The sequence below is a fragment of the Salvelinus alpinus genome, chromosome 32, assembly GCF_045679555.1.
Source record: "Salvelinus alpinus chromosome 32, SLU_Salpinus.1, whole genome shotgun sequence".
Classification (NCBI taxonomy): Eukaryota; Metazoa; Chordata; class Actinopteri; order Salmoniformes; family Salmonidae; genus Salvelinus; species Salvelinus alpinus.
Genome location: NC_092117.1, coordinates 3,733,133 through 3,794,080, shown reverse-complemented (window position 1 = coordinate 3,794,080; position 60,948 = coordinate 3,733,133). Strand labels below are relative to the sequence as shown.

The following is a 60,948-nucleotide window of genomic DNA, read 5'->3' as shown; positions in this document are numbered from 1 at the left end:
TCTTTGGACACTGTGTTAAAACCTCCAAACGAGCTTGAATGCCATACAACACTCCTTCCGTGGCCTACAACTGCTTTTAAATGCTAGTAAAACTAAATGCATGCTCTTCAACCGTTTGCTGCCCGCACCCGCCTGTTTCGCAACAAAGCCTCGTTCACTCATGCTGCCAAACTTACCCTCGTAAAACTGACTATCCTACCGATCCTTGACTTCGGCGATGTCATTTACAAAATAGCCTCCAACACTACTCAGAAAACTGGATGTAGTCTATCATAGTGCCATCTGTTTTGTCACCAAAGCCCCATATACTACCCACCACTGCGACCTGTATGCTCTCGTTGGCTGGCACTCACTACATATTCGTTGCCAAACCCACTAGCTCCAGGTCATCTATAAGTCTTTGCTAGGTAAAGCCCCGCCTTATCTCAGCTCACTTATCACCATAGCAACAACCACCCATAGCACCCGCTCCAGCAGGTATATTTTACTGGTCATCCCCAAAGCCAACACTTCCTTTGGCCATCTTTCCTTCTAGTTCTCTGCTGCCAATGACTGGAACAAATTGCAAAAATCACTGAAGCTGGAGTCATATCTACCTCTCTAACTTTAAGCATCAGCTGTCAGAGCAGCTTACCGATCACTGTACCTGTACACAGCAATCTGTAAATAGCACACCCTGCTACCTCATCCCCATATTGTTATTTATCCTCTTTCTCTTTTGCACCCCAGTATCTCTACTTGCACATCATCATCTGCACATCTATCACTCCAGTGTTAATGCTAAATTTGAATTATTTCGCCTGTATGGCCTATTTATTGCCTTACCTCCCTACTCTTCTACATTTGCACACACTGTACATAGATGATTCTATTGTGTTATTGACTGTAAGTTTGTTTATGTGTAACTCTGTGTTGTTGTTTTTGTCGCACTACTTTGCTTTATCTTGGCCAGGTCGCAGTTGTAAATGAGAACTTGTTCTCAACTGGCCTACCTTGTTAAATAAATCTGGGAAAAAATAAAAAATAATAATTCTCCAGCAGGTGCCATTTTTTCTGCTCACCAAGCGAAAAGTTTTTGTATGGAGGTCAATGAGAGAGTGTCGAATTTGGTTATCAAAAAATATAATAGCTTATTTGCTACGTGTAGCTTATTTGATCGAATATACGTTTCGTAATGATTAGGCTGTTACATGTGTACTGATATTAGTAGGACACGTGACATGCAGGCAACGTTTATTAAAAACACTATAGCGGAGTTGTGCCTGGTCGTCTATAGTTACCACAGCCACAAAGTTATAAACCCCGCCCATTTCTACTATTTCTCTTCTTAATATGTTATTTTAAATCTAACCTTAACCACACTGCTAACTTTGTGCCTACCCCTAACCTTAAATTAAGTCCAAAAAGCTCATTTTAATTTTCATGCATTTTTATAGGCAATTTAGAATTTGTGGCTGCGGTAACTAGTGAAAACCGTTGTGCCTGTTTACACACGTATCTGCCCGCATTGGCTAGAATGGTCCAACCTGATGCTGCCTCCTCCAGACTGCCTTCCATTTTTTAAGACATTTATTTTCATTTTTAGAGCCGCTATTAATGGCTCATCTGTGTTGACACTCCTTGACCACTTATCCGTTTCCGGGTCACGCGTGAGGTGGCTTGCAGTGAGAGCTCGTGTTGTGACTTTCAGCGCCAGCAACTTCGTGTTTGAAATGGCCCTGTTCTGCAGAACCGCAGCACTGCTATTGAAGCCAGGAGCTCTCTCCTCCACTCTCTCTTTCGCTCGTCAGTACAGTGCAGGTAAGAGGTTACTGTTAATTTCATTTTCGAAAAGCAGTGCTTTTTTTTTGTCATGGATGTCATGGACAATGTCATGGAGCTAGTTAACGTTACGTCATTACATGTGCGACGCTTGATGTTTTGCAGATGGATCCTAGAGACGTCCCTGGTTGAGGTTAAAGGGATATTTCAGGATATACTTCCCCGAGTCATATGAACTCGTGGATACATGGTTTGTGCCTCTGCGTGCAATTTGAAGGATGTTGCTATTTAGTGCAAGCACTAATGCTAAATAGCGTTAGCGCAATGACTACGCAAATGGTAGTTAGCATTGGCTTGCAAAACGACCTCTAACTTCCTTCATACTGGACACAGAGACATACAAATGGCATCCACGGGTTCTTCTGCCTTTGGGGAAGTAGATAAAGGGCATCCTTGCCAAAATCCAGATGTATACCTTTTTAAGGTTACGGTTTAGGGTAGGGACATCCCTTTGCATATTGACAGAAAGGAAGAGGCGAAACCAGAGGATTTACCTAGCCCTAAAATCTGTCAGCGTGAGATAAATCCTTTTATGTATAACGTAAACAAGTACATCGCCTTGGTCCGTACAATTGCCCATATTTTACTGCCCCAAAAACTTTAAACTTCCAGATCAATTGTAATGCCAATACCATTGTAAAGCACAATTTCTCCCCTTTCCAACATAATCAATTACATGACCTAAACGCTGCCCGTTTCTGCATAATTCAAGAAGGCAATGAGCCCCGTCTGGTCTTTTTAAAAATGGCTGGTGGGGAAGCGAAACTAATGCGTGATAGTGAGAAGGAGTGATGTGTGGGAAAATTGCTTTTTTTCACTCGATATGTCCAACTTGTCACCTTATCGCCTATAAAATGTAAATAAAACACTATAAAGAGTTTATATAATGTGTCATTACATACCTATTTGAATGTTTGTGTCGAATTTGAATCGGGTTTTTAGGGCGGTGCTAAAGTGATCTTAGACGTAAACAGCGGCTTTGAGAATGATGATCGCATGCAATGATGACGAAAGAAATGGCTAGGTATCCCCCCCTTACCCCTGTCCATTTCTTGTTTTTAAACGATGAGAGAAGTGCTACACCTGGTGGAGAGAGATTGTAAGACAGAAATAGTTGCTTTATGCGTGCTGTACGTTACGACATGACACGTCACGATGTAACGGAGGGTCTGTTTTTTTTTACTTTTCTCCAATACTATAGAGCCATTACCATGTCAATCAACGCTTGAATAGAAACCTAGTTCACAACCCCGATTTTGAAGTCAACACAGTCGCTACAGTCCCATTAGTTTTCTAATGAGCCCACTCCCTTGGCTGAGAAGCAACCCCACACATGAATGGTCTCAGGATGCTTTACTGTTGGCATGACACAGGACTGATGTTAGCGCTCACCTTGTCTTCTCCCGACAAGCTTTTTTCCGAATGCCCCAAACAATCGTAAAGGGGATTCATCAGAGAAAATGACTTTACCCCAGTCCTCAGCAGTCCAATCCCTGTATCTAGAATATCAGTCTCCCTGATGTTTTTCCAGGAGAGAAGAGGATTCTTTGCTGCCCTTCTTGACACCAAGCCATCCTCAAAGTCTTCACCTCACTGTGTGTGCAGATGCACTCACACCTGCCTGCTGCCATTCCTGAGCAAGCTCTGTACTGGTGGTGCCCCGATCCCGCAGCTGAATCAACTTTAGGAGACGGTCCTGGTGCTTGCTGGACTTTCTTGGGCGCCCTGAAGCCTTCTTCACAACAACTGAACCGCTCTCCTTGAAGTTCTTGATGATCTGATAAATGGTTGATTTAGGTGCAATCTTACTGGCAGCAATATCCTTGCCTGTGAAGCCCTTTTTGTGCAAAGCAATGATAACGGCACGTGTTTCCTTGCAGATAACCATGGTTGACAGAGGAAGAACAATGATTCCAAGCACCACCCTCCTTTTGAAGCTTCCAGTCTGTTATTCGAACTCAATCCGCATGACAGAGTGATCTCCAGCCTTGTCCTCGTCAACACTCACACCTGTGTTAACGAGAGAATCACTGACATGTCAGCTGGTCCTTTTGTAGCAGCGCTGAAATGCAGTGGAAATGTTTTTGGGGGTTTCAGTTCATTTGCATGGCAAAGAGGGACTTTGCAATTAATTGCAATTCATCTGATCACTCTTCATAACATTCTGGAGTATATTCAAATTGCCATCATACAAACTGAGGGAGCAGACTTTGAAAATTAATATTTTTGTCATTCTCAAAACTTTTGGCCACGACTGTAGGCATACCTTCGGCCTGTCTGCTCAAGCGCCTGAGTGACTGCACCTCTACTTATACTAATTTGGGGTAATGAGGGACAGGTGGGACCAATTCCAGGTGCCAATTAGTTGCAGCACCTGGACTGGGTAGTATTAGTGTTGGATCACCAGCCCCAGTTGGTGCCTGTAGAAGCTGTCCATGGTGCTGACTCACCTTGGCGCCTCTAGCCCTCTGGTGCTGACCATGGTCCTGCTCCTTTCTTTGTAGCTCCCTGCTGTCCCCCGGGTTGCCACAGTTTATATGCAATATTTTTTTAATCTGAATTTATTCCCACAATTGACGAGTAATATGCGTAATAATATAAGCACTTCTACGCAGGATTGTTACCCATAACAGCCGGTAGTAGGAATGTTACGCTTTTGTCAACCGAGGGGTGATGCATACACTCACTCAACCCACCACTCCCAAACAAACACCTCTGCAACTCTCTCGCCTTCTTCCCATAGATTGACACACACACAAGCTCAAATGTTCAACAGTTGTTCCATCCCCGAGCTCAACTCTAGAGAAGACTTGATGTGTGAATGCGTATTGTTTGGCTGTTTAAGGAGGCATGCCAGATTGCCATATTGAGCAGAAATGGGAACATTTTCACCACATAAGATTTTGTGGAATTAAACATCATTTTTGTTTCAGATTGGTGATGATAAAAAATATATAAGTTTAGTCTTCACAAATAAATCAATGCTTTAAACAGGTTAATATATTTGGTTGGGTCCCGTTGATGTTTTTTTACGTGCCTGTCCGTTGCAGGACCTAGAACGCCATTATACTTTTTAAGCTCAAATGGCACAGAATTTGTGGCACTTTCTGTATAAAAGTCGAAGGCCAAAAACAAATACACGGATTTGACAGTCAAGCTATCACTAAAATAAAAGTCAACCCCTTTCACTATGTAGAACTACCTGAGAGGTGATGATTCGTTGAAGTTAAATAACAAAGCAACTGATTTGTTTCTGCCCTGTTTCGGCATTCTCCCCGATTCCCTGTCTGACATTCTCGAATTTAGATGACTGTCTTCAACAAATTCTCTTCTATAACCAGTGATGTAAAAAGGATCAGATTATGTGTAGACTTTGAATGGGGTTAGTTTAAACAGCGTATACATCCCAAACATTTGCCTCCCGTTCTATTGATTTCAACGTGATATCGAAGGAAATTATTTTTAAAAACGCTTACCGTGTTGGCGACCTATTTGAATCAAAATGCAACACTTCAAAATGTAGCTCGGTGTCGTCTGCAAGTTGTCCTCTAACCAGTGGTGTACAGATTATTCTCAGATTCCTGTGGTTTTTGAGCTGTGTTAGTTTTAACAGGAAGCTTTTATCCTAATCTCCCCCATCTCGCGCTATTGATTTCAACATGATAATCGATAGGAGTGATTGACAAGTGTTGTTTCTCTCTCTGTTTTGGTGACCTCCGTATCAAAATGCAACATTCCAAAATGCAGCGGACTGTTTTTCTGCAGGTTGTCCTCTAACCAGTGACGTTAAAATCTGTAGTTTGAATGTGGTTTTTGAGTTGTGGAAGTTTCAACAGCGCATACAACCTGATTTCAGCCTAATCGATATGAGTGATTTATTGGCACTTGTCTAAACAACAGGGTTTTTGGTGCGTGTGCAGTTTATAAGGAGCTTGTTTAAAAAAATAAAAAAGTAATAACGATACTATTGTTGCACATGTATATGGTAAATGTCAAGTTTAGGTTTTCAATATATAAATTACTTTCTGCATGTTGGTTATTGATTTGGGCTATTTATCAAAATGTCTATTAATAGAAACCTGTGTTGGTCAGTCCACTCACTCTCAAGAATATCAGTCCACATCCTTGTTATTAGGTTTGTACTAACCTGGCTTGCTGAGCCATCCCACTTGCATTAGTTGGAGCGAAAACTTTTGCTGCGTTACAGGCCGACTACATTGCAGTAGCCTGCCTGTTCTCACAATGGCTGCATAGTTGTTTAACATATCAGCTAATCACATTTTATGATAGGAATCATAACCTATTCAATCTGGTGCCTGGCTGCACCATCGATGACACGCCATGCAACAATTGCTCGTTGCTGCACACAGCAAGGCTGCAATGTAGTCAGCCTGGAACGCCACCTTGGTCACGTTGAACGAATAATCCTCTAATTTATTGTGCGTGTGTGTTTAGGTGGTCAGTATGAGTACATCCTGGTGGAGAAGCGTGGAGAGAATCAGGATGTGGGCTACATCCAGCTGAACCGCCCCAAGGCTCTGAACGCTCTGTGTGACGGGCTGATGCTGGAGTTGGGAAAAGCGCTGGATGCTTTCGAGGCCGACGGAACAGTGGGCGCCATCGTCCTTACTGGCAGCGACAGGGCCTTCGCAGGTGAGGGATGTGTGTGTGTGAACGAGAGAGAGAGATGAGTGTGTGCACACGCATCTTGTGTCTTACGCCTGAAAACTGTATGTGTCTCAGCTGGGGCTGACATTAAGGAGATGCAGAATCGTACCTTCCAGGAGTGTTATGCCGGGAACTTCCTAGCTCACTGGAACAGAGTCTCTACCATTAGGAAACCAGTCATCGCTGCTGTCAACGGGTTCGCTGTGAGTACACACACCTCAGTCAACAGTTAGTCTGTTATAACAGTATACACTAGAGGTCTTCACGGGTCCAGAAATTTGGAATTTGGAATGCCACCCGGACCCGATATGCATAAATACATTATTTTGAAGTGGAGTCCCGTTCAGAATGGACTAGAGGGCATTCATACCTATTGCAAAAAGTCTGTGGAACAACGGACCCAAACAGGCTTGTGGCCGTTCGGATCCAAGAGACCCGTTCAGATCCGAGAGATGAACGTGAGAAAGAAACCTCTGAACCTCTGACCTTCAATAAACGAGCGATATTGACCAAATTAGCCACAGTAAGGCCTACGCTTCCTTAAAAACAGCATATAACAAATAAAAAAACATTCCTTGTTTCGATGTGTGGCATATTTAAAATGTTATAGCCTATTGTTTTGTTGGTTTTTACATTCGTAAACAGTGATTGTCCACTTCCAGGTTCAGCTGTCAGAGATTTGAGAGCTGAATGAATCAGGGCATTACATGCATAGGCCTATATGCGTCCACTGTATGATATTAATAGGCCTATTTAAAAAAATGAATATAAAGGAAGAGAAGCGAGAGAGGGATTCCGGCGGCATGTTCCCCAATACCGTCATGCATTTCTTTATCCTTGCCAGATAGGCTACGACTGCTGTATAGATATACTGTAGGCTTACAGGAGGCTAATTCGTACATTTTCGATCAGGATATTTTTTTAGAAAGATAAACAGATTGATAGATTAAAGAAGTACTGGTAGGCCTAAAACATTCTTCCTCACCTCAAGTTCAACTGTCGGGAGTCCGAAGGAGACGCACTGCCTTCTCCACACCACACCAAACCTTCATAAAAGTTTCTAAACTAACCTAGCGGTTAGATCATTGGGCTAGTAACCGAATGGTCACTAATTCGAATACCTGAGCCGAAAGGCGAAAAATCTGTCTGTGCTCTATGGCTGACCCTGAAAAAACGAAACATTTCACTGCACCAATTCGGTGTATGTGACAAAACATATTCTTCTAATATCAAAAGTAAGTCAAGCCATTGTTTAAGGAAAATATTAAAAGCCTATTTATTATATTGTGGCGAACACATTACAGTTGGAACTTAAAGGGGAATTTCACCCTGAGGGAATCTGGCCTTGTTTTCATCATGTCCAAGGCATTTCTAAGAGTGTGAGATGTTACACACATAATTGCCCAGGAGGAAGGCAGGTCTGGGCTTCGTGCGCTGAATGATACACCCTATGACTTGACTGCTTCCAGTGTATTGATGGGGGTGAGATCTAAATATACATGTAGTCCTGCTTTGTGGCATTTCTCGAAGGCTCCATGTTATACTGATTGCGCTATACGTTTTTGTGCATGTAGATCTGGTTCTCCTTGTTTGATAGAGCCATTGGACGTCTTTCAGCAATGTTCCTATTGGTGGATTCATTGTTAAATAAATAAAACATTCCAGCGCAATGCCAAGCATCGGCTGGAGTGGTGTAAAGCTCGCCGCCATTGGACTGGAGCTGTGGAAACGTTTTCTCTGGAGTGATGAATCACGTTTCACCAACTGGCAGTCCGACGGACGAAGCTGAGTTTGGCGGATGCCGGGAGAATGCTCCCTGCCCCAATGCATAGGGCCAACTGTAAAGTTTGGTGGAGGAGGAATAATGGTCTGGGGCTGTTTTTCATAGTTCAAGCTAGGCCCCTTAGATCCAGCGAAGGGAAATCTTAACGCTACGGCATACAATGACATTATAGATGATTCTGTGCTTCCAACTTTGTGGCAACTGTTTGGGGAAGGCCCTTTCCTGTTTCAGCATGACAATGCCCCTGTGCACAAAGCAAAATCCATACAGAAATAGTTTGTCGAGATCAGTGTGGAAGAACTTGACTGGCCTGCACAGAGCCCTGACCTTAACCCCATCGAACACCTTTGTGATGAATTGGAAAGCCTACTGCGAACCTGGCCTAATCGCTCAGTTCCTGTCCTCACTAATGCTATTGTGGCTGAATGGAAGCAAGTCTCTGCAGCAATGTTCCAACTTTCTAGTTGAAAGCCATCCCAAAATAGTGGAGGCTGTTATACCAGCAAAGGGGGGACCAACTCCATATTAATGCCCATGATTTTGGAATTAGATATTCGACGAGCATACTTTTGTCATGTAGTGTAATTGATGAGGGTTGACATTGGTTATGATTAGCAATGACCGTGGATGCATTTCAATCTCACAAAATTATAGGCATGACGCAAGATTGGAATCCAGCAGATGTTAACAAGCATTTTATATCCAGCAAGCTATCTAAGATGACAAGCAAACAGTAAGGAGAAACAATAATACATCAATTTACTGTTCTAAATCTCTAAAACCGAAGCTGGTTTTACTAATTTTTAAAAAAGATTTCCCAAAGCATGCCTGACAGACATGGCTGTAGGTAGATACATTTCTACTGTCTGGTCACTGTGCAAAGGTTGAGTTATGACATATTTATTTCTATTATGGTAGAAATTGTTGTAAATGTAATCTATGTGCTTGTGCACATGTATGCATGTTCAACTAGTCTACCCTAATGTTGATGTTATGCTGGCACAGTTCAACTGTCGTTCAAACTGTACAATAGAGTATTATGTATTTATTTTAGTCTAACAGACAATACCATGTGGTGCCTGGCCTTCTTCCTAAAGTGGATTCTAGATACTGAAACAAAATCCCTTTACCTGCATGTGTCATTATAGCAGAATAAAGCCTGATTTGATCCAGTGTGTTTGTGTGAGAAACCGCAGCAGCAGAGATCATAACCACGCGAGCGTTCTAAAGAAATTATGGGGCTTTTATCAGAGTTTCTTAACTCAGAGGCGCATCCTCGCTAGCGAAACAGACACAACAGACCACGCTGGGGTTTGAGAAGTCAATGCAAGAAGGGAAAAACACTTCCTTAATTGTAAATTTTCTCTAAATCTAAAGGCACAACCTTACACTACATGGCCAAAGGTATGTGGACACCTGCTCGTCAAACATTTCATCAAGTCATCGGCATTAATATGGAGTTGGTCCCCCTTTGCTGTTTTAACAGCCTCCACTCTTCTGGGAAGGATTTTCACGAGATGTCGGAACATTGTTACGGGGACTTAGCCACGAGCATTAGTGAGGTCGGGCACTGATGTTGGGCGATTAGGCTTGGCTCGCAGTCGGCGTTCCAATTCATCCCAAAAGTGTTTGATGGGGTGGAGGTCAGGGCTCTGTGCCGGCCAGTCAAGTTCTTCCACAGATCTCAACAAACTATTTCTGTATAGACTTTGCGTTGTGCACGGGGGCATTGTCATGCTGAAACAGGAAAGGGCCTTCCCCAAACTGTTGCCACAAAGTTGGAAGCACAAAATCATCTAAAATGTCATTGTATGCTGTAGCGTTAAGATTTTCCTTCACTGGAACTAACTGGCCTAGCCTGAACCATGGAACAACAGCCCCAGACCATTATTCCTCCTCCACCAAACTTTACAGTTGGCACTATGCATTGGGGCAGGTAGCGTTTTACTAACATCTGCCAAATCCAGATTTGTCCGTCGAACTGCCAGATGGTGAAGCATAATTCATCACTCCAGAGAACGCATTCCACTGCTCAAGAGTCGAATGGCGAGCTATAAACCACTCCAGCCGACGCTTGGCATTGCGCATGGTGATCTTAGGCTTGTGTGCGGCTGCTCGGCCATGAAAACCCATTTCATGAAGCTCCCGACTAACAGTTATTGTGCTGATGTTGCTTCCAGAGGCAGTTTGGAACTCGGTAGTGAGTGTTGCAAACGAGGACATACATTTTTATGCGCTTCAGCACTCGACGGTTCCGTTCTGTGTGCTAGTGTGGCCTACCACTTTGCGGCTGAGACGTTGTTGAAATTTGACAAACTGATGTGTTGGAAAGGTGGCATCCTATGACAGTGCCATGTTGAAAGTCATTGAGCTCTTCAGTAAGGCCATTCTACTGCCAATGTTTGTCTATGGATATTGCCTGGCTGTGTGCTGGATTTGATACACCTGTCAACAAAGGTGTGAGACAAGCATGAGCTTTGCTAGCTAATGTTGCGATGACATTACCTACAAGTGTAATCAGGGATTTCTATTGGAGAAGCAGTTTTAGCCTGTTTTATTTTATTCTATATTTTTAGGGAGCATAAAAGCTTTAATATTGCAGATACTTCTACATTGCTTCTATCAATGTAATTGTCTGCAAACTAATGGACAACAAACAATACTTCCATTTCCAATTTTCACATACTACATACATTTCACGGACAGTATATTTTACATGAATTATCTTTTGTTGGTTTTTAGTCCTCGACTTCAGCTACCCTGTCTTTGCTTTTCCTGTCAGTAGCACAACAGTCTCAGAAATCCCAGACCTAGGCAACACCACTGCCGGAATTTCTTGGCCACTTCCAATGGGGATATTTTTTGGGGGGGATAGTTGCTCTTCAGACAGAGAACTCCGAAACAATCACGATTTTGGGTAGGGGGGTTAAAAATAATTCCCTCGGAAACATGACGGAGGTAGACACGAGCGTAAGCTTGAAACGCAAACGTCAATGGTGCAAACAAACTACTTTCTTTGCGAAATACACTAATTGAAAATATCCCCTGCGAGCTCCATCTAGCTACAGTAGCTACCGGAAATATTTACGGCAGGACGTCAATGGACAGAGCTCTGGATGGGTTTCCGGCGCACGTCCGAACTCCGCCCTTTCCTCTTTGCTCAACATACTTTGTACAGACAGACGTGTATGCTGAAACATTGGCACATTGTGGGAGGTAGTCTGTATAGCGAGACTAGTACCACAAGAACAGCTTGGTTTTGTGTGTGTGTGTTAACGGTGTGTGGGTTAACGGTGTGAGGGTTAACATTAATTCTGTGTGTGCCTCTCTCTCGCTCTATGTATTTTTCTCTAGTTGGGGGGAGGCTGTGAGCTTGCTATGATGTGTGACATCATCTTTGCTGGAGAGAAGGCTCAGTTTGGACAGCCTGAGATCCTTTTGGGAACAATCCCAGGTACCACTAATCCCTGATCTATGTGGATCGAAAATAGTTCTGTCTGTCTGTTGGTCTGTAGGTTAACTGTACTCTGTGCGTAGGTGCTGGTGGTACTCAGAGACTGACAAGGGCAGTGGGGAAGTCTCTCGCCATGGAGATGGTACTGACTGGAGACAGGATCACAGCACAGGAGGCTAAGCAGTCAGGTATCACACACACAAACCTCACATTATACATGCAAAGGAGGGTAAACAGTCAGGTAACTTGCACGTAAGCACACACACACAGACACGCACACACACAGGAGGCTAAACAGTCAGATAACACGCACAAACCTCACATTATACACACACTTACCATGCTCTCTCTCTCTCTTAGGTCTGGTGAGTAAGATCTGTCCAGTAGACCAATTGGTGTCAGAAGCTATTAAATGTGGGGAGAAGATCGCTGCCAACTCCAAGATCGTGTCTGCCATGGCTAAAGAGGCCGTCAACGCAGGTTAGAGAGCTGATCTGATTTTTACATATTTAATAAACCCTTCTCTGACCCTACAATGATATGTGAGATGTTTAGATATTTCATGTTTTGTGAACTTGATTTAATTCATACATTTACATTATTTTTATTTTTTATCTCATTTCTTAGTCTTTTATTGCTTTAGTTGTATTGATTAATGCAAGATCTAACGTGTGTGTTGGTGTGTAGCCTACGAGCTGACGCTGGCTGAAGGGAATCGTCTGGAAAAGAGATTATTTCACTCCACCTTCGCCACGGTCAGTCAATCTACTGATGTTCTCTTATTCAGATCAACTGTTTTCTTAGGAAGCTCCTTTTGGCATAACCTGGTCGTACATGCCACCGTTTCTCAGGTGTGTTCTGTGTATGTACTCACTGACATTGTGTTTCCTACAACAGGAGGATCGTAAGGAGGGCATGACCGCGTTTGTGGAAAAGAGAAAGGCCAATTTCAAGGACCAGTAGAGGAGCGAACACAAAACCCAACAGACCAGGAAGTGAATCTCCGATCCAAGGGTTCCTGAAGGCTGTATCCTGACTTGATATCTTGACTCATGACTCTGATGTTGGCTTAGATGAGATTGAAATAATCTAAATTGAAGATTATTGTGAAGATCAGACTTTTACATGTAGACCTTAAGTTAGGAATTTAGCCCTGAATGACACCCGGACAGACAATTTAACAGACGCTCTAATCCTGAGCGATTTACTTGCCTTATCACGGTTATATACCCTGTATGCAGACTGCGTTGTATGCTGTATGTGTGCAGTTCAGTATAGTGTGTTTGTATGAAAGATGTTTTAGGTCATCGTCCATCATAGAAAAACAAATATCTTGTTGGGAGTAAATGGTAGAGGCCAAGCGCTATCAGTCACAACCACTAACACACACTAACACAGCCTTTTCACTGTCCAACTGAATCTCACATTTTCTAGAAAATTAATTGTTCCTCTGTACATTGTGCAAATAAAGCCGTAACAAGGTATGCATCTGTCAAATTGAGTTATTCAATCGGTCATATTGTAGGCATTAAGAAGAATAAAGCAAAAAATCCTGTGTAAGATGCTTTTTCAGTGGAGATCCATTTTAGTATGCTTTTTAGTCCAGCTGTAGGTTTAATCTAGGTCCAGGAAACCAGCTCACAATGATCAGGTTTAATGTAACAATACCTTAATCTGTGCTTGGTGATAGACAGCTGTTAGTTTGATGAAATGTCTATTGGGAAATGACCACTAAATTTAATAGATGGAAGCTATGATCTGTTTCGTTGAGTTTCTTTCTCGTGCAGTAACTGGAGGCAGCACAGCCTATGCCCATCATATAAAATCATTAACATGTACTATTGAATCTTACACAATAATTCAACACCAGATGGTGTTATTAAACTACTATTCATCTGGGCAGTATTGATGCTTCACATATTGTTTTATATAGGCTCCTGTTGATTGCAATACAAGTGGGGGTAATCTCCCATGTTCTCATCTAATTTAAACAGCTACAGAAAGTCTGAGGTGGAACTGACATAGCTTGTAGGCCCATAGCGTAGCATGTCCCTCCCTCAGACATTTTAAGAGAACATTGTCTAGCCAAGGACACGACAACATTGTGTCTTAAACAAAGGATTTGATGGGCCTATGAATTCTACCATGTATTCTCATCCCATCGCAGTAAGTTGATTGGTCAAGGTGAAAGGCAATAGGGAAGCATATGTTTTAGACCTAGTGCTTATTTGACAGCATTATTTGAAAGGATTTATGGTTAGTTTAAGAGTTGGGGAAAACAGGGCAGAAGGCATCACTCATGAGATATGCAGTTGAAGATTTTACGCAGGGCCCATCGGGTATAAGTGCAGCAGTGCAATTGACAGGATACCTTGGATACAGTGTTGCATAAATTAATATTACTATTGTGAGCCATAATTGCCATGAAAATTTGGAATGTCCAGTCGATTAGCATTATGGGTAATGTAGTCATTTTACACATTTGAAATTGGCCTACAAACACTTACATAATTTGCATTATGACAGGTGAATCTTCCGTAGTAACCGTGCCATTCCAAAACACAAAAACCAGGAAAAATAAAGAAATACAAAACACAGCGGAATGTAAATGCCAGTGGCATTTACCTGACAGGGAGCTGATGGCTAGTAAGGGACCTAATGTCTCCTCCTGCCAACTCTCTTCCTGCGTCTCACGGTCCGAGTGGCTCTAAGCATCCTGCGGACTGGGCGAGAAGTGGATAGTCTGTGTCTGGGCATGATTATAGTTATACCCACTCAGTGTCTGGGACCCATGCTTTTATAGGCTTTGCCTTGGGAGCAAAAGTACATCATAATGGCATTGACATGACACAATAGCATGAACCATGGTAGAAATAATCACTCAGGGCTTTATGTAATGGTAATTTGGAATGTCAAGTCAATGAGCATTATGGGTAAAAAAAATACAAAACACAGCAGACTATAAAGTTGACAGAATGTAAGAGGACGACGGGCTTCTTTTGAGCCTAAAATTAAGAAAATTGGCACAAATTGTAGTAGACCCTCCCGCATTGGAAAGCATTGGATTGGTGGATGCATGGGTTTCCGCCACATTTGTTTTATCAGCAATTTCCTTTCAAAATAGTGAAGGGAAGTGAACAAGTGCACACTTTGGGAGGAATGAGAGAATTGGGACATAACCAGTGTCATCCATGGGCCAAGGAAGTTGGCATTGGCTGGTGATAACATGTACATTTGCACATTGATTAGTGCAATACATTGCAAATGCAAATGAGCAAAACAGTAGACTAGACCTTAATGTGGACAACTTTAAAAATTCACAAAGACACGGCGGTTGACTAAATCTTTTTGGACTCATCAGACCAAAGGACAGATTTCCACCGGCCTAATGTCCATTGCTCGTGTTTCTTGGCCCATGCAAGTCTCTTCTTATCGGTGTCCTTTAGTAGTGGTTTCTTTGCAGGAATTCGATCATGAATCGGGTACCTCCACCACACTCACCCCTCTCTCCCGAGCTTTCGCTCGCCTCCAGCACACACGCACTGCTGGGGCGAGTGACTCTGAACTTACAATGGCTAGCCCCAAGTCATTATTGCATTTTGCTATTTGCCTCATGACTCCTGCATACTTTGTTGACTCCAAACTTTCTTTACCCAACCGTGGGACAGACTATGTTTGTTCCCACACTCGGGACTCTGACTCTCTATTGGTTACACAGACTTTTGGCCTCCCATCCTATTCTAACCACCCCTCGCCGGCTTTTATATTCATGTTACCTGATGAAATTACTGTACAATATGATCTTGTTGCCATCTGATGCACATTCAGATGTCATAAATCAACACTGCAGAGCTCTCCCTGTCCTCTGCCGTGCCTTGATTGTATTACTGCTGATGATATCTGGAAATGTGCATGTACACCCTGGCCCACCTACTGTTGCTAGCCCCAATTCTGACTTGTGCTCTGATATCTGCTTCACTGATTTCTGCTCTCGTAAAAGCCTGGGTTTTCTGCATGATAACACTAGAAGCTTATTACCTAAAATGGATCAATTGAAAGTGTGGGTTCACAGCTCCAATCCAGATGTGTTGGTCATTACTGAGACGTGGTTAAGGGAAGAGTGTTTTGAATAATGATGTTAACCTTCCCGGTTATAACCTTTTTCGGCAAGACAGATCTTCCAAAGGTGGGGGAGTGGCAATCTTTACCAAGGATCACGTTCAGTGCTCGGTTGTCTCTACCAAGTCTGTCCCCAAACAATTTGATTTGCTAGTTTTAAGCATTAAACTTTCAAATAGCTCTTTGTTGACTGTTGCTGGGTGCCATTGTCCTCCATCAGCACCGGCCTGTACCCTACCTGCCCAAAGCTCTCTCCTGACCCCTTACACTAGCTCTGAATGTGTCCTGCTAGGTGACCTAAACAGGGACATGCTTAAACCACCTGACCAAGTCCTAAAAAAACGGGATTCCTAAATCTTTCTCAGATTATCACCAATCCCACAAGGTATGACTCCAAACACCCAGAAAAGGCTACTCTCTTCGATGTTATCCTCACAAATAATCCTGATAGGTATCAGTCTGGTGTTTTCTGTAATGACCTTAGTGACCACTGTTTTACAGCCTGTGTTCGTAATGGCTGCTCAGTGAAACGACCTGTCCTGATTTGTCATAGACGCTTGCTAAAAACAATGTAATGAGCAAGCCTTCCTTCATGAACTGGCCACTGTAAATTGGTATAGAATCAGCTTGATCCCCTCTGTCGAAGAAGCTTGGACCTTCCTTTTTGATATTTTCAGTGGTATTGTTAACAAACACTTCCCCATAAAGAAAATGAGAATTAAAAAACAGGTTCAGCCCCTGGTTCGGCCGTGATCTTGCAGAGTTACTCCACCTCAAGAATTGCATTTGGTGAAAGGCTCGTCACATCCATACTCAGGCTGACTGGCTATCGTTCAGGCAAATGAGAAATAAGTGCACTCAGGCTATCCGGAAGGCCAAAGTTAGTTACTTTAAGGAGCAGTTCTCTCTCTGTTGGTCTAATCCCAAGAAGTTCTGGGAAACGGTTAAAGACCTGGAGAATAAACCCTCCTCCTCCACAGCTGCCCATGTCCCTTAATGTAGATGATGTGGTTGTTACTGACAAGAAGCACAAGTCTGAGCTCTTTAATCACCACTTCATTAAGTCAGGATTCCTATTTGACTCAGCCATGCCTCCTTGCCCGTCCAACATTTCCTCATCTCCCACCCCTTCTAATGCGACTATCCCCCATGCTTCTCCCTCTTTTTCCCCTGCCCCGCTACAAAGTTTCTCCCTGCAGGCAGTCACTGAGTCCGAGGTGCTAAAGGAGCTCCTTAAACAGGACCCCAAAAAACCATCTGGGTCAGATGGTTTAGACCCTTTCTTCTTTAAGATTGCTGCCCCTATCATCGCCAAGCCTATCTCCAACCTTTTTAACCTTTCTCTCCTTTCTGGGGAGGTTCCCATTGCTTGGAAGGCAGCCACAGTTCGTCCTTTATTTAAAGGGGGAGATCAAGCTGATCCTAACTGTTATAGGCCTATTTCTATGTTGCCCTGTTTATCAAAAGTGTTGGAAAAACTTGTCAATAATCAACTGACTGGCTTTCTTGATGTCTATAGTTTTCTCTCGGGGTATACAATCTGGTTTCCGCTCAGGTTATGGATGTGTCACTGCAACCTTAAAAGGTCCTCAATGATGTCACCATTGCCCTTGATTCTAAGCAATATTGTGCTGCTATTTTTATTGACTTGGCCAAAGCTTAAGATACGGTTCCATTCTTATGGGCCGGCTAAGGAGTATTGGTGTCTCTGAGGGTCTTTGGCCTGGTTTGCTAACTACCTCTCTCAAAGAGTGCAGTATATAAAGTCAGAAAATCTGCTGTCTCACCACTGCCTGTCACCTAGGGAGTACCCCAAGGCTCAATCCTATGCCCCACGCTCTTCTCAATTTACATCAACAACATAGCTCAGGCAGTAGGAAGCTCTCTCATCCATTTATATGCAGAAGTTACAGTCTTATACTCAGCTGGCCTCTCCCCGGATTTTGTGTTAAATGCTCTACAACAAAGCTATCTTAGTGTCCAACAAGCTTTCTCTACCCTTAACCTTGTTCTAAACACCTCCAAAACCAAGGTCATGTGGTTTGGTAAGAAGAATGCCCCTCTTCCCACAGGTGTTATTACTACCTCTAAGGGTTTAGAGCTTGAGGTAGTCACCTCATACAAGTACTTGGGAATATGGCTAGACGGTGCACAGTCCTTCTATCAGCACATCAAAGCTGCAGGCTAAAGTTAAATCTAGACTTGTTTTCCTCTATCGTAATCGCTCCTCTTTCACCCCAGCTGCCAAACTAACCCTGATTCAGATGACCATCCTACCCATGCTAGATTACGGAGACGTAATTTATAGATCGGCAGATAAGGTAAGGGTGCTCCTGAGGCATCAGATTTGCCAATGTTCCTTATAGGACACATCACTGCACTCTACACTCCCCTGTAAACTGGTCATCTCTGTATACCCGTCGCAAGACCCACTGGTTGATGCTTATTTATAAAACCCTCTTAGGCCTCACTCCCCCCTATCTGAGATATCTACTACAGCGCTCATTCTCCACATACAACACCCGTTCTGCCAGTCACATTCTGTTAAAGGTACCCAAAGCACACACATCCCTGGGTCGCTCCTCTTTTCGGTTCGCTGCAGCTAGCGACTGGAACGAGCTGCAACAAACACTCAAACTGGACAGTTTTATCTCCATCGCTTCATTCAAAGACTCAATCATGGACATTCTTACTGACAGTTGTGGCTGCTTTGTATGATGTATTGTTGTCTCTACCTTCTTGACCTTTGTGCTGTTGACTTTGCCCAATAATGTTTGTACCATGTTTTTGTGCTGCTACCATGTTGTGTTGCTGCCATGTTGTTGTGATGTTGTGTTGCTACCATGCTGTGTTGTCATGTTTTACTGTTATGTTGTTGCCTTAGGTCTCTCTTTATGTAGTGTGGTCTCTCTTTTTGTGATGTATTCTTTATCCTATATTTATATTGTATTTTATTTATATATTTTTTTATTCCAGGCCCCCGTCCCCGCAGGAGGCCTTTTGCATTTTGGTAGGCCGTCAATGTAAATAAGAATTTGTTCTTAACTGATTGCCAAGTTAAATAAAGGTTGAATAAAAAATTAATATAAAATGAAGGCCTGATTCACGCAGTCGCCTCTGAACAGTTGATGTTGAGATGTGTCTGTTACTTGAACTCTGTGAAGCGTTTATTTGGGCTACAATTTCTGAGGCTGGTAACTCATCCTCTCATTCATCCTCTGCAAATCAAATTTGAGTTGTCACATGCGCTGAATACAACAGGTGTAGACCTTTCCGTGAAATGCTTACTTTCAAGCCCTTAATCAACAATGCAGTTTTAAGAAAAATAAGTGTTAAGTAAAAAATAGATAAATAAAAAATCGAATAACAAATTATTAAAGAGCAGCAGTAAAATAACAGTAGCAAGGCTATATACATGGGGTACCAGTACAGAGTCAATGTGCGGGGGCTGTCAGGTGTGTGCGTACTGGTAGCGAAGTCAGGTGCAGGAGAGCAGAGATTTGTTAACAGGTGCACACTTTATTGAGGCAGAAGTGAAAAACGCGCAAAACAGTCATAAGAATTATGTTTAACAATAAACATCTTCGTGAAAATACCACCAGTCTGGCGCGTCAACAATAGACAAACACAAACAATCTTTCACAAAGACATGATGGGGAACAGAGGAATAAATACATGTAGATTGATTGGGGAATGAAAACCAGGTGTGCAGGGAACAAGACAAAACAAATGGATACATGAAAAATGGAGCGGCGATGGCTAGAAAGCCGGTGACGTCGACCGCCGAACGCCGCCCGAACAAGGAGAGGAACTGACTTCAGCGGAAGTCGTGACAGGGGCACAGGTTTGTTGAGGTAATTGAGGTAATATGTACATGTAGGTAGAGTTAAAGTGATTATGCATTGATAATAAACAGAGTAGCAGCAGCATAAAAGAGGGGGGGCGACAATGCAAATATTCTGGGTAGCCATTTGATTAGCTGATCAGGAGTCTTATGGCTTGGGGGTAGAAGCTGTTAAGAAGCATTTTGGACCTAGACTTGGCGCTCCTGTACCGCTTGCTGTGTGGTAGCAGAGAGAACAGTCTATGACTAGGGTGGCTGGAGTCTTTGGCAACTTTTAAGGCGTCCCTCTGACACCGCCTGGTGTAGAGGTCCTGGATGGCGGTGATGTACTGGTGATGTACTGGGCCGTACGCACTACCCTCTGTAGTGCCTTGCGGTCCGAGGCCGAGCATTTGCCATACCAGGTAGTGATGCAACCAGTCAGGATGCTCTCGATGGTGCAGCTGTAGAACTTTTTGAGGATCTGAGGACCCATGCCAAATCTTTTCAGTCTCCTGAGGGAGAATAGGTTTTGTCGTGCCCTCTGTCTTGGTGTGTTTGGACCATGATAGTTTGTTGGTGATGTGGACACCAAGGAACTTGAAGCTCTTAACCTGCTCCACTACAGCCTCGTTGATGAGAATGGGGGCGTGCTCGGTCCTCCTTTTCCTGTAGTCCACAATCATCTCCTTTGTCTTGATCACGTTGAGGGAGCGGTTGTTATCCTGGCACCACACGTCCAGGTGTCTGACCTCCTCCGTATAGGCTGTCTCATCAATGTCGGTGATCAGGCCTATCACTGTTGAGTCATTGGCAAACTTAATGATGGTATTGGAGTCGTGCCTGGCCATGTAGTCATGAGTGAACAGGGAGTAGTACAGGAGGGGACTGAGCACGCACCAGTGAGGGGCCCCTGTGTTGAGGATCAGCGTGTTTTTACCTACCCTTACCACCTGGGGGCAGCCCGTCAGTGTAACAGTATAACTTTACGTCGTCCCCTCGCCCCGACACGGGCGCGAACCAGGGACCCTCTGCACACATCAACAACGGTCGCCCACGAAGCATCGTTACCCATCGCTCCACAAAGGCCACGGCCCTTGCAGAGCAAGGGGAAACCCTACTTAAGTCTCAGAGCAAGTGACGTAACTGATTGAAATGCTAGTAGCACGTACCCGCTAACTAGCTAGCCATTTCAGATCCGTTACACTCACCCCCCTTTCAACCTCCTCCTTTTCCGCAGCAACCAGTGATCCGGGTCAACAGCATCAATGTAACAGTATAACTTTAAACCGTCCCCTCGCCCCGACACGGGCGCGAACCAGGGACCCTCTGCACACATCGACAACTGACACCCACGAAGCGTCGTTACCCATCGCTCCACAAAAGCCGCGGCCCTTGCAGAGCAAGGGGAAACCCTACTTAAGTCTCAGAGCAAGTGACGTAACTGATTGAAATGCTAGTAGCACGTACCCGCTAACTAGCTAGCCATTTCAGATCCGTTACATCAGGATGTCCAGGATCAAGTTGCAGAGGAAGGTGTTTAGTCCCAGGGTCCTTAGCTTAGTGATGAGCTCTCTGTGTGTGGAGTAAATGTGGTCTAGAGTTTTTTTTACCTCTGGTTGCACATTTAACATGCTGGTAGAAATTAGGTAAAACAGATTTTAAGTTTCCCTGCATTAAAGTTCCCTGGACACTAGGAGTGCCGCCTCTGGATGAGCGTTTTCCTGTTTGCTTATGTCCGTATACAGCTCATTGAGTGCGGTCTTAGTGCCAGCATCGGTTTGTGATGGTAAATAGACAGCTACGAAGAATGTAGATGAAAACTCTCTTGGTAAATAGTGTGGTCTAGAGCTTATCATGAGATACTCTACCTCAGGCGAGCAAAACCTTGAGACTTTATTACAATTAGATTTTGTGCAGCAGAGGTAACTCTGGGTCTTCCTTTCCTGTGACGGTCCTCATGTGCCAGTTTCATCATAGCACTTGATGGTTTTTGCGACTGCACTTGAAGAAACGTTCAAAGTTCTTGAAATGTTCCGCATTGACTGACCTTCATGTCTTAAAGTAATGATGGACTGTTGTTTATTTTTGCTTATTTGAGCTGTCCTTGCCATAATATGGAATTGGTCCTTTACTAAATTGGGCTATCTTCTGTATACCACCCCTACCTTGTCACAACACAACTGATTGGCTCAAACACATTAAGGAGGAAAGAAATTCAACTTTGAATGCACATATGTTAATTTAAATACATTCCAGGTGACTACCTCATGAAGCTGGTTGAGAGAAGGCCAAGATTGTGCAAAGCTGTCATCAAGGCAAAGGATGGCTACTTTGAAGAATCTCAAATATAACATATATTTTGATTTGTTTAACACCTTTTTGGTTACTACATGATTCCATGTGTTATTTCATAGCTTGATGTCTTCACTATTATTCTACAATGTAGAAAATAGTAAAAATAAAAACCCTGGAATGAGCAGGTATGACAAAACTGTTGACTGGTACTGTATATATACACACACGTGTGAAAAACTAGCTTACTAATGTTTACAAATAGGGGAGTAATGATTAATAAATGTTGAGCAAACGGTTTGTAAATGCCTTAATGATGGTTTATTATGGGACCTTAAAATGAAGTGCTACCCTAGGCTGTTGCTGGGCCCAGCACAGGCAGTGTGGTCCCCTGGTCCCAGTCATGCTAAGCTTCGCGGCACATATATCTCAGCTGCTGCTGCAGCAGGTCAAGTGTAGTGGATGTAGGGAGAAAACTGAGAGAGACAAACACTGACACATGTTCTGCCAGTTCATTGATATTTTGGCGATATATTATATAATTAACACTTAGGATGGGGACACATGTATGACATACTGTAAGTATTTAGGCTTTCATAAGGTATTATGAGCCAATGGTCATCTATTAGGCATTTATTCAGTCATCTTTCTTCTTTATCTAATAAATGTGTTTATTCATTCACAACTAGGATGTTGCTGGGCCCAGAGTATGGTCCCCTGGTCTTCTGGTACCAGTGCTGTGGGAAAAGATGCTAGGCTTAGCATAGACAGCTCAGAGGTGAGTGCAGTGGAGTTAGGAAGAAAACAGAGAGACACAGATGTACTGCCATTCCCTTAATATGTAGGGTCTATATGTAATTTTAACTATTAACACTTAGGTGTGATTGACAGACAGACAGACAGAGTGATAACAGAGGAGAACAAGGAGAATCACAGACAGACAGAGTCTTAAACATGAGCTGGTAAAAAAGGAGGGCTATGTTTCACCGGTCACTGGTACAGTAAAAGTTGAGAAACGCTTAGCTTCTACGAATCTGAGAGTGGAAGACACCTCTCTCGTCTCTAACATCTTTGTGAACAGTCAGACTGTTGAATAAACTTCATTCGAAAGTACTTAACCTGTTGTCTGCAGATTTTTTACTTATGCAGGAGGTAATCTGTGACAAAATAGCCACAGAGTAGGGTTATTAACCCGACTTTCAATATGCTGGTCTGTATGTCAGTTTGTATTTTCAATGCTGATGCAATTCGCACAGGACTTGCACAATACAGTATGTCAACAATGACCGAGTTTAACCGAAGAACAGACTAAAGTTGTCCCAAGCTGGCAAACTTCCTACAGCCAAAAGGACCAACAGCACAGACAACCGGTAAATATCATTGTATTCAACATTCTGGCCTGTAGAGACAATTGCATATTTTTTACAGCGACTTCTTCCAAACTGATATCTGTGGAGTAACCATGGTAACAGTCTGATATTTAGACAAAGACACGCTGTCCTATAGTTGCCTAGGTTATGTTTCAGTAGCATTACTGCCTGTATGTGTAAGTAGTAGGGGATGCGCGCTCGTGGTTATGTGGGTTGTTGTGGCTGAAATGCCAGGGCTGAATTTTTGCCCCAGTCCGCCCCTGAAGAGGGGTGTGCCCTCACTGACTGTAGTTCGGCAACCTGTGTTAGACCAATATAATAGCCTACAAGCACTCTGATCTCATGACTTACTTCCTGGTCGTCTTTTTCCTTCTGTGAAGTGCCTGTGTTATCGAACCTGCTACTATGGTTATTCTAAAAGGAATACCGTCCATTCTGTCGCCAGAGTTGCTGTATGCCCTGGCCAAGATGGGCCACGGAGACGAACTGGGTAAATAAATCAGCTAGCTACGCTCGTAAGAGCGAACGTGAACTTGCTGATTCAATGAAGGTCTGTGAACGTCACCTGTTCGATGGATCTTGTTGTCAGTAGTGATGTTAATGTTTGATACCGGAGCTCCTAGGCATGCGTCGAGATCGCAAAGCACTGTAATTCAAACAAAGCAGTGTGCCGATCAGGGTTGCCAGGTACAAGTTCTAAGACAATGACCACAGCAAGAGAGGAGCGGACACGTGTATACAATAAACCCTTTTTCCATAACGTTATCGAGACAATTAAGAAGGAATCTCGACGTAACGACGTTTGAAGCAAAATTCTGTTTTCATCAAAATATGAATTATTGTGAAGAATGACATGTCGTACTAAAGGCATTTGAATATGTCGCAAGAGAAAAGATAATTGGCCTTTGTTAAACTCGCCAGATCATTTTCCGTCAATGGATGTCGATTTTAACTCGTTGGTCATATGCCTTGTGCCTTATTGCCTAATCATTGCAGTCAAACGAGTTAAATCGACAGCCATTAGGGCTGTTCTTAAGCGTGACGCAATGCAGAGTGCCTCTATACAGCCGTTAGCCCGGGTGTAATGGCCAGATACCACAAACCCCAGGGTGCCGTATTGCTCAAACTGGTTACCAACGTAATTAGAAGAGTAACTTTTGTTTTGTTATACCCATGGTATACGGTATGATATACCACAGCTTTTAGCCAAGCAGCATTCAGGGCTCGAACCCGGTTTTATAATTATAAATGCATCTCTTTTGCGCACTATAGATAAATCCGACAGGAGTTTGAGTGATGAAAGTTGAACAGAGGATCTCCAAATCTCTGAGCAAGAAACACTTAGATTAAAAAAAATTTTTTTTACGAATGTTAGGCTATTTTCTGGCAATTCTGCCATTATTATGTGCCAGATGTTAAGACTGCAAACATTTATAAATGGCCCATTTGCGAGATTGACCTGTCATTTCAATAGGCATAGGCTACAGACTAAAATCTGGGTTTATTATTGTAATTCAACTTTGCCATGGTTTGCTTAGATATATGCAGGTAGCCTAGCCTTTAGCTCCTGATACGCCTACATTTTATTTTGGATAGTCTACAGTAGCCTAGGCAACATGTAGGAAAGCTGTCAACTGAACGATTTTGCTGCTTGCTTAGTTCAAAATAACACACAAATGTATTCAACATGAATAGCTTGGCGATTTAGAGGTAAGAAGTGCTTGTGTTTCCCAATAGCCAGTGTTAATTATATATATGTTTTACCTGTAGCCTAATCTGACTGACTGTTACCTTCAATCTATTGCGTTCTAACAACTGATCGACGGCAATTGCGATAAAGCTTTGATAACTTCCAATTTAATTAACTAAACATGTCCATTAATAGCTGCATGATAACAAGGCTACAACAACAATACACTGAAGTTATAGGCTATTTATTGAATCTGTTTGCCAGCTCCAGGTAGGTTACGTGTGCTACGATGTCATCAAGGCAAAGGGTGGCTACTTTGAAGAATCTCACATTTAAAATATATTTTGATTTTTTGGGGGGGTTACTACATGATTCCATATGTGTTATTTCATAGTTGTAATGTCTTCACTATTATTCTACAATGTAGAAAATAGTAAAAATAAAGAAAAACCTTTGAATGAATAGGTGTGTCCAAACTTTTGACTGATACTATGTGTATATATATATATCAAATACTTGTTCTCCCCACTGTATATACACTGCCGATTTTGCAGGTTTTCCTACTTACAAAGCATGTAGAGGTCTGTAATTTTTATCATAGGTACACTTCAACTGTGAGAGACGGAATCTAAAACAAAAATCCAGAAAATCACATTGTATGATTTTTAAGTAATTAATTTGCATTGTTGCATTATTCCATTGTGGGAAGGCAACTATAATAATTTGGCTGCACTCAATTCTTTTTACCAGCAGGTGCCACTTTAATGTAATATTTTATGTCGATCTCGTCTATTACTATTCTGTACTTTGTCATATTTGTACGTTTTTTTTGTGGACCCCAGGAATGTGCAATAGCTAATGGGAATCTTCATAAACTTAACACTGTGTTGATTAAAGCATTGGGTAATTAACCTATTTTCGACACAATTGGCAATAATGCCTAAATGCTTCAGGAAGCTTCATTTTCCCCATCACAAGTGTCAGTGCAGGTCTAGGAATCCACATTTACCACATGTAACCTATTGTAATGGCGAATGTGCATAAAGATGGCAGAATTCAAATATGACATCATTGTTTTAGGACTATCCACACCGAGTTAAACTACAGCGCGTGATATGGTTCAATGTAACAATACATCAGCGTATTGTTTTTTTCAAGTTGTCGGAGTCTTGAAGCTAAAATTGGGATCATGTATACTCTGCTAATGACCATACAAAAAAGAGTAATGGAGAGCAATGTACAATATGGCGAACTTATAAAAACTAGGAATTTGTGGTAAGTGCATGGGGGCCGCCATATTTATGCACCTCCACTATTGGCTTTTGTTTCTAAACTCCTCTGTAGGTTTATACCACTTAAGCGAGGTGAAATGCAATAGTCAATAGAAGACATTACAGTTTTCGTTTATCCCTCCATCCAATCAATCTGGCAACTTCTGTTTAAAAAAAAAAAAATGTGTCAACTCATCTCTCAACTCCATCTCCTGGTTACAGATTGAAGTCTCAAACAAGGACAATAAAGAGATACATTGATATATTTCAATTCATTGTCTCGTTACAGTTCTGGCTGATACAAACTTCCCTACCTCCTCCACCTGCACCTGCGGTCCCATTGAGAGCCGAGCTGATGGTAGGTGTATAGTTAACCTTTACTTAACCAGGGGAATAGAAAAAACACATGTTGTGTAGTACTGGTATGTAGTATACTTATATTTTTTTCCCTGGCAAAAATTAAAACACGGATGTATGTAAAATATTGTTTGCTATAGCATGGAAAAGAAGTGTCTCTGGATGACAACAAATAGTTATGTTTGTTTCCAACATTAGGGCTGTTTTCCTAAATCTGCTTTGTGTTTTGTTTCCTTGCCAGTGTTGCCACGATACTAACAAGTGTCACGATACTGGCCCTAATTAAAGAGTGTGTTGTATTGTATCACATGGTCAGTCTCTGTGATTTTCCTGCAGGTCTAAGGGCTGCTGAGCTTTTGGAGGCCATTTTGAAGCTATTGCCCCTGGATACCTACGTCCCCAGCCCGGTAGGTCCCCAGCAACTGGAAATGTCAATATGTCACATCTGGAAAGCTAGCTGGACAGTGACCAATTGTTTCGTGTGCATGTGCGTGTGTAGGCTGCCGTGATGGAGTTGGTGGACAGTGACAAAGAAAGGGGAGTAGCCACTCCTGTATGGGACATCTTCAGACAGAAGCTGGCACATGCTGGCGTACAGGTGAGTGGATAGGGGTGAACGCGTGCACACACACACACACACACACACACACACACTTATATGTTGAGTAAAGTTATTGTGTGTTCTGTGTCCAGGCTCCTCTCGAGAAGGTGGAGAGATTTGCATTCTATGAACGAGCCAAGAAAGCCTTTGCTGTTGTAGCAACTGGGTGAGATGCAGGTTTTTCTCTCTTTGTGTGTGTGTGTGTGTGTGTGTGTGTGTGTGTGTGTGTGTGTGTGTGTGTGTGTGTGTGTGTGTGTGTGTGTGTGTGTGTGTGTGTGTGTGTGTGTGTGTGTGTGTGTGTGTGTGTGTGTGTGTGTGTGTGTGTGTGTGTGTGTGTGTGTGTGTGTGCGCGCGCGCGGGTACGTCATGCATGTGTCTTCATGTGTCGCCCCAGATAAATGGGGCGACAGGTAACCTAGCGGTTAACAGCGTTGGGCCAGTGACCGCAAGGTCGCTGTTTCGTATCCCCGAGCTGGCATGGTGGAGAAATCGGCCGTTCTGCCCTTGAGCAAGGCAGTTAACCCCCAACAACAACTGCTCCCAGGCCGCCGATGAGGACGATTAAGGCAGCCCCCCGCACCTCTCTGATTCGGAGGGGTTGGGTTAAATGGTGGAAGACACATTTCGGTTGAATTCATTCAGATGTGCAACTGACTAGGTATCTCTCCAGTTTTGTGTGTGTGTTTACTGTGTCTCTCTCTCTCTCTCTATAAACAGGGAGACAGCGCTCTATGGGTGCCTGATACTGAAGAAGGGAGTCATTCCGGGTGAACTACTAGATTGACACACACGTTGAATGTTATCGACGGGGCACAACCAAATTTTGCATTACCTAACAAATGACCTAAGAATTTGAGTTTGCATGTTTCTCAGAAACATCTAGATTTTCTTAAAAAATATATATTATTTTAATGTTGATGTCAAGATCCATCTGAAATCTAATATGCAATGTATCAATTGTAAATAAACAATGTAGTGATTTTTCTATTCGTATTCCATGTGAATGATTGTTAAGTAGATGTAAGACAGACACATTACAGTAGAGGTTACAGGTGTCTTTAATGTTTTAGAAGATCGACTTATACAGTACTGGTTATTAAACATATAATAAACGGTTAGATCCATACAGTGTTAGTTTATAGACTTCTATAGAGTCACGCCGATGTGCCTTTAACCCATTGCTGTATGTACAGCTTTTAACTGTATTTGATTGGATGCAGTAGAGCTGTAGCTGACTGTAGAGTTGACAGTCAGTTAGGGGGCAGATATCATGCGTCTTAGGTGTTTCATTAATGATGATGGAGGTCATCCAGGTCCTCCTCTGGTTCTCTGTACATCCTCTGAGAGGGCCAATCGGCAGACTGCTGCCTGTCCTGGTCACTCCCATTCACCTGAACAGGTACAGGCAGGTCACCATGGTAGAGGTCATCCCTGTCTTCCTCTGGCTCACTATGACCCTTGACCTCTGCCACTACAGCAGAGAGCTCTCCCTGGTGAGGCACGTCCACTTGGTACCGCCCGTCTCCCCTCTTCATCTCTGGATGGTAGAGTTCGTCCCAGTCCTGTTCAGGGTGCCGTGGATCCTCCTGGCCTGAGAAGAGATGAGAGATGTTATCTAGATCTATCCCAGCCTCCTTGTAGTACTTGGTGTTATCCTCTAGGGGCTCTGTCTGGATGGCCATCCCAACGAAGGTGTCCTCTGGCTGAGATCGGGCTCTGGCCAGGTCAGCCTCGTGGGTCTGCTCCATGGATGGGTGGTATAGATTGTCCATGTCCTCCTCGGTTGTGGAGTATCTGCCTTGGACGACCTCTTTTTCTACCTTTTGTCTCTTCCCACCTCCCACTCTCATGTTCTTCCAGGTGGCCATGACAGGGTGGATGTCATTGTTAGTGATGTCCATGTCTTCAGGAGCCTCCACCTGCTTCAGCCCCAGATCAAACATCACCCTCTCATTTTCAGACCTAAAGAGGGAGTGAACAGTGAAGCATTATTACTGGGTGGAGGGAGGGAGATGCAGGCCGGGATTCAATCTGTATAACGCTGTGTTACAATGTTACCGCGTTTGTGGAAATCACATTGAAGGTAAACGGCGCGTTGTCGACAAAGTGCGATTGGATTGCATCCCGGCTTTAGGCTGATACACATTTTCTGCACAGGTCTGCATATTTTATTATATATGAACCGAACGATAACAGAACAGAGAGGACTCACATCAGAGTCTCCTGGACTGCAGACTCAGCCACTTTATCCTGCAAGAGAGAGAACAGAAGACTGGTGCATAGGAGAATAATAGTACCTAGTACACTGAAGGGAGGCGAGTACATACATTGAAGTAATGTTATATTTATGCAGTCTACGGTACGTACCCAGGACTTGTATGGCTTGGCTGAGTTGCCATAAACCAGTAGAGAGAAGCAGATCAACACAGAAATTCTGAGAGGAAGAGAGACATGATGATCAACTGACTATTGATGATGATTATTAACCTGATTAACCGACAGCTGATTCACTGTGTTCTGATGTAACGTGTACTATATGCCAGTGGTTTTCCCCTGAAAGTACAGGAAGAGGTTCTTACCTGAACATGATGTCTCTGTGAAGTGTTCTTCCTGTGTGTTTCACAGCTGAGATTATAGTCTGGGTGATACACACACCTGTCCTGACACACAATTCGATCAAAGGTTGTATAATAAACTCTGATTTTGACCTTTGAACTCACCCAGTTATTCAGTATTATTAGTCATGTTGGCTGTCATGTTTGGGTTGTACGGCCATGTCATTTGTATAGGCTGTTTAGTTTTGTGTATACACTATGAGAAGTCGTTATGTGGAAAATGAAGTCATAAGTGACATTTTAACCTCGCCGTCACCACTGCTACACACTAAAGAGGCTCTAACTGTTCTTAATCTGTGATGGATTTAAATGATAACACACAGGGACAAAATAGTTACACATTTATGTGTGGAATGGATTGTATTTCAGGAAATATGAAGTCATTTATACAAGTCTGACATACTGCTGCTGAAGTTGAATTTGATATCATTGTTTCTGTCTGACACACTGGGGCCAGCAAGTCTAGCCCAGATTCTGTATGTCAGCATAACAACACAGTGAGATGAATCATTAAACTTCTACTATGTTATCTGATGTTACCATGGTCTAATCTTCTAACATCCTTATCACCACTGTGTCACTGGAGCTAATTACACACACACAAACACACACATATATAGTTCAACCCCACTGAGCACACACACCAGCCTGATCTCATAGACTTGATGTAAAATAGTAAATGTAAGTCCGGGACACTCAAATTTGTATGATACAGTTGAAGTCGGAAGTTTACATACACCTTAGCCAAAAACATTCAAACTCATTTTTTCACAATTCCTGACATTTAATCCATTTAATCTAACGCACAGCAAGCGGTACCGGAGCGCCAAGTCTAGGTCCAAGAGGCCTCTAAACAGCTTCTACCCTCAAGCTGTAAGACTCCTGAACATCTAATCAAATGGCTACCCGGTCTATTTGCATTGCCCCCCCCCCCCCCCCCCCCCTCTTTTACACCACTGCTACTCTCTGTTGTTGTCATCTATGCATAGCCACCTTAATAACTCCATGTAAACTACCGGTCAAAAGTTTTAGAACTCCTACTCATTCAAGGGTTTTTCTTTATTTTTACTATTTTCTACATTGTAGCATAATAATGAATCATGTAGTAACCAAAAAAGTGTGAAACAAATCAAAGTATATTTTATATTTTATATTCTTCAAATAGCCACCCTTTGCCTTGATGGAAGCTTTATACGCTCTAGACATTCTCTCAACCAGCTTCATGAGGTAGTCACTTGGAATGCATTTCAAATAACAGGTGTGCCTTGTTAAAAGTTAATTTGTGGAATTTCTTTCCTTCCTAATTCATTTGAGCCAATCAGTTGTGTTGTGACAAGGTAGGGGGGTATACAGAAGATAGCCCTATTTGGTAAAATACCAAGTCCATATTATGGCAAGAACAGCTCAGATTAGCAAAGAGAAATGACAGTCCATCATTACTTTAAGACATGAAGGTCAGTCAACATGGACATTTTCAAGAACTTTGAAAGTTTCTTTAAGTGCAGTCGCAAAACTGGCTCACATCAACACCATTATCCCAGAAACCCTAGACCCACTCCAATTTCATACCGTCCAAACAGATCCACAGATGATGCAATCTCTATTGCACTCCACACTGCCCTTTCCCACCTGGACAAAAGGAACACTTATGTGAGAATGCTATTCATTGACTACAGCGTTCAACACCATAGTACCCTCAAAGCTAATCACTAAGCTAAGGATCCTGGGACTAAACACCTCCCTCTGCAACTGTATCCTGGACTTCCTGACAGGCCGCCCCAGGTGGTGAGGGTAGGTAGCAACACATCTGCCATGCTGATCCTCAACACTGGAGCTCCCCAGGGGTGCGTGCTCAGCCCCCTCCTGAGACCCTCAAAAGGTTCTACAGCTGCAACATCGAGAGCATCCTGACTGGTTGCATCACTGCCTGGTACAGCAATTGCTCGGCCTCTGACCGCAAGGCACTACAGAGGGTAGTGCGTACGGCCCAGTACATTACTGGGGCTAAGCTGCCTGCCATCCAGGACCTTTACACCAGGCGGTGCCAGAGGAAGGCCCTAAAAAGACCCCAGCCACCCCAGTCATAGACTGTTCTCTCTACTACCGCATGGCAAGCGGTACCAGAGTGCCTAGTCTAGGACAAAAGGTTTCTCAACAGTTTTTACCGCCAAGTCATAAGACTCAGGTACAGGTAATCAAATGGCTACCCGGACTATTTGCATTGTGTGCCCCCCCAAACCCCTCTTTTTACGCTGCTGCTAGTCTCTGTTTATCATATATGCATAGTCACTTTAACTATACATTCATGTACATACTACCTCAATTGGGCCGACCAACCAGTGCTCCCCCACATTGGCTAACCTGGCTATCTGCATTATGTCCCGCCACCTGCCACCTGCCACCCACCACCCGCCAACCCCCTCTTTTACGCTACTGCTACTCTCTGTTCATCATATATGCATTGTCACTTTAACCAAAGCTACATGTTCATACTACCTCAATCAGCCTGACTAACCGTTGTCTGTATGTAGCCTCGCAGTTTTTCACAATTCCTGACATTTAATCCTAGTAAAGATTTCCTGTTTTAGGTCAGTTAGGATCACCACTTTATTTTAAAAGAATGTGAAATGTCAGAATAATAGTAGGGAAAATTATTTATTTCAGCATTCATCACATTCCCAGTGGGTCAGAAGTTTACATACACTCAATTAGTATTTGGTAGCATTGCCTTAAAATTGTTTAACGTGTTGGGTAGCCTTCCACAAGCTTCCCACAATAAGTTGGGTGAATTTTGGCCCATGCCTCCTGACAAAGCTGGTGTAACTGAGTCAGGTTTGTAGGCTTCCTTGCTTGCACACGCTTTTTCAGTTCTATGGGATTGAGGTTTTGTGATGGCCACTCCAATACCTTGAATTTCTTGTCCTTAAGCCATTCTCCCACAACTTTGGAAGTATGCTTGGGGTCATTGTCCATTTGGAAGACCCATTTGCGACCAAGCTTTAACTTCCTGACTGATGTCTTGAGATGTTGCTTCAATATATCCACATCATTTTCCTCCCTCATGATGCCATCTATTTTGTGAAGTGCACCAGTCCCTCCTGCAGCAAAGCACCCCCACAACATGATGCTGCCTTCATTCACTTTCAGAAGTTTACTGGAAAGATGAGTTTGCCATCCCTTCACCTCATTTTGTAATAACATCTTTGGTCTGACAGACGTTTACATGACACCCAGAATGCATTGTATAATGTCAACAAAAATGGAGCCACACATAGCTGGCAAATAGCTTAGCATTAGCTCATCATAATCATTTCAACCTTCAAAACCTATGCATGAATCGGAATGCATGATTTGTCACCAGTACTTGAAAATATGTGAATAAAGCAGTAAATACTTTATGCTCCAATACGGTATGCTACAGTTGAAACGACAACACGATATACAGAAAATAAGGCAATTCCTTTGATGTAATTATAACTTTGACACATGTCCAAAGTTATTATTTGTAAAGACAACAACAATGAAGGCAATGCGAGCCCCAGCCAGAAAATGTGCCATGGTGAAAAAGTTAATGCAAGACATCGCAAATGTCTGCATACTTGATCTGGGGAAACACTGGGGAAGTGCTTGGGCTCTCGTTGAAGAGTAAAGATTCAAACATCAATTGTTCGCAAAAGTGAAATGGGCTACACCACATTTCAAACTGTTGTTAGAAAATAAAACTTGTTAGACAATATTTTTAATTGACAAGTGGAATCATAGCCTACAGATAATTAGCAGGCAGTGTGTCTTGGTTTGGGGACAGCGAGGGTTAACTGTCCTATTGTGTAACAATCACATTTTGGAACAGTGAGTGCATTCTGTCAACACGTACAGTACATTAAAAAAATTAGTGAAACGGTTAAGTGCCTTTGAACGGGGTGTGGTAGTACGTGCCAGGCACCTGCTGGGTTTTTCACACTCAACAGTTTCTCATGTGTTTCAAGAATGGTCCATAAGCCAAAGGACTTCCAGCAAACTTGACAAAACTGTGGGAAGCACTGGAGTCAACATGGGCCAGCATGTCGTATCAACGTGTACGACAGCGTGTTCCAGTTTCTACCAATAGCCAGCAACTTCGCACAGCCAATGAAGAGGAATGGGAGCATTGTGCAAGCAGCTGTGTTGTTGCAGAGCAAAAAAGATATAAGCATTGTCAAAAATACTACAAAACGGTAGCACATAATTTGTTCTTAATGGACAGTAATGAGCATGTGAGAGTGATAAATTACAAATTTTATGAAAACTGTTGCACCTACAAACTTAGTCAATCCAGCATTTTTTCAATCGAATGGTCGCTTTATGGATGCTATAGTCTCTTTTTAATCCAACGTCTAGAAGTTGAGTAGGTCGGCGCAAGAAATACTGTTAAAAATCAATTGCTAACGCTCTGTTAAAAAAATCTGGTATGTAGTTCTCGGTAACGGTGGGATGGCTCATGACAAGAGGTTGGGAGTGTGTTTTGTACTTCCATTCAAGTTGATTTGCGAATTTTAATCGAGATTGGTGTCATATTGGCTTAGATATGAGGGTAGGGAGATTTGAATATAATATTGAGCTTCAACCAATACCTACAATATATATTGGCTATCGAATGGTGTGTAAATAGTGTTGTTGTTGACTCTTGGGGTCTTTCCAAAAGATAACTCTTAATTTATTTTTTATTTAATATAATATCTTATGTTGTTCTTGTCTAAAACTGTTCTGTAGTTGGTCATGTATTTGTACATTGTATGTGTATCCCAGGAAGAGTAGCTGCTGCATGAGCAGTACTATTGGGGATCCTAATAAATTAAACACACACTCTCTCTTTCTCTTTCTTTCTCTCGCTTAAGTGCTTACACTATTGATTGAGAAGGTAAATGAAACAAAGCAAATTGACGATATATAGTTGCGGCCAAATATATTGGCACCCTTGCACTTTTCTTAAATATTTCCCTATTTCTTCTAAGTTTACCATTTTAATTTAGAAAGTAAAAACAAATGGCATTGACAAAATTATTGGCACCCCAGAGCTAGAACTTCGTTGCCCAGCTTTTGGCTGATGGCTACAAATGCTTCTTGTAGCCATCAATGAGCTTGCTGCACCTTTGTTGAAGAGTGCCTTTGAGGAGTGCCTTTGACCAACTGCTGTTTAATGTATCGCCGTAGGTTTTCGATGAGATTGAGATCTGAACTCATCGCTGGCCATTCCAGAACAGTCCAGCATGTCTTCTTGAACCATTTCCGGGTGCTTTTTGATGTGTTTGAAGTCGTTGTCCTGCTGGAAGACCAATAAAATTCAACGGACGCTCAGTTTCTGGATACTAGGTTGAACATTGTACTCCAAACCACCTTGATAATCTACACGTTTAAGACCCCTACTGTCTTCAGATAGGGGATTTAATAGACAGGTTGGTTGTTAAGCAACGAAACCAATGCGTGCACAACTATGGGACAGACATTATGGGGTAGGCATGGATTGTTGACAACATGTAAACTATATTTTGTCTCCAAATGTTTATTGAAAACAAAAATGCATTTGCACACAAGCACTTGTTGTCTCTCAAATACACTCAGTGGCAAGTTTATTAGGTTCACCACCCCTTGTTCACAAAAATGATTCACTCCTACAAATAGTGAGTCGTGGTCGTGGCTTGCTATATAAAGCAGGCAGACAGGCATCGAGGCATTCAGTTACTGTTCGATTGAACGTTAGAATGGGCAAAACAAGTGACCTAAGTGACCTTGAGAGTAGTATGATCATCGGTGCAAGGAACGCTGGTTCCAGTATCTCAGAAATGGCCGGCCCACTGGGCTTTTCACGCACAAAAGTGTCTAGGGTTTACCGAGAATGGTGCGACAAACAAAACCATCCAGTCAGCGCCAGTCCTGTGGGCGAAAACAGCTTGTTGATGAGAGAGGTCGAAGGAGAATGGCAAGAATCGTGCAAGCTAACAGGTGGGCCACAAGAGGCAAATAACGGCGCAGTACAACAGCGGTGTGTAGAACGGCATCTTGGAACGGTTCCTGTTGCGTCATGCTGATGGCAGAGTCAGGATTTGGTGTAAGCAGCATGAGTCCATGTCCCCATCCTGACTGGTGTCAACAGTACAGGCTGGTGACAGTGGTATAATGGTGTGGGGAATGTTTTCCTGTCTTTAGCTAAAAATGTAGTTATTACTGAAATCAAGCTTTGTGGTTCAATTGTTCCATTTCAGAGAAAATGGATCGTAAAATTTGCAGTAAATTTCCAAATCCAAGTAAAAACCAAGGCAAACAACAGTAAATTAAGTTACTGCACTTTGGCTTTGTTCCACCATGTTTTGACTGCAGTTACCCGCTCTGCCATACAAAGACAAAGAGGATTAACTACGCAAGCAGTGAAACTGAGAAAAATTGCTTTAAAGTTTATTTTCTGGGCTTCCCGGGTGGCGCAGTGGTCTAGGGCACTGCATCGCAGCGCTAGCTGTGCCACCAGAGACTCTGGGTTCGCGCCCAGGCTCTGTTGCAGCCGGCTGCGACTGGGAGGTCTGTGGGGTGATGCACAATTGGCCTAGTGTCGCCCGGTTTAGGAAGGGTTTGGCCGGTAGGGATATCCTTGCCTCATCGCGCACCAGCGACTCCTGTGGCGGGCCAGGCGCAGTGCACGCTAACCAAGGTCGCCAGGTTTCCTCCGACACGTTAGTGCGGCTTCCGAGTTGGATGCGCGCTGTGTTAAGAAGCAGTGCGGCTTGGTTGGGTTGTGTTTCGGAGGACGCAAGGCTTTCGACTTTCGTCTCTCCCGAGCCTGTACGGGAGTTGTAGCGATGAGACAAGATAGTAACTACTAACAATTGGATACCATGAAAAAGGGGGTAAAATTCAAAACAAAAAAAAATTACGTTTATTTGCTGTCCAGCCAAAATACACCCCATGGATGTATTATCTGATTATTAAGTACTTTTTTATACATGACCACTGATTTGACCCATTAGTCAAATAAATGACAATCTGATGGTTCTCAAGTGGTTCCAAGGGAAAAAAATGGGTTGGTTTCATGTTCCATACGCACAAAAAAAGCTTATTTCTCTCAAATGTTGTGCACAAATTTGTTTACAGCCCTGTTAGTGAGCATTTTTCCTTTGCCAAGAGAATCCATCCACCTGACAGGTGTGGCATATCAAGAAGCTTATTTTTTTTTAAATAAAGCAAACTGGATGGAATATGGAGAACAATGCACAAAATTCTTCCTGAATCTCCAATACAGGAACGCTAACAAAAACAATTTGCAGAAACTCTTGACTGAAGATGGAGTCATCCATGATTTTCTGAATGATATTTTAAAAGAGGAAGCAAATAATTTTTTACGTCTCATCCTCTCCCACTGAATGAAGATTATGTTAAGGAATTTTTCCAAATAATATAAAAAATGGAAAATTAACAAATGTACAGAAAGATCAGTGCGAAGGCCAAATTACAGAGGAAGAACTTTTTGAGGCTATTAAATCCTTTCAGTCTGGAAAAACCCCAGGGCCTGATGGCATACCGGTAAAGGAATATTAAGTATTTTTTGATATACTAAAAGCTCCATTGTTAGATTGTTTTAACTACTCCTCTAAAAATGTTAGTCTGTCAGGTACTCAGCAGGAAGGTCTGATATTATTAAAACAAGACCCAGATGGCAAATATAAAGACCCAGTCTATCTAAAAAAAACTGGAGGCCCCTTACACTTCAATGTTGTGATGCAAAAATACTAGCAAAATGCATAGCACTCATAATTAAAAGGGTTTTAGCAGGTATTGTTCATCCTGATCAGACAGGTTTTTTACATGGACGATACATTGGAGTTAATATAAGACAACTACTAGAAATAATAGAACACCATGAAACATATAAGAAGCCAGGAATGGTATTTATAGCGGATTTTGAAAGGCATTTGATAAAGTAAGACTGGATTTTATTTATAAATGCCTGGATTTTTTCAATTTCGGTAATTCTCTTATAAAATTGGTAAAAAATAATGTATAGCAACCCCAGGTGTAAAATAGTAAATAACGGCTACTTCTCAGAGAGTTTTGAATTGTCAAGAGGAGTTAAACAAGGGTGTCCGCTGTCACCATATCTATTTGTTATGGCCATCAAAATGCTAGCTATAAAAATCAGATCCAATAACAACATTAGAGGATTCGAAATCCAAGGCTTAAAAACAAAGGTATGCCGATGACTCAAGTTTTATATTAAGTCTGCAAGCTAGATCCCTGCAATGTCTCAATGAAGATCTAGATAACTTTTCTGTACACTCTGGACTAAAACCTAATTATAATAAGTGTACAATATTACATATTAGATATTAAAAAAATACTCATATCACAAAATATATAAATAAGCTCTCCACAATGAATTTCAATAGAACACTTGTAAAAATAGACAAGCTCTGGCAAACATGGAGAGGTAAATACCTGTCTATTTATGGAAAAATTGCCCTGATTAACTCCTTAGTCATATCTCAGTTTACTCACTTACTTATGGCGCTGCCTACTCCTGATGATTCGTTTTTCAAATCATATGAGCAAAAAATATTTTGCTTTATCTGGGACGCTAAACCAGACAAAGTAAAACGTGCCTATCTATATAATGAATATGAATTGGGTAGGTTGAGATTATTAAATATAAAAGCACTAAACCTCTCTCTAAAATCTTCACTCGTTCAAAAGTTTTATTTGAACCCTAAATGGTTCTCAAGTAGATTGCTAAGAAAAGCTCATCCATTGTTTAAAAATTGCCTTTTTGCCTTTGTGCAGATTGCCATGTCTCATTTTCGATTAATTGAAAATGATACTTTTTTCAAAGTATCTCTCTTTTTCAAACAAGCATTGCAGAGCTGGCTACAATTTCAATTTCATCCCCCTGAAAATATAGAACAAATATTATGGCTGAATTTAAATGTGCTGGTTGATAAAAATACCTGTATTTATGGGAAAGATGTTTGAAAAGGGAATTTTGTTCTTAAATGATATTGTAAATTGGAATGGTAGAGTTATGTCCTTCATGGAGTTATCTGAATTGTACGGGAAGGTCTGCTCAATCCAACAGTACAACCAATTGATTACAGCATTACCCCAAAAATGGAGGAGGCAGGTGGCAGCGGGAGGAGGTAGGGAACTGGTCTGTCTGCCCAATATAAAGGATCAAAATTGGCGGAGGAATAAAAATAGCATAAATAGGAAAGTATACCAGTTTCATTTCAGGACCAGGATGTTGACAACTGTGCCATACAGATTGCAAAATAGTTGGGAAGAGATTTTTGATGTACCGATTCCATGGTAGAGGGTGTATGAGTTGATATATAAAAGAATGCAAGATTCAAGACTTCGTACTTTTCAGCTAAAATTATAATATATCATTCTTGCCACGAACAAAATTTTGAATATTTGGGGCATAAAGTCATCGAAGCTCTGCAGATTTTGTTGTGAGGATACAGAATCAATAGACTATTTATTTTGGTATTGCCCTCAGGTAGCCTGTTTCTGGTTCAGGAATGGCTGAAAATGCATAGCATTGATCTAAAATTGACCCTAGAAATAGTACTGTTAGGAGATCTGGAGAGACCAGGTCAGTCAATTACTAATATACTAATACTCTTAGTAAAAGTATTTATCTTCAACTCGTAATCTGTGGATTCTATTTGATTAGATAGATTGAAATTGTACGTTAAACATCACAGCATAGTTGAAAGATATGTGTTGCGTAGAAACCCGAAGTGGGTGGCCAGCAGAGATAGATGGGATGGTCTGAGGGAAGCTGAGGGTTGGGATGTGGAATTAGAGACAAGTGGGAGTGGAGTTGCTGTGTGGGAGATAGAATGATGGTCAAAGATAAAAGAAAAAAGAAAAAGAAAATAAATAAGAAAAGTCTAAATAAAACATAATAAAAAAGTCAGTTTGAATGACACTGAAGGGCAGTGTTTTTGCATCTAATGCCGGTTCGCCTGAGGCTGATGCCGTGCAGGTGTTTGTACACATACATATAAACCCATTCTCATTCAAATAAACACATACAAGAACACACACATACATTTAATAGTGCCAGACATGCACACAAACATATACAGTTGGCATTGCTGTTATAATTTTAGTTGTCCTTGATGTCCTTTGTTTTAAATGTATTCTTAAAAATAAAAAAATGATTGCATTGTTGTTCTTCTGTCATTTCCTTTTTTCTCTTTAGTTCATTCTATTGGTTGTTGGTGCATTGGGGGGTTATTGGGGGAGGGGAATGGAATTAATTGTATTTTTTATTTTTCTTCTTGGGGGGCTGTGGCAGGGGTCTCGAATGGTTGAGGGACAGCTATTGGGGAACAGTCGGGGGATCTTGAAGGGTTCGGGTTCACGTTTTTTGTCCTGGTGGTAGATCGGTCAACATGCCCTTGAGCAGGGCATTGACCCTGGATGCTTCTGTGTGTCGCTCTGAATGGGAATCTGTTGAATGACTGTTATGATGTAGTTGTTGAGCGGCTTCACTGCAAGTATATTGTATGTTTCTGATATTGTCATGCCCTGGCCTTAGTATTCTTTGTTTTCTTTATTATTTTAGTTAGGTCAGGGTGTGACATGGGGTATGTTTGTGTTTTTGTCTTGTCTTGGGTGGTTGTAGTGTCTAGGGGGATTTGTTAGAGTGTATGGGTTTGTGTTGAGTGAATGTTTCTAGGGAAGTCTATGGTTGAGTGTATGTGTCTAGTTATGTCTATGGTTGCCTGAGTGGTTCTCAATCAGAGACAGATGTTTTTTCATTTGTCTCTGATTGGGAGCCATATTTAAGGTGGCCATAGGCATCATGTATTTGTGGGTAATTGTCTATGTTGAACGTTTGTTGCTTGTCCATGCACTTACGTCATTTAGCTTCACGGTCGTTTGTTGTTTTGGTTTGTTTTGTGTATAGTGTTCGTTTTCGTGTTTTTCCTTTCTTCTAATAAAAGAAGATGTATTTTGCACACGCTGCGCCTTGGTCATCTCTCTCTCCTATAGACGATCGTGACAGAATTACCCACCAAAGGACCAAGCAGCGTGTGAAACAGCAACAGGACCCACCTACACAGGATTCATGGACATGGGAGGAGATATTGGATGGTAAGGGACCTTGGGCACAACCGGGAGAATATCGCCTCCCTCGTGAAGAGCTGGAGGCAGCGAAAGCCGAGAGGAGGCGATATGAGGAGGCAGCACGGAGGCAAGGCTGGAAGCCCGTGAGTACTACCCAAAAATTTATTGGGGGGGCTAAGAGGTAGTGGGCCGAGGGCAGGTAGGAGACCTGCGCCCACTTCCCAGGCTAACCGTGGAGAGCGGGAGTACGAGCGGACACCGTGTTACGCAGTAGAGCGCACGGTGTCTCCTGTACGTGTTCATAGCCCGGTGCGGGTTATTCCACCTCCCCGCACTGGTAGGGCTAGATTGGGCATTGAGCCAGGTGCCATGAAGCCGGCTCAACGCGTCTGGTCACCAGTGCGTCTCCTCGGGCCGGCTTACATGGCACCAGCCTTACGCATGGTGTCCCCGGTTCGCCTACATAGCCCGGTGCGGGTTATTCCACCTCCCCGCACTGGTCGGGCGAAGGGGAGCATACAACCAGGTAAGGTTGGGCAGGCTCAGTGCTCAAGGGAGCCAGTACGCCTGCACGGTCCGGTATTTCCGGCGCCACCTCCCCGCCCCAGCCCAGTACCACCAGTGCCTACACCACGCACCAGGCTTCCAGTGCGTCTCCAGAGCCCTGTTCCTCCTCCACGCACTCTCCCTGTGGTGCGTGTCTCCAGCCCATTACCACCAGTGCCTACACCACGCACCAAGCCTCCTGTGTGTCCCCAGAGTCCTGTGCGTCCTGTTGCTGCTCCCCGCACTAGCCTAAAGGTGCGTGTCCTTAGCCCGGTACCTCCAGTTCCGGCGCCACGCACCAGGCCTATAGTGCGTCTCAGCCGGCCAGAGTCTGCCGTCTGCCCAGCGGCGCCTGAACTGCCCGTCTACCCAGCGCCATCTGAGCCATCCGTCTACCCAGCGCCATCTGAGCCATCCGTCTACCCAGCGCCATCTGAGCCATCCGTCTACCCAGCGCCATCTGAGCCATCCGTCTACCCAGCGCCATCTGAGCCATCCGTCTACCCAGCGCCATCTGAGCCATCCGTCTGCACAGAGCCATTAGAGCCGCCCGTCTGTCCCGAGCCGTCAGAGCCATTCGTCAGACAGGATCTGCCAGAGCCGCCAACCAGACAGGATCTGCCAGAGCCGCCAACCAGACAGGATCTGCCAGAGCCGCCAACCAGACAGGATCTGCCAGAGCCGCCAACCAGCCAGGATCTGCCAGAGCCGCCAACCAGCCATGAGCAGCCGGAGTCGCCAGCCAGCCATGAGCAGCCGGAGTCGCCAGCCAGCCATGAGCAGCCAGAGTCGCCAGCCAGCCATGAGCAGCCAGAGTCGCCAGCCAGCCATGAGCAGCCAGAGTCGCCAGCCAGCCATGAGCAGCCAGAGTCGCCAGCCAGCCATGAGCAGCCAGAGTCGCCAGCCAGCCATGAGCAGCCAGAGTCGCCAGCCAGCCATGAGCAGCCAGAGTCGCCAGCCAGCCATGAGCAGCCAGAGTCGCCAGCCAGCCAGGATCTTCCGAAGCCGCCAGCCAGCCAGGATCTACCAGAGACACTGAAGCGGATATTGACAATGGTGGAGTGGGGGCCACGTCCCGCACCCGAGCCGCCGCCATATTAAGGCCCACCCCGGACCCTCCCTTTATTTGTCAGGTTTTGCGGTCGGAATCCGCACCTTTTGGGGGGGGTACTGTCACGCCCTGGCCTTAGTATTCTTTGTTTTCTTTATTATTTTAGTTAGGTCAGGGTGTGACATGGGGTATGTTTGTGTTTTTGTCTTGTCTTGGGTGGTTGTAGTGTCTAGGGGGATTTGTTAGAGTGTATGGGTTTGTGTTGAGTGAATGTTTCTAGGGAAGTCTATGGTTGAGTCTATGTGTCTAGTTATGTCTATGGTTGCCTGAGTGGTTCTCAATCAGAGACAGATGTTTTTCATTTGTCTCTGATTGGGAGCCATATTTAAGGTGGCCATAGGCATCATGTATTTGTGGGTAATTGTCTATGTTGAACGTTTGTTGCTTGTCCATGCACTTACGTCATTTAGCTTCACGGTCGTTTGTTGTTTTGGTTTGTTTTGTGTATAGTGTTCGTTTTCGTGTTTTTCCTTTCTTCTAATAAAAGAAGATGTATTTTGCACACGCTGCGCCTTGGTCATCTCTCTCTCCTATAGACGATCGTGACAGATATTCCATTTTTTAAAATTAAAATAAAAAAAAACTTATTAAAGAGCATGATCATTACACAGATGCACCTTGTGCTGTGGACAATAAAATGCCACTCTAAAATGTGCAGTTTTGTTACACAACACAATGTCACAGATGTCTCAAGTTTTAAGGGAGCGTGCACTTGGCATGCTGACTGCAGGATTGTCCACCAGAGCTGTTGCCAGAGAACTGAATTTTCATTTCTCTACCATAAACTGCCTCCGACATTGTTTAAGAAAATATGTCAGTACTTCCAACCGGCCTCACAAACGCAGAACATGTGTAACTACGGCAGCACAGGACATCCACATCCGGCTTCGTCAGCTGCGACTAGCCACCTGGACAGCTGATGAAACAGAGTATTTCTGTCTGTAATAAAAGCCTTTTGCGGGGAAAAACTAATTCTGATTGGCTGGGCCTGGCTCCCCAGTGTGTGGGCCTGGCTCCCAAATGGTTGAACCTATGCCCTCTCAGGCCCACCCGTGGCTGTGCCCCTGCCCAGTCACGTGAAATCCATAGATTAGGGCCTAATGAATTTATTTCAATTGACTGATTTACTTATATGAACTATAATTCAGTAACATTGTTGAAATTGTTGCATATTACATTTATATTTTTGTTTAGTACAGTAACTGTAACAAATTACATTTAGAAAGTAACCTAGACAACCATGCAGAGAGGCATGTTTGTTCTACATAGTGTATTTCTATCTAAACGTGGCCCTTTGTAGCTCAGTTGGTAAAGCATGGCACTTGTAATGCCAGGGTAGTGGGTTTGATTCCTGGGACCACCCATATGTAAAATGTATGCATGCATGACTGTAAGTCTCTTTGGATAAAAGACATACTGTATATATTATAAAACTTTGCATCCTGCTGGACGAACCCAGGGTGAAGGCTAGGGAGGAATGCCTTGGGTCAGATATTGGCTAAGGGTCCATTTGGACCACTGGTGTATCTTGTCATTATTAAAATGTTAAACCTTATTTTACTGTTGGTGTATGATGAATGTATGTATGATGTTGATTGTAATGTTTTGAAGGGTCTATGCATTCTGCTTTGCATCTCAGTCCACATTTTATACCATATAAAAACTTGACAACGAATGTGTAGACATGCTATTTATTGGAAAATATGTTGTCTGTTATAAAATAATAACATGTCTACACTTTTCAGTGTGTTGTTCTTTCTCTCCCCACTGTCTCTAGCTCACTCCCCCCACTGTCTCTAGCTCACTCATAATTCTATTTCTATGGGCTAACTCATTACTGATGAGGTTTGTCTTTTCTCAGATTCCATACTTGGATATTGGTTACCTAGCAACGTGTTAAACAAACAACCTTTTTCTACTAGATAGCACAGCCACAAAGTTAAAATTGGCTATATCGTAAATATATATATATATTGTCTTTTGGTCTTAATTTTAGATTAGGGTTAGTGATACGGTTATCAGTGTGGTTAAGGTTAGGTTTAAAATCAGATTTTAAGAAGAGAAATGGTAGAAATGGGCGGGGTTTATGACTTTGTGTCTATGGTAACTACTGACGACCATTGTGGGAAGCTAGCTAGCTAACGATACAGGCTAGCTGCAAATCGAAGTGCAAAGTTGTCCGATGAAGGACCAGTATACAGAATGGACAAAGAATTAAACGAAGAAATATTGCAAGACTTGTTTGCCTGGATAGACAAAATACCACTGTCCAGACCTAAGAGGAATATAACAAGAGACTTCAGCGACGGAGGTAGGGTATCTAAATGAACGACGTCGTTAGAGAGGGGGAGACCCAGTACGTTAACAGGAAATTAATCTGCTCTGGATTTAACTCTGATCTCTAGTTCAATGATGGAAGGCAGATGTAGCTGGGAGGTATGGGAGGATTCTACATGGGGTAGTGATCACTCCCCAATCAAGTGTACTGTAAGATACAGCAGGAAATGGGATGAGGAGATATTTTTCAAATTATATATCTTCAAGAGTTGAGGGCTGTTGCAGGTGAATTCAAATCAAATTGTATTTGTCACATGCCACTGAATACAACAGGTGTAGACCTTACAGTGAAATACTTACAAGCCCATAACCAACAATGCTTTAATAAGTTGGAAGTACATTTTTTAAAAGTGTTTTTTTATTCTACATTTTTTTTTGAATAAAAATTACAAATAATTAAACAGCAGCAGTAAAATAACAAGTGAGGCTATATACAGGGGGTACCGGTACAGTCAATGTGCGGGGGCACCGGTTAGTTGAGGTAATTGTGGTAATATGTACATGTAGGTAGAGTTAAAGTGACTATGCATAGATTATAAACAGAGTTGCAGCAGCGTAAAAGAGGGGTCTGGGTAGCCCTTTGATAAGCTGTTCAGGAGTCTTTTGGCTTGGGGTAGAAGCTGTTAAGGAGCCTTTTGGACCTCGACTTGGCACTTCGGTACCGCTTGCCGTACGGTAGCAGAAAGAACACTCTATGACTAGGGTGGCTGGAGTCTTTGACAGTTTCCTCTGACACCGTCTGATATAGAGGTCCTGGATGGCAGGAAGCTTGGCCCCAGTGATGTACTGGGCCGTACGCACTACCCTTTGTAGTGCCTTGCGGTCGGAGGCAGAGCAGTTGCCATACCAGGCAGTGATGCAACCAGTCAGATGCTCTCGATGGTGCAGCTGTAGAACCTTTTGAGGAACTGGGGACCCATGCCAAATCTTTTCAGTTTTCTGATGGGGATTAGGCTTTTTCTCTTTACGACTGTCTTAGTGTGTTTGGACCATGATAGTTTGTTGGTGATGTGGACACCAAGGAACTTGAAGCTCTCAACTTGTTCCACTACAGCTCCGTCGATGAGAATTGGGGTGTGCTCGGTCCTCCTTTTCCTGTAGTCCACAATAGAATTCAGTGCAGATATAGAAACAGTGAATGATGTAGTAAGAGGAGCAATAGTAGGGGCTGCAAGGCAGGTGATGGGTACAGGTGGGAGAAGGAGGAATGCAGTTCCCTGGTGGACTGAAGAGTGCAGAGAAGGAAGCTGTGAGTAGGAACAGTGCTTTAAGGATGTTTAAAGGGTCCTATAACTACCAGCACCTGATACAGTATAAACAAGCCTAAGCTGTAGTAAGTCGGACCATTAGGACAGTTAAGAGGGAGTATTGGCGTTGGTTTTGTGGAAACATAGGCACAACTACTCCTCTGGGAGTGGTATGGGGGATGATTAAGAGGATGAGTGGGGTCAGACGAGAATGGGATCTCCCTGTGCTGAAAAGTGGGGAGACTGTTGCAGTGAAAGACATGGAGAATGTATAGATGTTAGCCCAGGCGTTTGTGAAGGTGCACAGTTTGGTTCCGCTTTAAATGATGTTCAGCTTATAAAGGCTTCATAAAGCCTTCACAATGCCTTCATAAGCACTACAGAAATGTGTTACAAAGCATCTATAACTGTATGTCATGCTTTATAAAGGATTCATAAATGTGGCATAACTGTGTCACATAATCACCAATATGACATAACCCACTATGTCAAATATGATATAGTCATGTGCTTTATAAAGGGTGAAATGTTGTGCTGAAGGATGGCATACGCTCTAAAGTGATGTCATGTTAGTCACATTACACCTAATATTGTTCCCAGACACTTCTGCCCAAATGCACGGAAGGTCTGGTGGACCAATGCATCAAACTTGGCCATCATTAGTTAGGGTAAGGTTTAAAATCACATTTTAAGAAGATAAATTGTGGAAATGGGAGGGTTTGAAATAATTAAGTAGTGACGATAACAAATACAAAAAACTCAGTAAGGTCACTCCTATAGAATTCTATGGGCAACTTTGAATGGTTGATATTCCAGGCTTATATGTGCTGTGTGTGCAATAGCCTGGGGACAACGTTATCCCAGAAAACACTTACCTTGATAAAAGCCCCTAACCTAAAGAAATTGAAAGTGTCTTTCTTCTGGAACCAAGTTACATGTTCCTCAGTACACAAACATGCACACAACAAAAACGAGCCATACCGCACGGTGCTGGGCCAGGTTAGGTCTTTGCCACATTCACCCACTCCCCCTCTGAAAGATCAGCCACAAAATGTTGGCATCATTGTAACAGGTTGTAATCAAGCCCTGGTGCAGTGGGTTCAGGTTGGACGACTCCAAGTCATTTTGGTTCTGAAACACAAAAACGCTTTGCGGGTCCATCAATCAATTTAAATACCTTTCACACCTTACAGTAACCTTCATATTTTACCTTTATTCAACTAGGCAAGTCAGTTAAGAACAAATTCTTATTTACAATGACGGCCTAGGAACAGTGCCCCTGAACACTGCCTTGTTCAGGGGCAGGACAACAGATTTTTACCTTGTCAGCTCGGGGATTCGATCTAGCAACCTTTCAGTTACTGGCCCAACACTCTAACCATCTGCCGCCCCTTCATAAATCAGCAGAACGTTAGTAACCTATTTATTGACACTTTATGTATTGTCCTGTAATACGTACAGTGGTTTGTGAAAGTATTCCCCTTGGCATTTTTCCTATTTTGTTGCCTTACAACCTGGAATTAAAATTTCTTTTTTGGGAGGTTTGTATCATTTGATTTACACAACATGCCTACCACTTTGAAAATGCAAAATAAAAAAAATTGTGAAACAAACAAGAAATAAGACAAAAAATAAGCTTGGCACATTTAGCCACTGGTATTTTTGCCCATTCTTCAAGGCAAAACTGCTCCAGCTCCTTCAAGTTGGATGAGTTCCTCTTATGTGCAGCAATCTTTACCACAGATTCTCAATTGGATTGAGGTCTGGGCTTTGTCTAAGCCATTCCAAGACATTTAAATGTTTCCCCTTAACCCATTCAAGTGTTGCTTTAGCAGTATGCTTAGGGTCATTGTCCTGCTGGAAGGTGAACCTCCGTCAAAGTCTCAAATCTCTGGAAGACTGAAAACAGGTTTCCCTCAAGAATTTCCCAGTATTTAGCACCATCCATTATTCCTTCAGGTCTGACCAGTTTCCCAGTCCCTGCCGATGAAAAAAATCAAGGGGTGATGAGAGGTGTTGGGTTTGCACCAGACATAGCGTATTCCTTGATGCCAAAAAGCTCAATGTTAGTCTCATCTGACCAGAATACCTTCTTCCATATGTTTGGGGAGTCTCCCACATGCCTTTTGGCGAACACCAAATGTGTTTGCTTATTTTTCTTTAAGCAATGGCTTTTTTCTGGACACTCTTCTGTAAAGCCCAGCTCTGTGGAGTGTACGGCTTAAAGTGGTCCTATGGACAGATACTCCAATCACCGCTGTGGAGCTTTGCAGCTCCTTCAGGGTTATCTTTGGTCTCTTTGTTGCCTCTGATTAATGCCCTCCTTGCCTAGTCTATGAGTTTTGGTGGGTGGCCCACTCTTAGCAGGTTTGTTGTGGTGCCATATTCTTTCAATTTTTTAATAATGGATTTAATGGTGCTCCGTGGGATGTTCAAAGTTTCTGATATTTTTTATAACCCAACCCTGATCTGTACTTCTCCTCAACTTTGTCCCTGACCTGTTTGGAGAGCTCCTTGGTCTTCATGGTGCCGCTTGCTTGGTGGTGTCCCTTGCTTAGTGGTGTTGCAGACTCTGGGGCCTTTCAGAACAGGTGTATATATACTGAGATCATGTGACACTTAGATTGCACACAGGTGGACTATATTTAACTAATTATGTGACTTGTGAAGGTAATTGGTTGCATCAGATCTTATTTAGGGGCTTCATAGCAAAGGAAGTGAATACATATGGACGCACCACTTTTCGGTTTTAATTTTTTTAATTTCACTTCACCAATTTGGACTATTTTGTGTATGTCCATTACATGTAATCCAAATAAAAATCTATTTAAATTACAGGTTGTAATGCAACAAAATAGGAAAAATGCCAAGGGGGATGAATACTTTTGCAAGGCGCTGTAGTTTGAAGTGAGACAACTTTGGTCATTCATAACACATCCATAAAGACTCTATATTGCCTCTCTTCCTGCTGGAGGTACTGCATGTTGGTTCCAACATTAAAGTAACAACAAAGAAAGTTAGCAGCTCTGTTAGGAAAAGCCTTTGTCACACCTGGATAAGGGCATTTCTGTGCCGCACCAGAAACTCTAAATGGGAAGATGGGGAAACTCCATTCAATTCATATTACTAATTTCCTCTGGGACACACAAGGCTCAACAGTACATTAAAATTGGTTGGAAAATGTCTGACTGGGAGGTGTGATCATGAGGAGATGGAGACCGTGGAACACATGTTATTTCAGTGCCAGTAATATGGGAGGGAAAGGGAGAGATTGTTATCAGATTTAAGGAGTAATGGTGTTGAAGAGCCAAGCATAGGTGAACAGCTGAGAAAATCTTCAGGGGATGTAATATTTAATTATGTATTTAGTTTCCTTAATTTCCTTGAGGAGATGAGAATAATGGATAGGAGCTAGACCTTCCCTGTTTCTGGTCCACACTCCAGTCCAGTTGGTGGCGGTAAAGCATCTTAAAGTTGGTTGCAAATTGCTATATAAAAACCACAGAAGAAGAAGAAGCAGCAGCAGAGCGAGGCGGGGTGTGGCTAACAATGATTTATTCTAGGCCTAGGGTAGCGTTTCCTAAACTCGGTCCTCTGGACCTCAAGGGGTGCTCGTTTTTCTCCTAACACTACACAGCTGATTCAAATGATCAAAGCTTGATCATTAGTTGATTATTTGAATCAGCTGTGTAGTGCTAGGGCAAGCAAACAATATATGCACCCCTTGAGGTTCTGAGGACAGAGGGAAACCCTGGCCTAGGGGCTGACTTAGGTACTTGAGTTAACCAACAGCTTTGGTGCTGATCATTTATAAATGATTCATCTATTATAATTAAATGATTTATTCAATGTTTAAATGAGTAACTTTTCTTTCTCTTTCATTGAGCACTGCCCTGTGGTTGTCAACTAAGAAAAGTTAATCCAGACAGAAACATGTCATAGCAGTGTTGTTTATATCGGCCCTTGTTCCAGTGATGGCTGCTGAGGTCGTCAAGTATTTCTTCCCCAAACTGGTGGAGCTTCACAACTACACCCCAGCCAACTCTATACAGCAAAAACTCAGCAACTGGGGCACTCTCAACAGGCAAGTGTGTGTGTGTGTGTGTGTGTGTGTCAATGTACTGAACAGGTTCCTCTGGGAATCGTAGAGAATTTGATGCTGTATTCTACTTCTAAGCAACTACACAGGGCCGTGAGAACTCCTACTCACTGACCACTGGGTTGGACCTCAGCCATTTTGGATCCAGCTATATACAGTTGAAGTCGGAAGTTTACATACTCTTAGGTTGGAGTCACTAGTTTTTTTAGTTTCTTGTTAACAAACTATAGTTTTGGCAAGTCGGTTAGGACATCTACTTTGTGCATGACAAGTCATTTTTCCAACAATTGTTTACAGACAGATTATTTCACTTTTAATTCACTGTATCACAATTCCAGTGGGTCAGAAGTTTACATACACTAAGTTGACTGTGCTTTTAAACAGCTTGGATAATTCCAGGAAATGATGCCATGGCTTTAGAAGCTTCTGATAGGCTAATTGACATCATTTGAGTCATTTGGAGGTGTACCTGTGGATGTATTTCAAGGCCTACCTTCAAACTCAGTGCCTCTTTGCTTGACATAATGGGAAAATCAAAAGAAATCAGCCAAGACCCCAACAACAACAAAAAATGGTAGACCTCTGGTTCATCCTTGGGAGCAATTTCCAAATGCCTGAAGGTACCATGTTCATCTGTACAAACAATAGTACGCAAGTATAAACACCATGGGACCACGCAGCCGTCATACCGCTCAGGAAGGAGGCGTGTTCTGTCTCCTAGAGATGAACGTACTTTGGTGCGAAAAGTGCAAATAAATCCCAGAACAACAGCAAAGGACCTTGTGAAGATGCTGGAGGAAACAGGTTCAAAGATATCTATATCCACAGTAAAATGAGTCCTATATCGACATAACCTGAAAGGCCGCTCAGCAAGGAAGAAGCCAATGCTCCAAAACCGCCATAAAAAATCCAGACTACGGTTTGCAACTGCACATGGGGACAAAGATTTGGAGAAATGTCCTCTGGTCTGATGAAACAAAAATAAAACTGTTTGGCCATAATGACCATTGTTATGTTTGGAGGAAAAGGGGGAGGCTTACAAGCTGAAGAACGCCATCCCAACCGTGAAGCACGGGGTGGCAGCATCATGTTGTGGGGGTGCTTTGCTGCAGAAAGGACTGGTGCACTTCACAAAATGGATGGCATCATGAGGCAGGAAAATTATGTGGATATATTGAAGCAACATCTCAAGACATCAGTCAGGAAGTTAAAGCTTGGTCGCAAATGGGTCTTCCAAGTGGACAATGACCCCAAGCATACTTCCAAAGTTGTGGCTTAAAGACAACAAAGTAAAGTTATTGGAGTGGCCATCACAAAGCCCTGACCTCAATCCCATAGAAAATTTGTGGGCAGTACCCGAAACGTTTGACCCAAGTTAAACAATTTCAAGGCAATGCTACCAAATACTAATTGAGTGTATGTAAACTTCTGACCCACTGGGAATGTGATGAAAGAAATAAAAGCTGAAATAAATAATTCTCCTTACTATTATTCTGACATTTCACATTCTTAAAATAAAGTAGTGATCCTAACTGACCTAAGACAGGGAATTTTTTAAATGTCAGGAATTGTGAAAAACTGAGTTTAAATGTATTTAGCTAAGGTGTATGTAAACTTCCAACTTCAACTGTAGATCCATAACATAGCGCTAATTGCACACATTAACATATGTTTCCTCTACTCTCGCGCCGGGGGGGTTGAGTTTTCCCTAGCTACAGATCTAGGTACAGCTCCCCCTCCCCCAATCTAACCTTAACCATTAGTGGGAGAAATGCAAAACTGACCCCAAATCAGCGTGTTTCCATGTTGACAGGAAGGTGTTCTCCAAGCTGAACTTCCACATCCCAGAGGAGACAGTGAAGAGGATAGTGGTGAGCACTGCTGGAGTAATAGAGCCTGTCCTGTGTTTGCTCCGAGAAAGGATTGACGACAAGAGACAGCAATGCACTGACGACACACTACTGGTGTGTGTGTGTATGTGTGACCATCTAACATTCGATCAAACAACCTTTGCTGATCAAACATTCCATTCTCATCATGCACACATCCAGTCCCTGTTCCTAGGGTAGAGCATAGAACAGAGGTGTAAAATAAAAACACACTAACTATTCTTCTGTCTCCTAGGATGTGGAATACTACAACAACAGGAACCAAGAGAAACCTCTCACAGGTACAGAAAGCTGACCCCTGACCTAACCCCTGACTCAGGCCCTGTGTACAGAGCTGTTGGTTCTCTCTCTGCAGTGAAGACAAACACGTGTATAATGTGACACAGTTATACATAGGGTGACTCCTCTGCTGACCCAGATCTACTCAGCACCTTCAGTTAGCTGGTAGTTAGAGGAGGTGACTGAGTCAGAACTTGGTCAGCTGCACACACACAGAGACACACACACACACACACACACACACACACACACACAAAAGTGGGTCAGGAGCCGCTGCGGTCAGTAATGTCCTTTAAAGGGCTGAGAATGTATGGGAGCATCCAGCAACAACATCACTGTCTCCATTAGAAGTATCCATGTAACTCTGTCTGTTGTCTGTAAGCAAACCCTAACCCCCCCAGACCTCCCATTCAGTCCATAGGATGCCCAGGCTGTGTCCTCTCAGCCCAAAGCCAGTAGTCTCACTGTTCTGTCTACCTTCTCCTGCTGACGTACAGATAGACACACGGATAGAGAGGCATCCTTCTACTGCTGACGGACGGGCGGACAGACAAGATAGACAGATTAGATGTTGTGGTGCAAATGTAACATCACTCAGTGGATTGTCTCTGTTTCTCCATCTTCTCTGTCCCTCAGAGCCACCTCCCAACGACGCCCAGAAGAAACCAGGACTGGGGAAGAAGGAGGAGAGGGCACACGTGCACCAACACACAGACAAGACCAGGTACTACTAGCACTCACGGTGTGTCAGTCTTTAAATGTAATGGATGTGTTCCAGGTCAACCCACCGTAGTCATGCTGCACAGATGATCAGACCTCAAACATCCTGGAGGAGGAACCATATTCATTTGTTCTAGTAATCCTCTGAGATGTGCAGCACAACAGCAAACAATATTGTACAATCTGGACTTTTCTATAATGTGTCTGTGTAGCACTGTGCTAGGTTCTCAGGTGGACCCAACCATCCGTCTTGTGCTGGAGGAGAAGGAGCAAGCTCTACTTGCCCTACAGGAGACTGTGGAGGTACACACACACACACACACACACACTCTTTGGGCGGCAGGGTTACAGGTGTAATCTGGCCTCTTGAGTGACACTTTCTGACTGTAGTGTAGAGGAAGTGGGAGTGTGTCACTATCCGTGTGTGTGTGTGTGTGTAAGCAGTGAGTCGGTGAGCTTTCAGCAGACATCAGCTGTGGGTTTCCACTAATGTCTTTTTATCATTACTGTGTTAAAAATGGTCAGCAAGATCACTGCATTGTCACATCCGTTCTTTGATAGGAGATAGTTAGTGTGTGTGGAGTCTTAATACATTGTTTACACTGAGGTGTGTGTGTGTGTGTGTGTGTGTAGATCCTGCAGATCAAGGTGAACAGACTGGAACACCTGGTTCAGCTAAAGGACATGAGACTTGAAGACCTGACACGCCATCTGGAGAGATACAAGGCCAGATCTAACGTGCCTTGATACATACCGAAGCGGACACACACAGAAACACACACTTAACTCTCAGACACAACTAGAAACAACAAACACACCTCTCCTTTTTCTAAATTCCATTTTTCTAACAAGAAATGCTTGTTTTTCTATCAGCCTGTACTTTTCTATAAGCTAGCACTGAATGTTTTGTGAAGCATTCGTTAATTAGTTGAATGTATTCGATCATAACGGATGATATTGTATTGAGAATGTGTGTGTTTTCCATCTATAATGTGCTAGATTGAGTGGACTGCTAGACCATAGTGTCTATAAGGTTTGTTGTGTGGATCTGATGTGTGTCTATTGCTGTGCCTTTTATAACAGCCATGTGACCACTAACCTCTGAAGCTGCCTAAGTAAAACACTGACACTAAATCTGTCCAGTCTCTTTTCTGATCCGTGCGTATATGCTGTGTTAACAGGAGAGAGGAGACGAGAGGGGAAATAAAGTAGAGGACATGACGGGGAAACTAAACTCTATTACTCAGTCGTCTGACATGTCCAAATGTCTCATGTGGATTTAAAAACCTGAATAAATTCTCACTCAATTTAATGGGTCAAATCTGACAGCCGTTTTTAGCGCAGCAGATAAGTTATTTTGTCAGAACGAACATCTACCCACATCCAGCCCTAACCACAGCCGCACACACATTGTATCTGCTCTAGCAGTTGAGCCTGGGGAAGAGGTTAGTGTGTTTTTGTGACTGGGCTCTCGTAGGGTTATTCGTGATTCTTTGAAACTCGGGTTTATTCTAATGATGAGCAACAATCTAAAACAGGAGAAGTGGTTGATGTGCTCCTGTAACATGCAGGGACATGAGTGTAGGGGAGCCAGTAATCTCGCTCCTACCAAAAGCTAATGCTGGGAACAAGGTTAAGGGAGTCAGTAGCATTGACCATTGTCATTGTCATATAACTAACAAACTTATTCCTAGTTTAATTTTAGAGGGAGGGGAGGCAACATTGCTCATGTTCACTGTGGTGAATAACCTAGTGAGTATACAGGGTATTTTTAAATAAATGAAACTGAAATTGTTACCATTGTTCACACCTTGAGAAATGTATCACATCATGTGTGTTCAGGGCTTACAACCACATCCGTTTGTTAAAGGAGAGAAACAAATCCACATGTAAATGTTATTCACACTACATATAGCATATATGCTTGGCCTTGAACTGTGGGGGGAAGAGAGACTTCAGAGGGGTTACTCCTTCCTTCCAGTAAGAATCTTGTGCTATGACTGAGTGTGTGATAAAATATAATTTTATAATATGTCATTTTATTGGGTTACTTTTTATTTTATTTTGTACTTTAGTTTATTTAGTCAATATTTTCTTAACTCTATTTCTTGAACTGCATTGTTGGTTAAGGGCTTGTAAGTAAGCATTTCACAGTCAGGTCTACACCTGTTGTGTTCGGCGCATGTGACAAATTCAGCGCATGTGACCGACCGAATCGAGCCGGTTGGTCACAAATGTGGAAAAAGTAGCTGTTTATTGGCAGAGAGGTTTGTAGCTCTCTTTCTTATTGGCCTATTAACTGTCACCGGGCAGTCTAAAACTCCATTCCACCAAAACAGGCTGAAATTTCAGGCGGGCTTTTCACACAGTTCCTACACTAAAAGGGCATTATCAAAATGTTCACAAGTTCATGCTATTTCTCCAACCTCGTAGTGTGTAAATATATATAAAACACAGGAAAATCAGGTTTTTGACAAGCACAGACCAGTAGGTTTGTCGAGCGTCTGCCAGCCGAGAGTACTTAGCACCTCTGAACAGAGTGCCAGACGTAATTTGCAAACATACTGTGCAGACCAACAATCAGTCTGGTGAGAAGAGGATTAGGGAGAAGGGGCTGTACACACACACCTAACTCTGAGATAGAAACACACTAACTCACTCTGGCAATCAAGAATTTTGCTGGTGCCGTTAACGCAAAACATGAAAGCAGAATGGCCGGCTGTGTGTGGGAAGTGGGGAGCAGTAAGCAAACGAAGGTCATCCACCCCACCATACACACAAACACACACCCTAACCATGACCCTAACCCATGTCCTTCCTTCCTCTCTAAACAGCTGATGGTCCAACAGTGCAGAAGACTTACGAGTAGTGAGCTGGATACGTGTGTGTGTGTGTGTGTGTGTGTGTGTGTGTGTGTGTGTGTGTGTGTGTGTGTGTGTGTGTGTGTGTGTGTGTGTGTGTGTGTGTGTGTGTGTGTGTGTGTGTGTGTGCGTGTGCGTGTGCGTGTGCGTGCGTGTGTGTGGTCGTCAGATTCTTAAGCCTTGTTCACACTGCAGGCCTTGATACTCAAATCAGTTTTGTTTTCAAATCCGTTTTGGAATACTGACTGTCTATACAGTAAGTTACAAGTGAACAAATCAGATTTGTGTATGTTCAGACAGCATCCTTTGCTGACATGGCTATGCTAGTTGTCATAGTAACGACGGGTGTGTGCGCAGTGGTAGACTGATTGGTGGTTCTCCTGCTTCCTATCACTCAGAAGTTATGTAGCAAGCTAAGATGACAACACTGCATGCTATGGACGTTTCCCAGTTGCTTTGAATGTTCAAAATCATAGTGTCAGAACCCTTTTTAAGCCTCAAAGGATAAGATGAGTTTCAAAATAAGCCCTTTTTTTAAACTAGCTAGCTAGGTAGCTGTTTAAGCTTTCTAGCACATTCACCATTTTTTTGTGTTCTGGTCAAGCTACCACATATTCTTGTCAAACTGTCAACAGATTAATAACAATACTATTCCATGTGGTTTTTGGCTGTTCAGATTGCAGGAAAAAGAACAGAATCGGATTTGCAATAAACAATTATTTGAGTCATTTCAAACTGCCTGAGGCTTTTTGACAGATTTTCTTCATCGTCCCAGTGTTTAGATTCTGCCATCTCTAGCATTCAGTCTCAAGAAAAAGGTGTCTTATTTTGGTTGAGATCTAATTAAACTACTGACCAGTTATCTAAATGCTACTCAATTAATAGACACTGATCTATATAAACATGTGCATAGTGTTTTGGGCCATGCACCCATTGGATATAAGTCACTAGAACCATTATAATGATACAAATTTGAGTTGTTTTTTTTCCAGCAGGGCTTGCATGATTCAGCTTAACACAGTTGGCAAACAACAGCTGGCAGAGCGCACCAAAAGGTGTTCATACTGTACCCAGTCAACACGCTGAACTCGGGCCTATTCCAATTGAGACTAGGGGACTCCAATGGACTCGGACTCGGGGGGCTTCATCCGGGCCGAGTCTTCCCGAGTCAGTAAAATGAGTCCGGCAGAATCATATCCCTCTGGGCCACGGCTAATGGTACTCAGGCCGAGTCCACTTCAGCTTATCTGGCCTGATTCACTTTTTCAGGAGTAGTGCCATTTGAGGTTTTTATTCGGCAGGTGATGAAATACCTACTTTAAAAAGAAATGTGATATATTTAACCTCCAAGTCATCGAATTTGCTAGGTCATTACAAGCAAAAAATGGCCTACAGCTATCAGAGAGGGTCCCTAATTTACAGAATCTCTGATGCTATTAATGTTTTGGCTTTTATTACCCAGTCAGCAAAATTACTCCGGTGCAGCTGTGGGCCACATACTTTGTTTTTCTGGCCCAGTATACGCCTGGGTCCTCGGCCCAAAGCTGATGTACATATTGCATCACCATCAGATGCACAGATCTGGCCCACACACTGCAGGCCGATCAAATTAGAAAGGTGTGGCCTAGCTCTGGCCCACATACTGTAAAATTATTAAATCTAAAAGATGTGGCCCGATCTGGGCCATATAGTGCAAAATAATTGTAAAATAAAAAGGTTTGGCCAAAGTAACAACATAGTGTGGTCAAAAACGTAGTAACTTAGTTATAGTCACAATCTGGTTACCTATAGCTACAAACATAGTTATGTTTTTGTGTTTTTACATATTTATGAACTTATTTCCAGATATCTTCGGAACTTCCCACAATGCACAATTTCTCAACGTCATATGGAGAACTGGATACATTGCTAGTTCCAGCTGGCTATCATGCTAGCATGTCATTACATTCCAAACCAATTTTTGGCACTGGTGAGCTATTATGTACCATGAAGAAGAGACCATGTAGCTAAATTCATGCGAAATCCTGCATCTGAATCCGATGGTCCTGTTGGCCAATGTCATTGCATTGCATACCAAAAGTTGTCCGCCAAAATTTGAGCACCAAAATTTGTCCACCAAATATGTCCACCCAATTAATCTGCCAAAAGTGGTCTGGCTAGCTAGTTAGGTCAATTGGCAGGCTAGCTAGCTAATTATTTTAGCCAGTTAGGTAATAACCAAAGCCATCTAGATAATATAAAACATTATTAGAGATATAAGAAATATGATATAATATTGCTTGTATGATGTGATAAATGATAGGTAGTCTTTATAAATACATTATGCGTTAGGCTGATATATTAGTCTGTGAGATAAGATATACTTTATTGATCCCCCAAGGAGAAAAAATGGCCTAAGCCTAAAAAAAAACATTCACATGAACACAAATAAGACCATAATAAATAATACATTTACTTTGTATAGTGCTTTTCATGACAATTTCCAGCGAGACTATTCAAGCCATCGACTCACTGATGGTTGAAGACGATGGGCGATCGGCAAATCCAGTCTGGAATCATCCACATCGCTCTAATCACAGTCAGAAGAAACTTGAGTGGACTTATGGAAAGGCTCTGTAAGACATATTATGTATTTGTTTATTTATTTAACCTTTATCTAACTAGGCAAGTCAGTTAAGAACAAATTCTTACTTACAATGACGGCCTACCACGGCCAAACCCTAACCCGGACAACGTTGGGCCAATTGTGCATCGCCCTATGGGACTCCCAATCACGGCCGGTTGTGATACAGCCTGGAATCGAACCAGGGTTTGCAGTAATGCCTCTAGCACTGAGATGCAGTGCCTTAGACCACTGCGCCATTCGGGAGCCCAGGTGGTGACAGCTAGTCTTACTGGGGTTCGACTCATAAGGAAAAAGACATTACAGACAAAATAATTTACAATTTACATACATACATACCGTTCAAAAGTTTGGGGTCACTTAGAAATGTTCTTGTTTTCCATGAAAACATACATGAAATTAGTTTCAAAATGAATAGGAAATATAGTCAAGACGTTGACAAGGTTATATTTGCAGCAATTACAGCCTTGCAGACCGTTGACATTCTAGTTGTCAATTTGTTGAGGTAATCTGAAGAGATTTCACTCCATGCTTCCTGAAGCACCTCCCACAAGTTGAATTGGCTTGATGGGCACTTCTTACGTACCATACGGTCAAGCTGCTCCCACAACAGCTCAATAGGGTTGAGATCCGGTGACTGTGCTGGCCACTCCATTATAGACAGAATACCAGCTGACTCCTTCTTCCCTAAATAGTTCTTGCAAAGTTTGGAGCTGTGCTTTGGGTCATTGTCCTGTTGTAGGAGATAATTGGCTCAAATTAAGCGCTGTCCACAGGGTATGGCATGGCGTTGCAAAATGGAGTGATAAAAAATGGCCTTCCTTTATCAAGATCCCTTTTACCCTGTACAAATCTCCCACTTCACTTCCACCAAGCACCCCCAGACCATCACATTGCCGCCACCATGCTTAACAGATGGGGTCAAGCACTCCTCCAGCATCTTTCATTTTTTCTGAGTCTCATGAATGTTCTTCTTTGTGATCTGAACACCTCAAACTTAGATTCGTCTGTCCTTAACACTTTTTTCAAATATTCCTCTGTCCAGTGTCGGTGTCCTTTTGCCCGTCTTAATCTTTTATTTTTATTAGCCAGTCTGAGATATGGCTTTTTTCTTTGCAACTCTGCCTAGAAGGCCTCCCGGCGTCGCCTCTTCACTGTTGACGTTGAGACTGGCGTTTTGTGGGTACTATTTTGTGGGTACTATTTAATGAAGCTGCCAGTTAATCCATTTTAGAATAAGGCTGTAACGTAAGAAAATGTAGAAATAGTCAAGGGGTCTGAATACTTTCCGAAGGCACCCTCGTCATAGACTGTTCACTCTGCTACCGCAAGGCAAGCGGTCCCGAAGCGCCAAGTGTAGGTCCAAGAGGCTTCTAAACAGCTTCTACCGCCAAGCCATAAGACTCCTGAACACCTAATCAATTGCTACCCAGACTATTTGCATTGCCTCCTTCCTCTTTTACACCGCTGCTACTCTCTGTTGTTATCATCTATGCATAGTCACTTTAATAACTCTACCCACATGTACATATTACCTCAACTAACCGGTGCCCCCGCACATTGACTCTCTACCGCTATCCCCCCTGTATATAGCCCGCTATTGTTATTTACTGCTGCTCTTTAATTATTTGTTTTTGTTATCTCTGACGTTTTAAAAAACTTTTTTTGGGGGGGGGGTCAAGAGTGTCCCCCCCCTTTGAAGAGGGGGATGACCGCAGCTGCTTTCCAATCTTTGGGAATCTCAGACGACACGAAAGAGAGGTTGAACAGGCTAGTAATAGGGGTTGCAACAATTTCGGCAGATCATTTTAGAAAGAAAGGGTCCAGATTGTCTAGCCCGGCTGATTTGTAGGGGTCCAGACTTTGCAGCTCTTTCAGAACATCAGCTGACGGGATTTGGGAGAAGGAGAAATGGGGAAGGCTTGGGCGAGTTGCTGTAGGGGGTGCAGTGCTGTTGACCGTATTACACAAGATACAAAATTCACAAATTCTACAGAACAATGGCAGTCATGTCTTAATGACTAACAATTACTCAATAATCCATGGCTTTTGGGAATGCCAAAGGTTATGGACGGAGTTAGAAGTATTACAATGTAAATGTACTTTTAATCCGTCTGTCTGCATATTTCAAGGCATGGCTTACGAGGGTGCAGTGACTAGGGCTTTGGTGGTCATAAAAAAATTTCAGCCGGTGATTGTCAAGCAAATAACTGTCAGTCTCATGGTAATTGACCGTAATTAGCATCAACACGTTTAGCATCTCCTGGCT

At 42.9% G+C, this 60,948-nt stretch overlaps 4 protein-coding genes across 8 annotated transcripts; 3 read left to right on the top strand and 1 right to left on the bottom strand.

Moving 5' to 3' along the window:
* Positions 1-1,480: 1,480 nt before the first annotated feature.
* echs1 (enoyl CoA hydratase, short chain, 1, mitochondrial) lies at positions 1,481-13,210 on the top strand. The gene is made up of 8 exons (XM_071379438.1): positions 1,481-1,800; positions 6,277-6,474; positions 6,565-6,692; positions 11,627-11,726; positions 11,810-11,914; positions 12,087-12,206; positions 12,414-12,481; positions 12,624-13,210. The coding sequence occupies exons 1-8, from the start codon at positions 1,530-1,532 to the stop codon at positions 12,687-12,689; spliced, it is 1,056 nt and encodes a 351-aa protein (XP_071235539.1). The 5' UTR covers positions 1,481-1,529; the 3' UTR covers positions 12,690-13,210.
* A 10,385-nt stretch (positions 13,211-23,595) lies between these two features.
* On the top strand, positions 23,596-28,237 carry fuom (fucose mutarotase). 2 transcript variants are annotated; one of them, XM_071379870.1, is made up of 6 exons: positions 23,596-23,823; positions 26,584-26,652; positions 26,988-27,058; positions 27,151-27,249; positions 27,345-27,418; positions 27,970-28,237. In XM_071379870.1, the coding sequence occupies exons 1-6, from the start codon at positions 23,739-23,741 to the stop codon at positions 28,034-28,036; spliced, it is 465 nt and encodes a 154-aa protein (XP_071235971.1). In that variant the 5' UTR covers positions 23,596-23,738; the 3' UTR covers positions 28,037-28,237. The 2 variants fall into 2 exon arrangements, with proteins under 2 accessions (XP_071235971.1, XP_071235972.1); XM_071379871.1 differs by having other exon boundaries at positions 23,617-23,823; positions 27,323-27,418.
* A 55-nt stretch (positions 28,238-28,292) lies between these two features.
* LOC139562294 (uncharacterized) lies at positions 28,293-29,924 on the bottom strand. The gene is made up of 4 exons (XM_071379872.1): positions 29,832-29,924; positions 29,620-29,686; positions 29,465-29,502; positions 28,293-29,214 (listed from the first exon to the last, which is right to left on the bottom strand). The coding sequence occupies exons 1-4, from the start codon at positions 29,837-29,839 to the stop codon at positions 28,542-28,544; spliced, it is 786 nt and encodes a 261-aa protein (XP_071235973.1). The 5' UTR covers positions 29,840-29,924; the 3' UTR covers positions 28,293-28,541.
* Positions 29,925-44,737: 14,813 nt separating this feature from the next.
* On the top strand, positions 44,738-54,329 carry spef1 (sperm flagellar 1). Of its 4 annotated transcripts, none has more exons than XM_071379743.1 (7): positions 44,738-44,935; positions 50,181-50,292; positions 52,121-52,178; positions 52,432-52,477; positions 53,112-53,199; positions 53,408-53,498; positions 53,829-54,329. In XM_071379743.1, the coding sequence occupies exons 1-7, from the start codon at positions 44,827-44,829 to the stop codon at positions 53,940-53,942; spliced, it is 618 nt and encodes a 205-aa protein (XP_071235844.1). In that variant the 5' UTR covers positions 44,738-44,826; the 3' UTR covers positions 53,943-54,329. The 4 variants fall into 4 exon arrangements, with proteins under 4 accessions (XP_071235844.1, XP_071235841.1, XP_071235845.1 ...); XM_071379740.1 differs by having other exon boundaries at positions 52,121-52,271; XM_071379744.1 differs by having other exon boundaries at positions 50,181-50,296; positions 52,125-52,178.
* Positions 54,330-60,948: the final 6,619 nt, after the last annotated feature.

Bases quoted from the DNA above. Each gene is read 5' to 3' on its own strand.
- echs1 (XM_071379438.1), top strand. From the start codon at position 1,530: ATGCTGCCTCCTCCAGACTGCCTTCCATTTTTTAAGACATTTATTTTC. The intron at 12,207-12,413 runs GTTAGAGAGCTG...GTTGGTGTGTAG, and splicing joins TAAAGAGGCCGTCAACGCAG to CCTACGAGCTGACGCTGGCT. The intron at 12,482-12,623 runs GTCAGTCAATCT...TTCCTACAACAG, and splicing joins TTCACTCCACCTTCGCCACG to GAGGATCGTAAGGAGGGCAT.
- spef1 (XM_071379740.1), top strand. From the start codon at position 44,827: ATGGACAAAGAATTAAACGAAGAAATATTGCAAGACTTGTTTGCCTGG. The intron at 52,272-52,431 runs GTGTGTGTGTGT...TCTGTCTCCTAG, and splicing joins GCACTGACGACACACTACTG to GATGTGGAATACTACAACAA. The intron at 53,499-53,828 runs GTACACACACAC...GTGTGTGTGTAG, and splicing joins CCCTACAGGAGACTGTGGAG to ATCCTGCAGATCAAGGTGAA.
- fuom (XM_071379870.1), top strand. From the start codon at position 23,739: ATGGTTATTCTAAAAGGAATACCGTCCATTCTGTCGCCAGAGTTGCTG. The intron at 23,824-26,583 runs GTAAATAAATCA...GTCTCGTTACAG, and splicing joins GGGCCACGGAGACGAACTGG to TTCTGGCTGATACAAACTTC. The intron at 27,419-27,969 runs GTGAGATGCAGG...CTCTATAAACAG, and splicing joins TTTGCTGTTGTAGCAACTGG to GGAGACAGCGCTCTATGGGT.
- LOC139562294 (XM_071379872.1), bottom strand. The intron at 29,503-29,619 runs GTACGTACCGTA...TCTCTCTTGCAG, and splicing joins CCAAGCCATACAAGTCCTGG to GATAAAGTGGCTGAGTCTGC. The intron at 29,215-29,464 runs GTGAGTCCTCTC...CTCCCTCTTTAG, and splicing joins GCAGTCCAGGAGACTCTGAT to GTCTGAAAATGAGAGGGTGA.